The 72,089-nt window shown below is 37.0% G+C and overlaps 5 protein-coding genes across 5 annotated transcripts in view; 4 read left to right on the top strand and 1 right to left on the bottom strand.

Moving 5' to 3' along the window:
* Positions 1-13,878: 13,878 nt before the first annotated feature.
* On the bottom strand, positions 13,879-18,284 carry LOC138889351 (MAR-binding filament-like protein 1-1). Its single transcript, XM_070172647.1, has 9 exons — positions 18,003-18,284; positions 16,512-16,745; positions 16,300-16,431; positions 15,801-15,881; positions 15,620-15,715; positions 14,938-15,141; positions 14,696-14,827; positions 14,186-14,278; positions 13,879-14,100 (listed from the first exon to the last, which is right to left on the bottom strand). The coding sequence occupies exons 1-9, from the start codon at positions 18,282-18,284 to the stop codon at positions 13,879-13,881; spliced, it is 1,476 nt and encodes a 491-aa protein (XP_070028748.1).
* A 7,190-nt stretch (positions 18,285-25,474) lies between these two features.
* Positions 25,475-26,152, top strand: LOC138889350 (secreted RxLR effector protein 161-like). The gene has a single exon (XM_070172646.1). The coding sequence runs from the start codon at positions 25,475-25,477 to the stop codon at positions 26,150-26,152; it is 678 nt and encodes a 225-aa protein (XP_070028747.1).
* A 6,433-nt stretch (positions 26,153-32,585) lies between these two features.
* On the top strand, positions 32,586-39,281 carry LOC104225973 (inactive leucine-rich repeat receptor-like serine/threonine-protein kinase At1g60630). Its single transcript, XM_009777852.2, has 2 exons — positions 32,586-35,034; positions 38,290-39,281. The coding sequence occupies exons 1-2, from the start codon at positions 33,657-33,659 to the stop codon at positions 38,946-38,948; spliced, it is 2,037 nt and encodes a 678-aa protein (XP_009776154.1). The 5' UTR covers positions 32,586-33,656; the 3' UTR covers positions 38,949-39,281.
* Positions 39,282-42,184: 2,903 nt separating this feature from the next.
* LOC104225972 (ADP-ribosylation factor GTPase-activating protein AGD4-like) lies at positions 42,185-59,994 on the top strand. The gene is made up of 19 exons (XM_009777849.2): positions 42,185-42,438; positions 42,526-42,602; positions 43,243-43,343; positions 44,683-44,753; positions 46,841-46,903; positions 48,201-48,245; positions 48,398-48,463; positions 49,389-49,436; positions 49,537-49,632; positions 49,713-49,754; positions 52,908-53,123; positions 53,307-53,435; positions 54,463-54,675; positions 55,225-55,308; positions 55,384-55,656; positions 55,969-56,090; positions 56,537-56,624; positions 57,637-58,082; positions 59,586-59,994. The coding sequence occupies exons 1-19, from the start codon at positions 42,385-42,387 to the stop codon at positions 59,698-59,700; spliced, it is 2,349 nt and encodes a 782-aa protein (XP_009776151.1). The 5' UTR covers positions 42,185-42,384; the 3' UTR covers positions 59,701-59,994.
* Positions 59,995-69,301: 9,307 nt separating this feature from the next.
* The window catches only part of LOC138889349 (uncharacterized), a 6,219-nt gene continuing 3,431 nt past the window's right edge, over positions 69,302-72,089 (top strand). The window contains exons 1-3 of the mRNA XM_070172645.1: positions 69,302-69,436; positions 69,491-69,881; positions 69,939-70,346. Coding sequence (XP_070028746.1) covers positions 69,302-69,436; positions 69,491-69,881; positions 69,939-70,346 — 934 coding nt within the window. The remainder of the gene's footprint in view (positions 69,437-69,490; positions 69,882-69,938; positions 70,347-72,089) is intronic.

Genomic DNA, 72,089 nt, shown 5'->3' with positions numbered 1-72,089 from the left:
GGCTGAGTAGAAAAATAGTGGAAATTAACATGACTGAGTTCAAGTAAGTAAAAACAGTAAGAAAATAGTAATAAAATCCCCGAAGGGTTCAAATAGTTGGCACGAAGCCCAAATATGGCATTCAGCCCAAATCATGATGATAGCAATAATTTCAGTCAAATACGCGGTAAAATCATCAACCGGGACGGACCAAGTCACAATCTCCAATAGTGTACGATCCCACGCTTGTCATCCAGTGTGTGCCTCACCTCAATATAGCACTACGATGTGCAATCCGGGGTTTCGAACCTTTAGAACATCATTTACAATCATTACTCACCTCGAACCGGCTAAACTCTAGCTCGCGATGCCTTTGACCTCGAATCGGCCTCCACGCACGTCGAATCTATCCAAAATTAGAATGAGGTCATCAAAATATGCTAAGAGAACAAAGCCTAAGCGAAAACAATCAATAAAGGGCACAAATCCCGAAATTACCAAACCCCGACCCTCGGGCCCACGTCTTGAAATTCAAAAAAATTCACACCAATAGATTCCTTATCTCCCCACGAGTTCATACATACCAAGATCATCAAAATCCATTCACAAATGACCCTTCAAATCCCAAATGTTTGGCCTCCAATTTTAAGCACTAGTTCTTCAATTTTAGGCTTAGATTTCATGATTTTCTAGGTGAAATTCACATAATAATCGAGTTTTACGTCCGAGAATCTTACCTTCCAACGATTCCCCTTGAATACCTCTTCAATCCTCCAAAACTCTCCCAAAATGACCAACTATGGAGGAAATAAGCCCCAAAATCGCGGACAAGACGAGTTTAAAAACCTTCTGCCCAGGCCCAATTTCCTTCTTCGCGAACGCGGTCGAAGCCTCGCGGTCGCGAAGCACAAAAATTCCTCTGGCCAAAACTTTCCTTCGTGAACGCGACCCTACCATCATGAACACGATGCTTCAGCCTCTCAAACCTACGGGAACGCGATCCATATTAACCCAGCTGACCCAAATTCCTCTACGCGAACGCGAAGCCCTTCTCGCGAACGTGATGCTTCACTTCCCAGCCCTCCGCGAATGCGAAGCCCTTCTTGTGAATGTGAAGGCCAAGATTCCACTGACTTCCACTGGCTCTTCGCGAACATGAGGGTCCACTCGCGAACGCAAAGAGTAAAAACCTGCAACTTCTGCAATTTTCTTAACTCCAAAATGATCTGATTGACCACCCGAAACTCCCCGGAGGCCCCCGGGACATCAACCAAAGGCACCAACATATCCTAAAACCTTATACAAACTTGTTCCAATCATCAAAACACCTCAAACAACATAAAATCACCCAAAACACATCGGATTCAAGCCAAACTTTCTAAAATCTTCCGAATTCCGCTTTTGATAAAAAAACCCAACCAAACCACGTCCGAATGACCTGAAAATTTGCACACACATCCCAAATGATACAACAAAACTACTGCAACTCTTGGAATTCCATTCCGATCCCTATATCAAAATCTCGCCTACCAACCATAAATTGCTAAAATATCAACTTCGCCAATTCAAGCCTAAATCTACTACGAACCTCCAAAATTCATTCTGATCATGCTCCTAAGTCACAAATCATCTGCTAAAGCTAACTGAACCATTGGAACTCACATCCAAGCCCACTAACACATAAGTCAACATCCAGTTGACTTTTCCAACTTAAGCTCCCTCAAAAGAGACTAAGTGTCTCAAACCTTACCAAATTTCTTCCGGATTCGATCCGACCAACCCGATATCACATAACACAGATAACCAAAGCATAAAGAAGCAGAAATGGGGAAAACAAAGTGGTAACTCATGAGACAACTGACTGGGTCATCACATCCTCCCCAACTCAAACAAACGTTCGTCCGCGAACGAATCAAGAAACATACTTGAAGCCTCAAACAGGTGAGGATATCTGCTTCGCATCTCCCGCTCGGTCTCCTAGGTAACATCCTCTATGGGCCAACCTCTCCACTGCACTTTCACTGAAGTTATATCCTTTGACCTCAACTTTCGAACCTGACGACCCAAAATAGCTACTGGCTCCACATCATAGGTCAAATCATCATCCAACTGAACCGTGTTGAAATCCAGAACATGACACGGATTCCCACTATATTTCTGGAGCATAGAAACATGAAATACAGGATGCACACTTGACAAGCTGGGTGGCAACGCAAGTTCATAAGCCACCTCTCCAATCCTCCGAAGCACATCAAAAGGTCCAAAGAATCGCTGACTCAATTTCCCTTTCTTCCCGAATCTCATAACACCCTTCATGGGCGAAACTTTCAATAGACCCTTCTCACCAACCATGTAGGACACATCTTGAACCTTCCTGTCAATATAACTTTTTTGTCTCGACTGCGCTGTACGAAGCTGTGACGACCCAGCTAGTCGTCTCATGAGTTACCACTCTGTTTACCCCATTTTAGCTTCTTTATGCTTCGTTATCTGTGTTTTATGTCATCGGGTTAATTAGTTGAGTTCGGAGAGGATTTGGTAAGAAATGAGACACTTAGTCTTTTTTAAGAAGGTTTAAGTTGAAAAAGTCAACCGGATGTTGACTTATATGTTAGAGGGCTCGGATGTAAGTTCTGATGGTTCGGTTAGATTTGGGAGGTAATTTGTGACTTAGGAGCATGATCGGAATGGGTTTTGGAGTTGTAGAGAAGATTTAGGCTTGAATTGGCAAAGTTGATATTTTGGCGATTTCTGGTTGATAGGCGAGATTTTGATATAGGGGCCGGAATGGAATTCCGAGAGTTGCTATAGCTTCATTGTGTCATTTGTGATGTGTGTGCAAAATTTCAGGTCATTCAGACGAGATTTGATAGACTTTTTGATCGAAAGCATAATTTAACAGTTCTTGGAGTTCTTAGGCTTGAATCCTATGTTAAATTGGTGATATGATGTTGTTGTGAGCATTCCAAAGTTTTGAACAAGTTTGAACGATGTCATGGGATGTGTTGGTACAATTGGTTTGAAGTTCCGGGTAGGTTCTGGGATGTTTTAGGCCGAAAATCATAACTGTAGTAGGTCTAGAAGGGTTGTAGGCTCAGAACCCACCAGCGCGGTCCGCACAAAATGAAGTGCATCCGCGGTAGGTGTTGTGCGGACAGCACAAAATGCAGTGCGGCCACGGTAGGGAATATTTCACTGGTCCTATTTCGGAAGCTTATATCTTTTGATCTACAAAAAAGTTTGAGATGGTTCAAAAATGAAAGTTGTAGATCTTCGTGTCTAGTTTCCAGAAAGGTAAAGATATCATAATTTGGATATTTGTAGCGAAAGTTATGGTCAGAATACTAAAGCCTATCACTGCAGATAAAAACCTATGCGGCCGCAGTCGTTTTTGTGCGGAACGCACTGGTTTTGTACGGACCGCGGTCGTTTTTGTGCGTACCGCAGAGGTGGAAATCCGTGGGGTACTCTATAAATACGAGGTTTTGGGTTTTATTTAATATTTTGACCTAGAGAGCTCGGATTTTGGCGATTTTTCGAAGGTTTTTTAAGAAATTCATCGGGGTAAGTGATTCTAACTCACATTTGGCTAGAGTACATGAATCTATCATTGAATTCATCATTTAATTCGTGATTAGGGATGAAAATTGGGAAGAAAATTTGTGGAATCTTCCAAAAATATAAAATGATGATTTGAAGGACCAAATAGTACCGGAATTGGATAATTTTGGTATGGTTAGACACGTGAGGGTATGAGGATTTTGAAAATATAAATTTTACCCGATTCCGAGACGTGGTCTCGGGGCTCGGGTTTTGGTAATTTTGGGAATTGTGTCATATTTTGATTGTTTTCGCTTGGGATTTGTTCCCTTAGCATATTTTGACGTCCACATTCTGATTTTGGATAGATTCGACGCGGGTGGAGGCCGATTTGAGGGGCAAAGGCGTCGCGAGCTAGAAATTTAGCCAGTTCGAGGTGAGTAATGATTGTAAATGATGTCCGGAGGGTTTGAAACCCCACATCGCACATCGTAGTGCTATATTGAGGTGAGACACATGCTTGATGACGAGCGTGGGGTCGTGCACTATTGGGGATTGTGACTTGGTCCGTCCCGATTGATGGTTTTACCGTGCATTTGATTTAAAACTATTTGCTATTATTATTTATTGCGCTAAATGCCATATTTGGCCTTCGTGCCAACTATTTGAACCCTTCGAGGCTTTTTTTGATATTTTCTCACTATTTTGGTTTGTTACTTGAACTTAGTCATGTTATTTTCCACTGTTTTACTACTCAGCCATTTTTACTCTGATTTTGAGACTTAAAATGATATTTTAAATTATGTTTTGGGCTGAGAAATACTATTTTACTAATGCTTGAGGGGCTTGTGATGATTTTTCGGACTGAGTAAGGTCGAATGCCTAGTTGTGAGGATACACTGATACTGATTTGAAGCCGAGGGCCTGAGATACATATACGCCATGAGGTGGCTTGATTGATATGAGGCCGAGGGCCTAGATGTGATGCCACGAGATGGCTTGTTATTGCGCTTGGGTCGTAAGGGGCCCCTCCAGGAGTCTGTACACCCCCAGTGAGCGCGGTACCCATTATGATGTGAGATTGAGCCCAAGGGGCTGGTATTGTTCTGAGATTGAGCCCGAGGGGCTGGTACTGTTATGAGATGTAGCGCGAGGGGCGGATTTGTTGATACTGTACCCGAGGGGCAAATTTCTATTCGTTTACTTACCTGTCAATTACTTGTTTTACTTATTGAGAAAGGGATTTTCACTTGACTTTTCATTGTTTTATTGTTTTAAGTGATTTTACTGCTTCAGTATGGAATGCCTTGTGTTTTACGTGATTTCTTACTTTTAGTCATTATTTATATTTGTTACTCACTGGGTCAGAGTACTCACATTACTCCATGCACCCTGTGTGCAGATTCAGGCGTAGCTGGTTCCACTCCGGAGTGTTGATTTCCTCCAGTTCCAGGCGGGTCTTTCGGAGATTACGAGGTAGTTGTTGACGTATGTAGCCCCGTGTCTCTACTCCTCTATCATTTCTGTTCTTCTTCAAACATTTGTAGTAGTTTATGACTTTATCAGACTGTATTATGGTTCATAAATGCTCGTGACTTGTGACACCCCGGCTAGGGCTGTGTCGGGTTGGATTTTCCGCATTGTTATTGTTATTTCCGCTATTTAGTGTTATTAATCATGTTTAGACTATTTTTGTGTTGATTAACTATTTCAAAAGTTGAATTGGGTTAAACTGGCTGGTCTTGTCTTCATAAGAGGTATCATCACAACCAGGTTCGGGGTTAGGGTCGTGACAGAAGCCTCTCCTGAATCACCTTCACCTTTTCTAAGGCATCCTGCACTAAGTCTATCCCCAATAGCCTAGTCTCACCGGGCTCGAACCAACCCACTGGAGATCTACACCGCCTCCCATACAAAGCCTCATATGGAGCCATCTGAATACTCGACTGGTAGCTGTTGCTATAAGCAAACTCTGCAAGCGGTAGAAACTGATCCCATGACCCTCCGAAATCAATGACACAAGTACGCAACATGTCCTCCAATATCTGAATCGTACGCTCGGACTGCCCGTCCGTCTGAGGATGAAAAGTTATGCTCAACTCAACCTGAGTACCCAACTTTAGCTGCACAGACCTCCAAATCTGCGATGTAAACTGAGTGCCCCTATCTGAGATGATGGAAACTGGGACACCATGCAAACAAACAATCTCCCGGATATAGATCTCTGCCAATCGCTCTGAAGAATAGGTAGTACACACCGGAATAAAGTGCACGGACTTGGTCAGCCGATCCACAATCACCCAGATAGCATCGAACTTCCTCAAGGTCCGTGGAAGTCCAAAAACAAAGTCTATAGTGATCCTCTCCCACTTCCACTCAGGAATATCTATCCGCTGAAGCAAACCACCCGGTCTCTGATGCTCATATTTCACCTGCTGACAATTAAGACACCGAGCTACAAATCCCACAATATCTTTCTTCATTCTTCTCCACCAATAGTGCTGCCTCAAATCCTGATACATCTTCGCGGCACCCGGATGAATGGAATACTACGAGCTATGGGCCTCCTCTAGAATCAACTCCCAAAGCCCATCTACATTAGGCACACAAATCCGGCCCTACATCCTCAACAACCCGTCATCACCAATGGTCACATCTCTAGCATCATGCTGAACTCTGTCCTTAAGGACAAGCAAATGCGGATCATCATATTGGCGCTCTCTGATGCGGTCGTATAAGGAAGACCGAGAAACCACACAAGCCAATACCCGACTGGGCTCCGAAACATCTAATCTCACGAACTGATTGGCCAATGCCTAAACAACAACTGCAAGAGGTTTCTCCCCAATTGGAACATATGACAAACTCCCCATACTCACTGCCTTTCGGCTCAAAGTATCGGCCACCACATTGGCCTTTCCCGGATGGTACAACATAGTGATATCATAATCTTTAAGCAACTCCAACCATCTCTGCTGCCTCAAATTAAGATCCTTCTGTTTGAACAAGTGCTGGAGGCTATGATGATCAGAAAACACTTCACAAGACACACCATACAAGTAATACCTCTATATCTTTAACGTGTGGACTATGGCAGCCAACTCCAAATTATGAACGGGGTAGTTCTTCTCTTGGGGCTTCAACTGACGAGAAGCATAATCAATAACTCTACCCTCCTGCATCAATACACAACCAATGCTAACTCTCGAAGCATCACAATACACGGTATATGAACCTGAAGCTGATGGCAAAACTGACACTGGAGCTGTGGTCAAAGCTATCTCGAGCTTCTGAAAGCTCTCCTCACACTCGTCTGACCATACAAATGAAGCACCCTTCTGAGTCAACTTGGTTAAGGGCGATGCGATAGATGAGAATCCTTGAACAAAACGGCGATAATAACCTGCCAAACCAAGAAAGCTGCGAATCTTTGTGGCTGAGGACGGTCAGGGCCAACTCTGAACCGCCTCTATCTTCTTCGGGTCCACCTGAATACCGTCGCTGGACACTGATCGCTGCCAACTCGACGCTACACTAAGGTAGGAAGAGTGGGTCGCAATAGTTTTTACCCGATATAAGGGTCGGGATCGATTTCCTCAGGGAGCTAGTAGTGGAATTGGATTGTCTGTCTAGCCTAGAGATGTGTTTGTACTCCTAATGTCACTTCAAATATTTTTGGGTTTTCGAATTATAACTATTTTTATAAAACTATTGATTAACACTAAATTATACTATGAGAATATTTCTAAGTTATATCTAATGGGAAGAAGGCACTAGGGTCGTGACACTACCTAGGTGGCTAATTAACGGGTAGATGTTACTAAGGTTCGATTGACATAATTGGGGCTTATGCTATAACCGTTGCACAATTTTACCTACTCTCACACCTCTCGGTAGAGAGAGTAATTTTGCCCAATTGACTCTCTCAAGACCAAATGGGTAGGCAAATTAGACCAAGCAACTAGGATTCAAGTAGGGTAATTACTCTCTCGAGGTTTAACCCGTTAATTGGGACTATCGTTTCTCATGAGTCTATCTCAATTCCTTGTTGGGTAAATTTTGGGGTCATAGACTCTCTTTCTCAAGAAGAGTTAAACACACAAAGCTTGAATCAGTATTTGCAACCACCAATTCTAGATTAAAACATAAAATCAACCCAAATAGCAAACACCCATAGTCAATCTAATACTAGATGGCAACACCCATCAATTACCCACACTAAGGTTGAGCCACAACCCTAGCTAATGGGTTTAGCTACTCATGCTAGATAAAGAAATTAAAGAAATAGATGAAGAACTAAACATATTAATTAATTGCTAAAATTAAACTACAAGAATCTATCGTAAATGTAAAGCAAAAGTGCCAAAATGGCTACAAATATCGTTCTCAGGAGTGCAGCTCACGTCTGAATACAAAAGATGACCAAAAATGGTAAAATGTTCTATTTATTCTAGGCTAGAAAAACTAGACAAAAATACTCCTGCGGGGTTAGTGCGGGCCGCACTAAATGGACTGTGGCCGCACTGGGCTCTTTGACTTTGACTTTTGCTTCTCTGAACTTGGACTCCGCGGACCGCGTAGAATGGACCGCGGTTACGGAGGGAGCTGGCGCAGTCCGCGCAATCACGACCGCGGACCGCATGGCATTGGCTTTGCAAACTTTCATCTCTCTGAATCTCATGACCGCGGACCGCACAAAAGAGTAGTGTGGCCGCGGAGCCTTCACCGCGGACCGCGAGATGTGTACCGCGGCCGCGTTGCCTCTAGCCTGGTTTCCCAACTCTCTGAACCACCTAGAGCGGCCGCATTTAACTTTGCGCAGTCTGCACTAGGCCTTCTTTCCTTAGATTTCTTGGTCTTTGATACTTGAGGCAGGTTTCACTCCTTTTTGAGTCGATCTTTGACATTTCGTCACTTTGTCCATCAAACCTGCAATCAAGCACAACTTGTGAGCCTTTTAGGGCTATTTTGTAACAATATATGATCAATGCATAGGCAAGTAGGGGCATAAAATATGTTAAAATCCTAACTTATCAGACACCACGTGCCCCAAGAAAGCCACTGAACTGAGCCAAAACTCACACTTGGAGAATTTTGCATAAAGATTCTCCTCCCCCAATCTCTGCAACACAACTCTCAAATGCTCTGCGTGCTCCTCCTGACTATGCGAGTACACCAAAATATCATCAATGAAGACTATGAAAAATGAATCGAGATAAGACCGGAACACGTTGTTCATCAAATGCATGAACGCTACTGGGGCATTAGTCAGCCCAAAAGACATCACCAAGAACTCATAATGACCATATCGGGTCCTGAAAGCTGTCTTAAGAATATCCGAGTCCCTGGTCTTCAACTGGTGATAACCCGAACGGAGATCAACCTTGGAGAACACTCTCGCTCCCTGAAGCTGGTCGAATAAATCATCAATGCGAGGTAAAGGATACTTGTTCTTAATTGTTACCTTGTTTAATTGCTTATAATCAATGCACATTCTCATGGTGCCACCCTTCTTCTTCACAAATAGGACCGGCGCACCCCAAGGTGACACACTAGGCCGAATGAACCCTTTATCAAGGAGTTCCTGAAGTTGTTTCTTTAAATCCTTCAACTCTGCTGGTGCCATACGACACAGCAGAATAGAAATGGGTTGAGTGCCCGGCACCAGGTCAATACCAAAATCAATATCCATGTCTGGTGGCATGCCGGACAGGTCTGCAGGAAACACATCGGGAAAATTCCTCACAACTGGAACAGAATCAATACTGAGAGTCTCAACACCGACATCCCTCACAAAGGCTAGATACAAAAGACAACCCTTCCCAACCATATGCTGGGCTTTCAAGAATGAGATCACTCTACTAGGAACATAATCGGTCACGCCTTGCCACTCAATCCGTGGCACACCCGGTATAGCCAATGTGATTGTCTTAGCATGACAGTCCAGAATAGCACGACACGGAGATAGCCAATTCATGCTCAAAATGACATCGAAATCCACCATACACAATAATAAAAAAATCCACACTGGTCTCTAGACCCCCAATAGTCACCACACACGACCGACACACACGGTCTACAATAATAGTATCACCTACCGGGGTAGATACATAAACAGGTAAAGCAAGAAACTCACGGGGCGTACCCAAATAACGAGCAAAGTATGATGACACATAAGAAAAGGTGGAACCGGGATCAAATAATAAAGAGGCATCTCTGTGGCACACTGACACAATACCTGTAATGACAGCATCTGAAGCAATAGCATCGGGTCTTCCCGAAAGTGCATAGAAACGGGCCTGACCGCCACCTGATCGACCTCCCACTCTGGGGCGACCCCTAGCTGACTGACCTCCACCCCTAGCTGACTGAGTGGGTGGTGGTGAAGTAACTGAAACTGAAGCTGATGACTGATTCACCCACACGCCTCAAACTGGAACCAACATAGCACATACCCGTGCAATAGACTAATTAATAGTGGATTCCCCACTTGTCTCGAAGCCATAGACCAAAACATACACAATAACTCATAACACATATACTTTATTGCGGCCATAATACCATAGTGAGATTAAACCCAATCCTTCAAAAGCTCGTGGAACACAGATCATCTGGTACTTTATATCTTCTTCAAATCTCGCATTCATCCTCGTAACAGACAGGCCACTCTCTTAAGTAACTCAAACTCAATTGTGATACATATCTTTCACATGTAACAGAGATCTCTCAATAAACGACATAAGGATCACACAACTTCAGAACAACCCGCAGGAGATAACCCCACGTTCTTTGCCTCAAACTAACATTTCTGTATACCTTCCACCGTTATAAACATTACGCAGTCACTTAAACTTCTTGAGTCTGAACTCAGACTGCAACATGAAATTTACTCCACTCCCAACTAGGAAACATGGAAAGATTCTTCACACACCCATAACTTGGGGCTATACCTCAAATCAAGATGAAAATCGAGCACCTAATAGTCCTTCTATCGTCTAGCAGACTCTTCTCGTCACTTCCAAATCACATGAATACATCTCCCAGTCACATCACACTCATCACGTAACTATCCAGTCATCACCTCCCTTAATAGGGACACAATAGAACATATGGATCTAGAAACATGCGCTTGCGAAATCAGCAGCTCAAGGCTCAAGCTATAGGCCAAAATTCTGGCCTCAAGTCTTCTCGACTGGCCCAACATCAACACACAAAGATCATATCTCGCCCCTTGATCGAGAAATCACAAGCCATCGATGCACATCGGATACTGAGCGCCCATGCGCACATACGAACGCGTGGAAGGAATTCAAAGAGTTACTTTTAAAGCTGAATCAAGGACACACGATAAGAATTCAAGAATGTGAAGTTTTTCCTAAAGGTTTTGCAGTCTCTCGAGGATAAATATAGACATCTCTGTACCGATCCGCGAGACTCTACTAAACCTACTCATGACTCGTGAGACCTATGTAACCTAGGCTTTGATATCACCTTGTCACGACCCTAAACCCGGACCCGATTGTGATGGCGCCTCTCGTGAAGACAAGGCCAGCCAACTATTCCCAATTCGATGTTAAACAACAAGAAAGTAGTCTAAAACATGATTAATAATACTAAGTAGCAGATAATATCATAAAAATGCGGAAGTATAACCCAACACAGCCCAATACCGGGGTGTCACTAGTCATGAGCATCTATAAAACCTAATACAAGTCTGAAGAGTCTACAACTGTTACAAATGTCTGATAAGAGATAGAAATGATAAAGAGGGAGAAACATGGGACTACGAACGTCAAGCAACTACCTCGTGAACACCGAATGTCCGCCGGGAGCTCTCAACTCGCACTGGCAGGATCAGCAACGCCTGAATCTGCACACAGGGTGCAGGGAGTAAAGTGAGTACTCTAACTCAGTGAGTAACAAATGTAAATAAGGACTGAAAGTAAGAAATCACGTAAGGCACAAGGCATTCTATAATGAAGCAGTAAAACTCTTTAAAGCAGTAAACCAGTGAAAAGATAAGTAAAATCCTTTTTCAACAAGTAAGCAGGTAATTGACAGGCAATTAAGGAAAAATAAACACATGGAAGTTCGCCCATCGGGCACAATATCAACAAATCCGTCCCTTGGGCAATACCTCAGAACAATACCAGCCCTTCGGGATCAATCTCACATCACAATGGGTAACCGTGCTCACTGGGGGTGTGCAGACTCCTGGAGGGGCCCCTTATGGCCCAAGCACAATATCAAGCCATCTCGTGGCATCAAACTAGGCCCTCGACCTCATATCAATCAAGACACCTCATGGAGTACATATCTCAGGCCCTCGGCCTCAAATCAGTATTAGTGTTTCCTCACAACATAGGACCTCGTCCTTACTGAGTCACAAATCATCACTAGCCTCTCGGGCAATAGTAAAACGCTATTTCTCAGACCAAATATCATTTAAGTCTTAAAACTGAGTAAACATGGCTGAGTAGAAAAATAATGGAAATTAACATGATTGAGTTCAAGTAATAAGTTAAAACAGTGAGGAAATAGTAATAAAATCCTCGAAGGGTTTATATAGTTGGCACGAAGCCCAAATATGGCATTCAGCCCAAATCATGATGATAGCAATAATTTCAGTTAAATATGCGATAAAATCATCAACCGGGACAGACCAAGTCACAATCCCCAATAGTGCACGACCCCACACTCGTCATCCAGTATGTGCCTCACCTCAATATAGCACTATGATGTGCAATCTGGGGTTTCAAACCCTCAGAACATCATTTACAATCATTACTCACCTCGAACCGGCTAAATCTCTAGCTCGCGACGCTTTTACCCCTCGAATCGGCCTCCACGTGCGTCGAATATATCCAACATCAGAATGAGGATGTCAAAATATACTAAGGGAACAAAGCCCAAACAAAAACAATCAATAAAGGGCACAAATCCCGAAATTACCAAAACTCGACCCCCGGGCCCACGTTTTGAAATTTAGAAATTTCCACACCAATAGATTCCTTATCTCCCCACGAGTTCATACATACCAAGAATATCAAAATCCATCCACAAATAACCCTTCAAATCCCAAATGTTTGGTCTCCAATTTCAAGCCCTAGTTCTTCAATTTTAGGCTTAGATTTCATGATTTTCTAGGTGGAATTCACATAATAATCGAGTTTTAAGTCCGAGAATCTTACCTCCCAACGATTCCCCTTGAATCTCTCTTCAATCTCCTTCAAAAATCTCCCAAAATGACCAATTATGGAGGAAATAAGCCCCAAAATCGCAGACAAGACGAGTTTAAAAACCTTCTACCCAGCCCAATTTCCTTCTTCGCGAACGCGGTCAAAGCCTCGCGTTCGCGAAACACAAAAATTCCGCTGACCACAACTCTCCTTCGCAAATACGACCCTATCATCGTGAACGCGATGCTTGAGCCTCTCAAACCTACGTGAACGCGACAATGCCTCTCGCGAACGCGATGCATACTAACCCGGCTGACCCAAATTCCTCTACGCGAACGCGAAGCCCTTCTCGCGAACGCGATGCTTCACTTCCCAACCCTCCGCAAACGTGAAACCTTTCTCGTGAACGTGAAGTCCAACATTCCGCTGACTTCCACTGACTCATCGCGAACGTGAGGATCCTCTCATGAACGCGAAGAGTAAAAACCTACAACAGCTGAACCTGCAACTTCTACAATTTTCTTAACTCCAAAATGATTCGATTGACCACCCGAAACTCTCCCGAGGCCTCCAGGACCTCAACCAAAGGCACCAACATATCCTAAAACCTTATTCAAACTTGTTACAAACATCAAAACACCTCAAACAACATCAAATCACCCAAAACACATCGGATTCAAGCCAAACTTTCTAAAATCTTCCGAATTCCGCTTTTAATCAAAAACTCAACCAAACCACGTTCGAATGACCTAAAAATTTGCACACACATCCCAAATGATACAACGAAACTACTGCAACTCTCGGAATTTCATTCTGACCCCTATATCAAAATCTCGCCTACCAACCGGAAATTACTAAAATATCAACTTCTCCAATTCAAGCCTAAATCTACTACGAACCTCCAAAATTCATTCCGATCACGCTCCTAAGTCACAAATCACCTACCAAATCTAATTGAACCATCGGAACTCACATCCGAGCCTTCTAACACATAAGTCAACATCCAATTGGCTTTTCTAACTTAAGCTCCCTCAAAAGAGACTAAGTGTCTCAAACCTTACCAAATTCCTTCCGGATTTGATCCGACCAACCCGATATCACATAACACGTATAAACAAAGCATAAAGAAGTAGAAATAGGGAAAACATAGCGGTAACTCATGAGACGGCTGGCCGAGTCGTCACATGTATAGGCTCGCCGAACTTAACCAACTGGAGAAGTTATCAGGCAGCTCGAAATCATCAAGTGTAACCTCCTTCTTCTCACCTCCGGAGTCTTCTGAATCACCTATATTCACATACTCTGCCTCTTCACCTACATTGTCATCTTCCTCATTCTGTTGTTCTCTTTGAGCTGCTACTGTCACTTCGTGAATTGGAGATTGTGCATGCATATCTTCCCTCTATGTAACACCATGTATATCTAGCTTAATAGAATTGTAAAAATATTAAAACATAAAGAAAATATCTCTGAATACAATTTCATACCTGCATTCTCTTCATCAACTGCCCCTTCAAAATGTCTATATAAATCAACTCTTGCTGGATGATTTTCTTTACCAAGTGCACCTTCAACATGTTCTGTTTTTTCCATTAAAAATGTTAAATCATACTGGATAGTAGTGGCTTGACAATTTAAGAAGATATGCAGGTGTGTTATAAGATCTACATAAATCTGTAGAGTTGTGTATGCTGTATTTATTTGTATATATAATGTAGACAAATTATATTATGTTGAAGATAATTTGTAGATATTTTGTAGATATTCTGTAGATAATTGTAGATAAAGTGAAGTTATTTTGTAGATACATGTTTTGCTGGTGCTGGCCTGCACTGGTTCTCCACTAGTGAACTGAAATTGCTGATTATTCTTGTCTTTCGGTTGGTCAGTATTTTTGGTTGAACTCCCAGCAAACTGAAAGTTTTATATTAGTTAGGATATATATTTTAGAGGCGACATAAATAGTTTTGTTAATATGAATAAAATTCAAATGTTACCTTTGCATCAACTTGATCATTTGGACTGTTTATCGCCTGCAAAACAGTCTTGACAGAATCATTTATTAGCACTCGAAGGCTACCTAGTTCTTCAAAGACATCTTTCCTAAAATCTTCAAGCTTTTCATCGACCTACATATTAAAAAAATACATAGTTAACTTCAGAATATGTCTTAACATACATTAAAGAACAGATGCACTATTATGTATACATCACAATGTTGTTTAGGAATACATGTTACCTTCTCAAGACCTCTTTTTAACTTTCTTATTTTACGAAGAATAGACTCCTTGTCCTCTTTTCCAATTGATTCTTTGGGTTCCAATAGAGGAGCATCAACTTTGGGATCCTCAGAAACATGTTCAACCTTTTCAATTATGTACTCAACTTTATTAGGCAAAGACATCACTGAAAGCTCTTCAGGTGATTCATTTATGTTGGTGAGCTGAATGAGGGGAAAAAATAAATTAACTTAATTAAGGCAGAATATGTATACAAATTGTAAATATTTTGTAGGTAAATTGTATAATCATAAATAAAAACCATTTACCTTCATCCATTCATGCTTGATCATTCTGTCTTCAATTGCAGCTAACCAAATCTGACCCTTACTAGCTGACCAGTTAAGTATGCGAGGGATTGAATTAGAAATCCTTGTAGCTATGTCAGTGTTGAAGGGGGATCAACACTCATACAACCATACTTGCATGGCTAGTGGGAATCCTCGAATGAGATAAGAATGAACGAAAGGATTTAGCATGTGCCTAACTGATTCAATCAACTGTATGTAAGACTGAATACCCTATGGAAATATTTCGTACTGACCAGATTCCACCAAATATAACCTCAAATAATCTACCAACCCAATATGGTCTCTCTCTCTCTAGGACAAATAAAGAATTCTATGAGATCATATACTATACCTCTTCACCTACATTTTCATCTTCCTCATTCTGTTGTTCTCTTTGAGCTGCTACTGTCACTTCGTGAATTGGAGATTGTGCATGCATATCTTCCCTCTATGTAACACCATGTATATCTAGCTTAATAGAATTGTAAAAATATTAAAACATAAAGAAAATATCTCTGAATACAATTTCATACCTGCATTCTCTTCATCAACTGCCCCTTCAAAATGTCTATATAAATCAACACGTGCTGGATGATTTTCTTTACCAAGTGCACCTTCAACATGTTATGTTTTTTCCATTAAAAATGTTAAATCATACTGGATAGTAGTGGCTTGACAGTTTAAGAAGATATGCAGGTGTGTTATAAAATCTGCATAAATATGTAGAGCTGTGTATGCTGTATTTATTTGTATATATTTTATATATATAATGTAGACAAATTATAATTATGTTGAAGATAATTTGTAGATATTTTGTAGATATTCTGTAGATAATTGTAGATACATGTTTTGTTGGTGCTGGCCTGCACTGGTTCTCCACTAGTGAACTGAAATTGCTAATTATTCTTGTCTTTTGGTTGGTCAGTATTTTGGTTGAACTCCCAGCAAACTGAAAATTTTATATTAGTTAGGATATATATTTTAGAGGCGACATAAATAGTTTTGTTAATATGAATAAAATTCAAATGTTACCTTTGCATCAACTTGATCATTTGGACTGTTTATCACCTGCAAAACAGTCTTGACAGAATCATTTATTAGCACTCGAAGGCTACCTTGTTCTTCAAAGACATCTTTCCTAAAATCTTCAAGCTTTTCATCGACCTACATATTAAAAAAATACATAGTTAACTTCAGAATATGTCTTAACATACATTAAAGAACAGATGCACTATTATGTATACATCACAATGCTGTTTAGGAATACATGTTATCTTCTCAAGACCTCTTTTTAACTTTCTTATTTTACGAAGAATAGACTCCTTGTCCTCTTTTCCAATTGATTCTTTAGGTTCCAATGGAGGAGCATCAACTTTGAGATCCTCAGAAACATATTCAACCTTTTCAATTATGTACTCAACTTTATCAGGCAAAGACATCACTAAAAGGTCTTCAGGTGATTCATTTATGTTGGTGAACTGAATGAGGAAAAAAAATAAATTAACTTAATTAAGGCAGAATATGTATACAAATTGTAGATATTTTGTAGGTAAATTGTATAATCATAAATAAAAACCATTTACCTTCATCCATTCAGGCTTGATCATTCTGTCTTCAATTGCAGCTAACCAAATCTAACCCTTACTAGCTGACCAGTTAAGTATGCGAGGGATTGAATTAGAAATCCTTGTAGCTATGTCAGTGTTGACGGAGGATCAACACTCATACAACCATACTTGCATGGCTAGTGGGAATCCTCGAATGAGATAAGAATGAACGAAAGGATTTAGCATGTGCCTAACTGATTCAATCAACTGTCTGTAAGACTGAATACCCCATGGAAATGTCTCGTACTGACCGGATTCCACCAAATAAAACCTCAAATGATCTACCAATCCAATATGGTCTCTCTCTCTTTCTCTAGGACAAATAAAGAATTCTATGAGATATAGAATACATAACTTTACTGCATCCTCATCATTTACCCAGCTTTTGTTGGTTACAGTCTGTTTTAGGTATGTCTTCCACTTTTACCTTGTTTGGAAAGTAACTGCTCATTATCTTACTGACATAATTCGGAGTGTGACCAAAGTCTGTCACCTCGGTATGACATCTAAGACCAGTTATTAATGCAAACTCTCTCAATCCAAAATTTAACCTCTCACCTTTTAACTCAGCTGAAAAATAGGAAGCATCAGACGAATTCAATTCATATTTCATAAGAAGATGAATAGCTTGATTTTACATGCATAAATTGGGAAATGACAGTAAATAACCAAAGCATATCTTCTTGAATAGCTTCAAACCATTTGGAGACAAAAGCTCTTTAATTTGGCTAGGAATGCTAGGGTCACATAATGTCTAGAATCTAAGCACCCCATAATCAACATTATGGGATGCAAAAAAATATCCATTCTGCACAATCAATAAATATAATATCACATTAATACAGTGCTTAAAAAACATAGATACATTTGCAATTTATCTACAAAATAACTTCAAAAAATATACAAAATATCAACAATTTTAAACAGATCAATAAAGCTACAATTAATCTTCAAAATGAAGACAAATTATCTCACATTAATTCAGTGCTTAAAAAACATAGATACATTTTCAATTTATATACAAAATTTCTACAAAAAATCTACAATGCAGAAACAACACAGATTATGTAGAATTTTTAACAACTAAAACAAACGAAATAATTAGTAAAGAAATTACTAAATTCTTACCTTCACCAATGACTGTTTTCGAATATTTTTAGGAGATTTAACACTAGGAGATTTTTTTGAATTTTTCTTCTTTCTGAGAGTTTTTGAACTGGGAGACACCTTCGCTTTCTTTCCAGGTTTACTGATAGGAACATCTTCTACAAAATCATCATCGAACACTATCACTTTTCGTTTCCTTTCCGCTTGTTTGATTGGCCTCGAAGATTCTCCAGCGTCGAAATTATGTTTTTGTTTAGTTCTAGCTTCAGCCCTGATTTGATGCGGAGAAAGACTATGCTTCATATCTACAATTGCATGTGCAGATTTCCTTGCTTTTTGGGTGAATATGGTGATAATACACCCAAATCGAAAGAAGGTATATCAGCTTCTCTAGCTTTTTAGGGCTGTTCTTTGAAGGTTTGTTCTTCTTCGTTGAAAAAATTTGAAGCTGAAGGTAAATGTGTGTATGAACTTTGAAGATTTGACTTCAATTTTGAATGGTTGTAGAAGAAAAAACTTGAAATTGGACGTTAATGGTGGGGGGTTACATATGTTTCTCTAGTTTTAACAGAGGAAATAATGGGTTTGAAACATGGGAGTGGGGTGATACATGGGTGAGGGTGTGGGTTTGGGAGAGAGAAACGTGGGGTGGGGGGGGATTTGGAGGAATATACGGTACCATTAATTTAGGAGGGATATAAGGTACAATTAATGTACCATTAAAATACATTATGGTATAAAAATGATAATTAGGTATATTAAATGTAATTATATCAAACCTTAAACATTGAGGGTAATATAGTTTATTATATGGCATAGGAATATAAAAATTACTTTTGAATTTCTCCCATAAATTAGTCCATTAGGGCCCACGCAGTTCTGAAAGCTTAACAGATTGTGCTGGGCCATAGAAATGAAGATAGTACTTATTCATGGGCTCACGAATGTAGGCCCACTAAGGCACCAAATGCACAGAAAGCTCCAAATGCTCCTTTTTTAAATATTTTTTTTATTGCAATTTCAACCAAATATTGTCCAAAAGTACGAAAGAGTTGTGTTTGGTTTTAGAAAAACATTGAAAACTGTTTCAAAATTTACTTTAGTCTTTCTGTGTCACGTCAGACCCTACTTATAACATTACACTGAATATATCGTTGTTGAGTCTTTCGAAGTAAGTTTTCCGGCCAAGCAATGTTTCAATTTTTAGAAAAACTACAACACTACTCTTGGTGTTTGATTTGAAAAGAAGAAGAAAATTCGACGTTTTTTTTGTTTTTGAGAAAATTGGACAAATTTCTTTTACACTTTACAATCCAAATGTCAAATGTTAAAATATAAAGTCCTTAATACAGTCCACATTTATTTCATGCTTATGTTTATTCTTAAAGAGATTTGTCAAGATACCATCGATATATTTGATGAGATGAATGAAATCCTTCCACTCTTAGCTAGAGATATCAAATTTGAGTTTTGACGATAAACATTTTTTTGATAGAGAGAGCTTTCCCCTTTAATGAACAAGCAGTGCGTAATCCAGACCACCCTTTATAACGAAAGAGGGAGAAATGGCTAATCACTAGTCGATCTGTGACAAAAAAAATACCTGAAGAATGTACTACAGATTAACAAGCACAAAAGTATAGACTTTGTTATTAATCTACACTCATTGACTAGACAACGACAAATAGTTATTTTTAATATATATATATATATAGGCAGCCCTCAATTAAAAAATTAGAAGGATCTAGTTTAGAAGGGAAAGAATTACAAGAAACTAGGAGTTGCAAATGGGCGGGTCGGATATGGTTCAGATAAAAAACGGGTAATGAGAAATGGATAAATTATTCGACCCGAACCATATTTAATACGGATAAAAAATAGGCTAACCGGCGGATAATATGGGTAACTATATTATCCATGACTTCTTGCATATGATCACTTTTGGGAGAATTCTTAGTCTCCCTAGCTTGAGGAACTCCCAATTTGAGGCTTTACAAATATGAAAGTTAGACCCATTGGTTATCCATTGATTACCCATTTTCTAAATAGATAATATGGTTCTTATCCATATTTGACCAGTTTTTAAAAAGTTCATTATCCAACCCATTTTTTAGTGGATAATATGTGTGGTTAACTATTTTTTTTAACCATTTTACCACCACCAGAGGTGGATCCAGAATTTGAAGTTTATGAATTCCTATCGCAATCTCAAATTAATATACCATAATAACTGAGTTCACCGGTAGGTATTTATAGATATTTAATAAAAATATAAGGTTTATGCAATGTTACTGGGTTCCCGAAAACTCATACACTATACTCTAGATACGACCCTGGCCACCGCTACAAGAAACTGTAAAGGTGCCTTGCACAATCAAGGCAAATCTCAAGGAAGGTTAATTAGTGAAATTATACCTATCAACTAATTTCCTTTTCTTACTTTTGTTTTTCTTGTCTTCCAATCAAACCTAAAATGTCAGATTATTAGTCCATATTACGTCCTTAATACTCTTTACCTTAGTCATTATTCATTACTCATTAATTACTACTACTAATCAATACTAACTTTTACGTAAAGTTTTCAATTCAATTAATGCCACGACAGTTTCACCATTGATACCTTTACAGCTTTTCTCCTTTCAGAAAAAGGATTTTTGTTGCAACATTATAATAAATATAGAATGAATGAAAAGAGACTGCAAAACTTTGGACCACGTAAATTATCATTTACTCTACCTTGTAAAATTTAAAGAGTATAAATATTTATTAAATGAGATAGCTGGTTTTGCATGGTCATTATTATGTTGGGGCATTTGTTTTGTCTTATAAAGTAAATGGGATTGCATTATTATTATACGGTTTATACCATGCTCCTTGACGTTATACATTAAATGAAATTTGTTATTATGACTTTTATAATTCGTTCCTTTTTATTTTTCACACCAAAGAAAACAAAGTCTTCAATGTTAGGTCACTCAACAGACCATCAAAGAATATGGTGCAGCGGATGAGAGTGTTTTTTTCTTAACTAGAGGTCTCGGGTTTGAAGTCTGCATATAAAAAAAAAAATTGGTAGGGAGCACTTTCCCCCGAGTGAAGCTCTACGCGCCGCAAATCCGAATATAGTCGGACTCCAACGGCAGGTACCAAACACCAGATGGAAAATCAAAAAAAAAAGTTAAATGCATAAATAAACAATTCTAAAAAAGTTAAAAAATAATTTAAAAAAGTCTATTTTTATGAATTTTGTAGGAGTATTTGTTGGACTTTAAGTCATTGGGCTTTAAAAACTAGAAGTGTGAATTGAGAAATGGTGGGAAATGAAAAATTTGAAAAATTTGAATCAAGTGAGCTTCGTCAAATGAACTTTGTCCCTCATTGGTGAGGGACAGCTACACTTGTGTGTATAAAAATAGGATCACTTCTTAGAGCTCTTAAAAGGAGTGGAAGAGAATGAAGCCTCGCGCCGCCGTCGTCGCTCGGCTTCGGCTTCGGATTTGGAAAATAATCGATCGATGAGATTAATTTTTTTGACGAAGTTTAATTAATTGATTATTTAAGAATTAATTAAGTGCCAGTCAGTTCATTAACAGAATTAACTGGAATCCAAAACGTTGAACGTTGGTTTTCCTTTTTATGAACAGACACCTCTTCCTTTCAAATATCTGTTCACATTATGAACAGATATCACACCTCTTCCGACAATTGCCTATAAATTCCGAGGCATGGCTTCCTTTTCAGACACTGAAAAAATATAGGACTTCCTTCTAAAAATCCTACATTCTACTTCGCAGTTTCTCTTTCAAATTCGTAAGTGTGATTTTGCTCCGTTCTTTGAGTTCGTTGGTATCCTGCAGTTTGTATTGTCACTGTTGTAGGAAGATTTATTCTGTTTCATCCTGGGAGGATTTAATCCATTACCTTGGCAACTTGTGAAGGAGTTAAAATTCCTTAAGAACGCACAAGGAAATTGTGGACTCGGAAAATTTCTTATCGTTTACAATTTTTCAGTTTCTTTTAACAGTTTCTAATTTCTGTTTTAATACAGTAGTGACAACAAGCTTAAGGAATTTTAAATTAATGTTTTTGTGTTGAAATCTATATTGAACTGTTACCTATATTTTGTATACTGGTTTGGAGACTAAAGCTTTGGTACTTTCTACTCCGATATGTTTTTTACTCCGGTTTAAAGAACAAAAAAACTATACCGGGGTATTAAATTTGAATATGGTTTGAAGAATATAATAAACTTCACCATTTATGTTTGAATGTTTGGTTTGGTATTCAGTTTGAAGATATAAAACCTTCACTGATTTTGAAAAGTTCTGTTTGTTGCCAACTTTATAGAAAAATGGCAAATGAGGACCAAACTAATGCTAATGGAACAGGTGCTACTGTTACGAGTATTGCTGCCTCGTCGAGCCGTTCAACTCCTGCTCATGCTATGACACCAGCAAAAAAACGCGGAAAGTTTTCCGGTATTGACTTCAAACGCTGGCAAATGAAGATGCTCTTCTATCTTACTACGTTAAGTTTGCAACGATTCATCAAGGAGGATCCTCCGGTCGTGGCTGAAGGCACTCCGGATGACGAACGATTTGTTGTAACTGAAGCATGGAAACATTCTGATTTCTTGTGCAAAAACTACATTTTGAGTTGTTTGGAAGATAGCTTGTACAATGTCTATAGTGTCATGGAAACTTCAAAAGCGTTATGGAATGCGCTTGATAAGAAGTACAAGACTGAGGATGTCGGACTTAAGAAGTTCGTGGCTGCAAGGTTTTTGGATTTCAAGATGGTTGACACTAGGTCGGTCATAACTCAAGTCCAAGAATTACAAGTCATTGTGCATGACTTCCTTGCTGAAGGTATGGTCATAAATGAGGCCTTTCAAGTCGCCGCTTTCATTCAGAAGTTACCTCCGTTGTGGAAGGACTTTAAGAACTATCTAAAACACAAGCGTAAGGATATGACACTTGAAGATTGATTGTTCTTTTGAGGATAGAAGAAGACAACAAAAATGCTGAAAAGAAGTCACGTGGGAACTCGACAATAATAAGGGTTAACATTGTTGAGGAGGCGCCGCAAAATAAGAAGAGAAAGAAGGCTTCTGGACCAAAGAATTACCCAAGCAAGAAAAAGTTCAAGGGTAATTACCACAATTGTGGAAAGTCAGGGCATAAGACCGTGGACTGTCGTGCACCAAAGAATGATGTACAAAAGAAGAAGAAGAAGAATCAAGCTAATATGGTTGAAAATGTTGAAGAAATGGAGGACTTGTGTTTCATGTTGTCTGAATGCAACTTGGTAGGAAATCCTAAAGAATGGTGGATTGATTCTGGAGCCACCCGCCATGTTTGTGCTAAAAAGGAGTTATTTTCTTTCTATGCCCCCGCAGGACCCGACGAGAAAATTTTCATGGGAAATTCGTCTACAGCCAAAATTGAAGGAGTTGGAAATATTGCGTTGAAGATGATGTCGGGAAAATTGTGACTCTAAACCAAGTTCTCCATGTTCCAGAAATTCGCAAGAATCTTGTGTCTACCTCACTTCTTGTCAAGAATGGATTCAAATGTATTTTTTGTTTATAATAGTGTTATACTAAGTAAGAATGATGTATATGTAGGAAAAGGTTACCCAAATGAGGACCTTTTTAAGCTAAATGTAATAGCAATTCCTATCAATAAAGTTAATGTTTTTTCTTACTTACTTGAGTCAAACACTTTATGGCATGCACGCCTAGGTCACATCAACTTCAAAACATTGCGAAAAATGATAAGTTTGGAAGTATTGCCAAAATGTGATTGTATTAAATCCAAATATCAAATATGTGTGGAATCAAAGTATGCTAAGCATCCTTATAAGTCCGTTGAAAGGAATTCAAGTCCTTTAGACTTAATTCACACAGATATTTGCGATATGAAGTCAACACCATCTCGCGGTACGAAAAAGTATTTTATTACTTTTATTGACGATAGTACGAAATATTGCTATGTTTATTTACTTAATAGTAAAGATGAAGCAATTGATGCTTTCAAACAATACAAGGGTGAAGTTGAAACACAACTAAACAAAAAGATCAAAATGATAAGAAGTGATAGGGGTGGCGAATATGAATCTCCTTTTGAAGAAATATGTTTGGAAAATGGCATTATTCACCAAACAACTGCCCCTTACTCTCCACAATCTAATGGAATTGCGGAGAGAAAGAATCGAACGTTGAAAGAAATGATGAATGCGTTGTTGATAAGTTCTGGTTTACCACAGAACTTATGGGGGGAAGCTATACTTACAGCTAACCGAATAATCAACCGTGTACCTCATAGTAAAACATAGTCCATTCCTTATGAAAAATGGAAAGAAAGGAATCCCAACTTGAAATACTTCAAAGTGTGGGGGTGTTTAGCTAAGGTACAAGTTCCTAAACCTAAAAGGGTTAAGATAGGTCCAAAAACGGTTGATTATGTATTTATTGGATATGTAACCAATAGCAAGGCATATCGCTTTCTGGTTCATAAATCAGAAAATCCTGAGATCCACGTTAATACGATTATAGAATCAGATAATGTTGAATTCTTTGAAACTATAGGAAAGTGAATTGTCCTACCAAAAGTCAAAACGACCTCGGGAGGAAACAACAGATGGTATGCCTAATGAGGAAAATCCGAGAAGAAGTAAACGTCAAAGAACATCTACTTCATTCGGTCCAGATTTTCTGACTTTCCTGTTAGCCTCGAACCTTCAAGGAAGCAATGTCTTCCTCAGAAGCACAATATTGGAAAGAGGCTGTCAATAGTGAAATAGAATCCATATTGAGCAACCACACCCGTGAATTGGTTGATCTTCCTCCAGGTAACAAAACTTTGGGTTCTAAATGGATTTTCAAGAAGAAAATGAAAGACGATGGTACTATTGACAAATGAAAGGCAAGACTTGTTGTCAAAGGATTTAGACAGCGAGAAAGTCTTGACTATTTTGACACATACTCACCGGTAACAAGAATCACATCCATTCGAATGCTAATAGCGTTAGCCGCCTTGTATGGTCTTCAAATCCATCAAATGGATGTAAAAACAGCCTTCTTAAATGGTGATCTAGAGGAAGAAATTTACATGAACCACCCTGAAGGGTTTGTGGTTCCGGAAAAAGAAAAGAAGGTATGTCGACTTGTTAAGTCCCTTTATGGACTAAAACAAGCACCCAAGCAATGGCATGCGAAATTTGACCAAACAATATTGTCAAATGGCTTTAAGATTATTGAATGTGATAAATGTGTTTACATTAAGAACGTTCCAAATCATATAGTCATTGTTTGCTTATATGTTGATGATATGCTAATAATGAGCAAAGACACTGCCGACATTCAAGCTACTAAGCGTATGCTTGCTAGTAAGTTTGATATGAAAGACTTAGGAGTTGCAGATATAATTCTAGGAATTAAAATCCAGAGGACTCCTCAGGTTCTAGCTTCGTCTCAATCACATTACGTGAAAATGGTACTTGAAAAATTCAAACACTTGGAATTTAAAAGTGTAAGAACTCCAATCGACTTAAACCATCATCTTGAAAAGAATAAAGGTGATGGCACGTCTCAATTGGATTATGCTCGTGTGTTGGGAAGCTTAATGTATATCATGAACTGTACACGTCCTGATATAGCTTGTGCAATAAGTAAACTTAGTCGATTCACAAGTAATCCCAACAAACATCACTGGGTGGCAATGAAACGAGTTCTGGGATATTTGGAATATACTCAAGACTACGCTTTGTACTACAATAAATATCTTGCGGTTATCGAAGGATATAGTGATACAAATTGGATAACCGGCGTAACAGAAACAAAGTCCACAAGTGGATATGTTTTTACTGTTGGTGGAGGAGCAGTATCTTGGAAGTCTTCTAAACATACGTGCATCGCTCGCTCTACAATGGAATCAGAGTTTATAGCTTTGGATAAGGCTGGCGAAGAAGCTGAATGGCTTCGAAATTTCTTAGAAGACATTCCGTTCTGGCCAAACCTTTGGCTCCTATATGCATACATTGCGATAGTGAGGCTGCAACAGGACGGGCATGGAGCATTATGTATAACGGAAAGTCTCGTCATATGCGATGAAGACATAAAACCGTTAGACAACTACTCTCTAATGGAATTATCATTATTGATTATGTAAGATCAAAGGATAATGTGGGGTATCCGCTTATAAAAGGCCAAACTAGAGAGAGAGAGAGAGTTGAGAAATCATCTAAGGGAATGGGACTATGGCTGAGGACAAGTCATAATGGCGGTAACTCTACCTAGAATTTTGGATATTCCGAGATCTAGGTTCAAGGAGCTCAAACAAAGTTGTGATTGACCGGTTCAACATTGTCCAAGTAAAATCTTTGGTCCCTTCTCGTGATGAAGACAATATTCAGTAACAAGGATAGAACTTTACACGTTCTTTAATGATTACCTAAGTTTGATGTGGTATTTATCAAATAGTGTCAATCTAAAGGATTACACGTTTAGGAATCACCTATGTAAGTTTGAAGTGGAAGACGCTTCAATGAGAATTCTGTAAGGCCAATTCTCTACGCACTTATGAAACCAGGCGGTGTTCATGGCTGAAACGAACACAACAATGAGAACCAAAAGACGGTTAAGGGTTGGTTGTGTGACATATGGTTGTTTAGGTATACATTAAAGTTCGACGGTTCAAAGATATCAAATCTACCGATTGACCGAGTATATCCGACATATGCTCACTACGGAAAGTTCAAAGGAAAACCTACTTATCCAGATGCAATTAATCCTTACTTGCAATCACACAACTTTCATCTATGTTCATTCTTGTTACAGTCATTCCCATTCATATGGGGGATTATTGGACTTTAAGTCACTGGGCTTTAAAGACTAGAAGTGTGAATTGGGAAATGGTGGGAAATAAAACTACACGTGGCCTGATTCCTGTAAAACCAAGGATATGTAGGCAGCTCAGATACCAGGGCTCGGTCACATTCCCTCCCTTTCCTTAAGTGTAGTCCGTCCAAGTAATGGTCGGGTCAAAAACACGTCTAGTCGTTCTTTGTCGGAAAACTCTTCGTGTTTCCAGTCAAAGAGGGGCAGCTGTAAGCACGTGATTTTTGACCCTCCCCGAGAATTTTCACATTTTTAGCATGAATATGTGAAATTGGGTCTAGTATAGCTATTTTAACTATTTTTACTTTATTTCGTTGCAAAAAGAAAATTTCAAAAAATATATATATAAATTTTAGTTTATGTATTTCCCATAAACTTGAAAAATACAAAAATTGCACTTTATTTTTGTACCTTATATAATTTCGAAAAAATACAAAAATAATAATTCTATTAAAGTTTTATAGGCATTTTTAACTTTGAAAAAATACAAAAATATTACCTCATATTTTATCTTAATATTTTAAAACGAAAATTACAAAAAAAATAGTTTTATTAATATTTTGTAGCTATTTTAAACCTTGAAAAATATTTAAAAAGATATAGTTTTGTTTAAATACTAGTCTTATTTTTGGTAGTTATTTTGCTTACATAGGACTAGTTAAGCAACGTGTTCCTATTTCTCGGGTCCGGGCAAAAGAATAATATTCGGGTTTAAACTACCCGGTTTTAGGCCTAATTTTCGGACTTAGCCCATAATAAACCGTGTCCAGGACACGTGGGGAACCCCACCACGCGTGGGGGACATATGCCTCGAACCCCGCCACGCGTGGGGCTCATTTTCATGGGCATTGCATTACAAAAACACGGACAGAATTTGAAAAGAGGGGGGGACCAACGAAAAAGGGACTGGGGGAAATTTTAAAAAGAAGGAAAAAGCCAACAAAAAGGAGGACTTTTTGAAAAAAGTTGAAAAAAAAAAAGCTGGAGACTTTGGAACATACTACTGTTCATCTTTCTTCTTAAAAGAAGAAAGGGAGAAAACGAAAAAAAAAAAATTTGAAAAGAAAGAAAAAAAACAGAAGAAAAAACCTACTGGGAAAGGAACGAAAGGGGGATTTAAAAAAATTTTGGAGGAGGATTACTGTTCACCTTCCTCCTCCTTTGAAAAACTGAAAAAAACCCTACTGTCCAAAAACGGAGAGAAGGCTGACACCGTCCAAACACCCCCGGCTCCTCCCAATTCCGTTCGTCACTGCCCAAACTGCCTCGTCGACAACCTCCCAGCTGCCCAAACGACCACTGTTCCTCCGTCTTCTTCAAAAAACCAGTCCAAAAACCCTACCCCGTCTCAACCCAAACCAACAGCAATCACCCGCCAGTCCACGCCCGCCATCGCAACCCGTTGCGAGCTTCCCCCGTCGACCAAGCATCACCACCGTTCGACCCCGTCGCAATCCAAACCCAACACCCCTACTGCCCAGAACCATCAACAAACCTCCATTGTTGTCCACCCCGTCACCTCCACCATAACCAACTTCCATTAAACCCACTTCTCGATCCTCCATTAAACCCCGTCGAGCAGCAGCTGCTGATGCTGCTGCTGCGTTTCGTTCTTCTCCTCCAAGCCAGTTAAACCCAAGAAACCAGTCGCAAACCACCCCCCAACGCAGCAGCCCCGTCGTCGCTGCCCTTCGACTGCCGTTGCCCAAAAAAAAAAAAACAGTAGCTTCATTGTCTCCTTTCGAGCAGCAGTTGCGGCTGCGTTTGCTGCGTCGCAAAAATCCAGCAATAGTAACAGTTTTGGTCCAAGCTTTCTATTTCCGTTGAGGTCGTCGTTGTTCGTCGAGTCCGTCCGTTGAAGTCGATGTAGAGGTTTGGTCCCTGGTTCTATCCGTCTCTGTTTGTTCAAAGGTTAGTAAACCTCGATGTATTGGATTAAAGAAATTTTACGTTCAATGTTTGAAGTTGCAATATATCAATTGATATGATAATTTTCTGCTTATGTTTTACCGTATGCATTTTAGTTCATTTTTGTGTTATGTTATTATTGATTATTTGATGTCATTTGATTTAGTTGTATTAGTAGTCCCAAGATTAGTATTGTTATTATTTACGTTCAATGTGTTATGTTGTTATTGTCTTAGTTTATTTGGACAAAATTAGTATTAGTACCTGTTGTTACTACGCCCGAAACACTCATTCGCTTAACTTCTTTTATCAAATCTTGACAAGTTATGAGATCGTAGGTGTAAAGAAGCCGTATGGTTTAGTATTGTTAAAGGCGTAAAAATGGCATCCTTTAAAAAATAAAAAAATAATAAAAAAAAATAATAATAATAATAATAAAAAATAATAATAATAAAAAATAAATAAATAAAAAAGTAAATAAAAACAATTGAATAAATAAACAAATAAAAAAGAGACGAGCTTCGCTAAATAAAAATGTACAAATTGTGGAGCCCTCGCAAAATATATGTATTAAATACTTAGATTCCGGGACGTGCCGTTTTAGTAAATTTCACGGCCCTACCCCAAAATAATAATGCGCTAGTTGCTTTAGACGCGCCTTTAATAATGTTATCTCCCTAAACTCGGGTGCACATTTATGTGACCCAAATCCAAATCTCAACGGAGTCGAAATATGTCTCTAGTCACGGGCGCATTGATTGTGGCGTGGCCCGGGATGTATTTCCATGACGTTGCAAATTCTTTAAAGAAATAAGAATGAGATGAGCCTCGCCGAATAAAAAATACAAATTGCGGGGCCCTCAGTAAATACTTGTTTAAAATTACTTAGAATTCAGGAGGGTCGATTAGCGAATTTCACGGCCTCCGCAAAATAATAACGCGATAGTCGCTTTAGGCGCGTCTTTAATAATTTAATTTTCTTAAAGCTCGGGTGCGCATTTCATGCGACCCAAATCCAAATCCTAAAACATCAAATAAAATATGTTTCGGATTGTGGGTGCATTTCATGTGACACAGTCCAAAGATATATTTTAAGCGATGTTCACATTCTTATAAAACAATAATAATAAAGCGGTTAAAAGATAAATTTGCACATAAGTTCATATTGTATTAAAAATCAGATAAATAAGCCAAATATAACAGTTGAGCGACCGTGCTAGAACCACGGAACTCGGGAATGCCTAACACCTTCTCCCGGGTTAACAGAATTCCTTATCTAGATTTCTGGTACGCAGACTGTAATATGGAGTCATTCTTTCCTCGATTCGGGATTAAAATTGGTGACTTGGGACACCCTAAATCTCCCAAGTGGCGACTCTGAAATAAATAAATAAATCCCGTTTCGATTGTCCTTTAATTGGAAAAAACTCCCATGCGCCCCCGCGGGCGCGGAAGAAGGAGGTGTGACAAGATTAATTTTTTTGACGAAGTTTAATTAATTGATTATTTAAGAATTAATTAAGTGTCAGTCAGTTCATTAACGGAATTAACTGGAATCCAAAACGCTGAACGTTGGTTTTCCCTTTTATGAATAGACACCTCTTCCTTTCAAATATCTGTTCATATTATGTACAGACATCACACCTCTTCCGATAATTGCCTATAAATTCCGAGGCATGGCTTCCTTTTCAGACACTGAAAAAATATAGAACTTACTTCTGAAAATCCTGCATTCTACTTCACAGTTTCTCTTTCAAATTCGTAAGTGTGATTTTGCTCCGTATTTGAGTTTGTTGGTATCCTGCAGTTTGTATTGTCACTGTTGCAGGAAGGTTTATTCCGTTTCATCCTGGGAGGATTTAATCCATTACCTTCGCAACTTGTGAGAGGGTTAAAATTCTTTAAGGAAGCACAAAGAAATTGTGGACTCGGAATATTACTTATCGTTTACAGTTTTTCAGTTTCTTCTAACAATTTTATAATTTTTGTTTTAACACAGTAGTGACAACAGTATTTTTACTGGGCAAAATTTACGTGCTCACACTCTTAGCTGAATATTCGACAGGTAGTGCTTTCCTCAATAGTTGATCTAACCAGCGGGATCGAAGATTAGTAGAACTAGTTGATTTTGAATATCGAATGGTTATACTGAGCAAAAGATTAATTGTAGTGCAAATATTGTTATAACTTTGAAATGATGTAAATATCGAATATCATTTTAATATTAAGATGTTTGACTCATAATACACCTCTAATTATTAGGATGTTGTCTCTGTAAATATTAAATCAACGTTTGAGCATAGATTTTCAAATTTATTTTGATAAATTTGATTTGGTTGAAATTTGGTTTAAAGATGAAAATATGTTTGGACATCAGTTTTCAAAACATATTTCCCAAATTTATTTTGGAAAAATATATATATTATTAGTGTTTGTAAATATTTTGGCCCAAAACCAGCTATTAAGTTAGTTTTGGGATTTGGGATTTTGCCAAAATGTAGGTAAAATCTATGACCAAACATGTGTTTGCCAAATAAACTCAAATTTATTTTGGCAAAATCTATGACCAAATGAGTCCTAAATAATTAAGATTGTTTCTTGTTCCGAAGGTCAGAATGTATGCAAGTTATTTATATGTAAATCATATAAATATTATAGAAAATATTAATTATATGATATTTTAAAAATTATTTGCTTGACGAAACGCCATCTAAAATTAGCAGTTGAACACTAGTGGTAATTGACGATTTTGGTCATATAGGGAGAACTTTTATTATCGTGGTGACATGCAACAGAAGTGGAGTATACTATCCCTATATGATTTTTTTGATATTCATGTCATTTCATTTAAATTCGTCTTAATCAAACATTTAAAAGTTTAATTTTTTTGTTACTAAAAATTCTCTATATTTTCTATTATCATATAAATCTTTAACAAGTCTATTTTTTTTTCTTACTGAATATTAAACTTAAAGTAAAAACGTCAACATTACTAACAACTTGTTTGGATTGTTGTTACATCTCGTTTCATAATATATCATATTGTATTGTTTGATAAATACAATATTTGGATAGATTGTATCGTTTGCCGTTATTTCATGTTGTCATGGACCAATAATATGAAAAATAAACTTGTAATATTATTAAGAAAAAATAGGATACGGAATACAACAACGATCTGGTGTATTCCAAGTGGGATTTGGTGGATAAAGAGTAGAATTATAATATAAAAAAGTAGGGTAAAAAGATAAAATATTATTATTTAATAATAAGGAAGGGCAAGATGAGAGGAAAAAAAAAGATAACGATGCCACTACACTAAATTCGTCGTTCCATAAAGTGACACTTTTCGTCGTTATATAACGATACAATACAGTCAAATTTAAGTAACAATCAAAACAAACATTGTATTTAAAATAATAATACTATGCAATAACTAATAACTATCCGAACAAGCTGTAAAGTTAATTCCAAGAAACCAAATTATTTCCTCAAAAAAGAAACGAAAATATTTTGACAGCATCACTGTCTAGTAAACGTTACTAGTAAGGTCAATGTCTGAAACGGAGTAAAGTTTGTGACAAATAAACTGCCCGTGTCACCAAACATGAATGCATTAATTACAATCTACTATCGCCTTCAATTTCTTCACCTATTTCCTGAGACCCCATTTTCATCTCAGCCAAAAAAAACCACCTGTCCTCTTCTCTCTCTTTTTTTTCTGTCTCTTTCTTTCTACAGTTTTCTCGTCCCTCTATCCTATAAAGACTGATATCAATGTAACATAACATGGTTACAGACCAAATTGCTAGAAAAAATACTATAGAAATAATATAACTTGAATTGGATCCAATGCCTTTCAACCTTCAAAAACACCCCTCAAATAAATGTTTTTAGTTGTCCAATGTGTTTTTCCTTTTAAAATTCAGTAAAGAAATGTATTTTATTACACACCCAAATCATTGTTCCAGTAAAATGAGAAGTATTTTTGGGTGTCTCTGCAAACTCTGAACTCCGTCACGTGAAGTTTAAGCCAAAAAAATTCAAGAAACCAAACCCCCCAAATCTTGAAATTCTTTATACTATTACTTCCATTTCTCTTTGTTTATGGTACTGAATTTTTTTTAGGTTCCATTAAAAGTGAAAGTACTAGCACAGTGAACAAAGTGTAAATATGTTGTGTTTTGGAGGTGTTGTCAAGTTTGATTTATACGTTGTGAGTCAAAGTTGTTGTCATTGATGATAATGACACTAATTGGCGCCTTCTGTTACATTTTCTCACTACATTCTTTTAAAGTGGTAGATCTGAAGATTCTGGTGTTGAAAGTGATCTTGTTAAAACTCTTTAGACAGAAAGCTAATTGTCTTTTGCATCTTTTAGTTTTCAAGATTCTATCTGATCTTTTTGTCCTCCTCAACACCAAATAAAAAAGAAACTGCATTTTATTCCTCCTCCTCTATATATCAATACCCAAATCAAGAATCCATTTTTACTCTGCAGTTGAAGTTTTCAGTGCTCATTCATCAATGGAAAATCCAAATCAAGACTCCATTTTTGCTCTGCAGTAAACCATTTGGTGTTCATTTATCAGTGCAACCAAATAAAGACTCCATTTTTACTCTGCAGTTGAGCTTTTTTGTTTTCATTCATCAGTGGAAATCCAAATCAAGACTCCATCTTTACTCTTCAGTTGAGATTTTTAGTGCCCATTTCATGAAAATCCAAATCAAGAATCCATTTTTACTGCTGCAGTTGAGCATTTCAGAGCTCTTTCATCAATAAAAATGCCAACTTTAGTGAAAATCAAGAACCCCTTTTGGCTGTAGAGTTGAACAAGAACAATTCAGTGTTCATTGATTCAACAACAATGGAAATGTTGTCAATTTCGATGGGAATCAAGAACCCAATTTTGTACTTAAGGTACAATTCATGTCACAAAATGTTCTTTTTCATATTCACAATATTTTCCATATTTTTCCCACTTGTAAAATCAGGAGATGCTGAAGCTTTACTAGCATTGAAAGCCACAATAGACCCAAAAAACATTCTTGATTGGAAAAAAGAGACTGATTTATGCCAATGGCAAGGTGTAAAAGAATGCATGAATGGAAAAAGAGTTACAAAGCTTGTAGTTGAAAATCTAAATTTGAGTGGCAGATTGGACGAAAATGCCCTCAATCAATTGGATCAATTACGAGTTTTGTCCTTCAAACAGAACTCCATTTCCGGCCAAATTCCTAACCTCGCCGGACTTTTCAACCTCAAATCCCTTTTCCTGAATAATAACAATTTCTCCGGCGAGTTTCCGGCGTCCATCGCCGTCCTCCACCGCATTAAAGTTGTGGTACTTGCCGGCAACAATATGTCAGGCGAAATTCCGCCGTCGTTAACGAAATTATCCCGGCTTTACGTGCTGTATTTACAGGACAATCACTTCACCGGCGAAATCCCGCCGTTGAATCAACCGAGTTTGAGATTCTTCAATGTGTCAAACAATCAACTCTCCGGCCGAATCCCTAATACTCCGGCGCTTTCTCGGTTCAACGAATCGTCTTTCGCCGGTAATGTCAACTTGTGCGGAGCTCAATTAAACCCTAACTGTATAATCTCTGGTCCTTCAATTAGCCCGTCGTATCCTATTAGTCCTTACAATGAATCTCACCATAAAAGAAACAAAAAGCTTGTCATTATCATCGTTTCAGCGCTCGCCGGAGTTTTGCTGCTCTGCATTTTGACGGCGATTTTCATAGCATGTGTGAGAAAAAGAAGAAGAAAAAATAATGAAGGAAAAAGCAAAGGAATTGAAGCCGCTGCCGCCGGCAGGGAAGAAGAGGGGACAAGTGGCGGCGGTGGCAGTGGTGGTAATTTTGGAGGAAAAGAAGGGGCATTTTCATGGGATCAACAAGGAAGTGAAGGACTAGGGGCATTGGTGTTCTGCGGACCAGGGGATCAACAAATGAATTACAGCCTAGAGGATTTGTTGAAGGCTTCAGCTGAGACATTAGGGAGGGGTATAATGGGAAGTACATATAAAGCAGTGATGGAATCCGGCTACATTGTGACGGTGAAGCGGCTGAGGGATTCAAGGTTTCCGAGGTTAGAGGAATTCCGGCGACACGTGGAGATTATTGGCAGGCTAAGACATCCTAACTTGGTCCCACTCCGAGCTTATTTTCAAGCTAAGGAAGAACGTTTGCTCGTTTATGATTATTTCCCTAATGGCAGCCTCTTCTCCCTCATTCATGGTATGTTTTCCCTAAGTCATTTATTTGTAATACATTGTTATTTGTTCTTGCAGAATGAGCTCGTGGATAGTGAAAGGAAGTGAAAACGGGGATAGTTGAGCTCGTGAATAGTAAAAGGAAGTGAAAACAAGGATAATTGAGCTCGTGAATAGTGAACGAGGATAATTGAGCTCGTGAATAGTGAACGGGGATAATTAAGCTCGTGAATAGTGAAAGGAAGTGAACACGGGGATAATGAGCTCGTGAATAGTGAAAAAGTAAGAACGAGGATAATTGAGCTTGTGAATAGTGAAAGGAAGTAAAATGGGGATAGTTGAGCTCGTGAATAGGGAAAGGAAGTGAAAACGCGGATAGATTGAGCTCGTGAATATTGAAAAAGTAAGAACGAGGATAATGAACTCATGAATAGTGAAAGGAAATAAAAAATGGGATATTTGAGCTTGTGAATAGTGAAAGGAAGAAAAATGGCGGGATAAACTTGAACTTAAGTGGTAAGGTAGAATTAAGATAAGGGGAAATAACTTATTTACAGCATTGTATATTCATATATCAATAGATGCATTATGTTTTTTACCAAATTAGTTATTGCTTAAGCTTAAGGCTTAAAGATAGTTAATCAATGTCCAGTGCTCCTCTTAAGGGTAAACTAGTATAATTTGGTGCAAATACCACGCAGAGACAAAAATTTTCCATGAGATCATTATAGCTCAATCTCGAACAGTTGATTCCTTTTATGACATGACCTTTTTGTTTTAGAATTCAAATTGTGACCTCTTTACGGCTTGCCTGTTTTGTGGAACATTAGAGGATTTGGTGGCCTTTTTTGTGTTTATCTTTGTGTACTTTGCATATTTTCCTTGAATTGGTTTGCTTTTTTATATATGTTCATTTGATCTTCTTCGATTTTCTGTCTCTTTTCTTTTTTGTTTTTTTGCTAATTTTGAATTTTCGCCATATAATTTGGTTGGTAGTGCATCACTTTCTGGTTTTCTCCTGTGGAACTTGTTTGGTGATAGTGGGGAAGAGAGGGCCAACAAGGGAAGAGTGTAGGAACCAACAAAGGTAATGAGACAAAAAAAGAGGCAAAGCATGGAGATAAATTTCTTTTGGAATTGGGTTAACTGCCCAAGGAGGATAATATGTAAATCAGAGATGAAATCCCAAACTTACTTTGGTATACTGATAAGAGGATTATAGAAATATATTATTTTGTTTAAATTATTTAATAAATTAAAAATAGAAAAAAACCAAATAACTAACCTTTTCTAACCTTTGAGCTAGGAATGACATTTTATTTATAAAGACAGGACAAAGAACAAAAGTGGAGTATAGATATCTGCCTTTTGAAACTTACATTTTAAGGAGGGAACAGAAAAAAGAAGATTTTCATTCAAATGGATTGTGAAGATGTCCCTTGAGAAGAGAAAACTCAAATTGGGGGTCAAAACAATGATGTCACTTGCCATTTAAATAGTGCATAGAGCCAAAATAGTTGTCCACCACATATGGAGATAACACATGCTACATTGAAACTAAAAAGACAAAATCATAGTTTTCTGCAATAACTTGACTATAAAGTGGATCAGCAGCTCTGCTTGGTTTTTTGAGTTCTGAACGATACAACGGTAATGACCCTGCATATTGCTCGAATTTGCTTGTGTAAGAGTTTGTTTGCCTTCTGCTGATTTGCAATTTGTGTGCTATGCTGCTAATCACTAAATTGACCATTGAACTTTCAAGGAGACCTGGAAAAGGAAAAAATTTCTCCAGATTCATCGAAAAATAGAAATAATAAAGTTCAAATTGTTTACACACAAAACGGATACACATATATACATCACATGGACACGTACTTATATACACATATACATCTCTTTTGCTCTTTATACATGTGTGTATTTATGTACGTGTATGGTCAGTACCGAAGCCAGGTACTTGAGCAAGGGGATTTAAATAAATGTAAAAATGTCACACCTAAGATATCAATCTATGTCAAGGGGATTCAATAGTTTATATACATGCAATTTTTTGTTTCTATGTGGCACATACAAGTTTTCCAACAATGGGGATTCAATTGAACCCCTTTCACTGAGGGTAGCTCCAACACTATGTGTGGTGTACATACACACACATACATACTTCCTTTGTCATTTATATGATACTCTTTCCTTTTCGTTCGTTCCAAAAGAATGACACATTTCTATATTTGGTAACGCTTTTACTTTAAACTCCCATTTTGCCCTTAATGACTTCGTCTTATAGCCATACAAAAGTCATTGCATGTTTAGTACTACAAGTTCCAGGGGTACTTCTTGTATGTGCCAAGGTCTTTCTTTCTTAAACTCCATCGCATTCAAGTATCGCCATATAGCATAAAACAGAGGGAGTCTGTATATATATGTGTGTGTGTGATTATAGTTTGAATTGTCCTCTAAGTTTTTCTTAAAAACTAACAACAACAATAACAACAACATACCCAGTATAATCCCACGGGTGGGGATTTTAGTTTTCTTAAAAACTAAATATCCTATAAGTTGATCTGTTCCAAATAAACTGAAGTTGCAATTCCGTTGTATTCTAGAGTGTGTCCGATGTGATTAATAATAGGAAAACTGAAATACACTACACCAGCGAGTAAGAACAAAAAGGTTATTCATCTTATTAACTATTGCCAATTGACATACTGAATACTCGATTCACTAGCTGTAGTACTCTAGAATAGGAATAGCAAGTTGGGGAATAATCAATAATCATGTAGTTTAGATGCTAGTCTCTTCAAGTAGAGTTCCGAGGATGCAGTGAAGGAATTGAATGTGAGTTACTCTTTCAGGCCATTAGACCATTTCAGGCACTGTGGAGGAACAGAGCTAAAGGCATACCTAAGTTTGTTGGAACAAAAAGAATGTGGAGGTGCTTCTTGCCTCAAGCAATTATATATGGAAGTACCGCCTCAAATAGTGTGTTTTTTCTCGTGTAGTCTAATCTTCTTACCAGTCGTGTAAGACCACATTTGAAGTTCTACAGTACATCGTGTTTCTATAGTCATGCTTGGAATTCTAGAGTTTTAGAATTTTAATCACTAGGGATGGGGGAGGCAATTTTTATTTTAGAAAAGAACGTATCTAAAATTAGCCGAGGCCTTTTTATTCATTTTCTTGTTTTCTTGTATTTTTCGACAACCAATTTGCTTTGTTAATCAAATAATGCTCCAGATGATAACTATATTATATTGTTACTATGTGATTACTTTTGCAGGGTCAAGGGCTAATAGTGGTTCAAAGCCACTTCACTGGACCTCCTGTCTCAAAATTGCAGAGGATGTGGCTACTGGATTGCTTCATATCCATCAGAATCCTGGCCTGACTCATGGAAACTTGAAATCATCAAATGTACTATTGGGGGCTGACTTTGAATCGTGCCTCACCGATTATGGCCTCATGCCATTTAGGAATCCAGATTCTCCAGAGGAATCCGGTGCTTCTTCCCTCTTCTACAGAGCTCCTGAGTGTCGTGACATTCGAAGGCCAGTAACCCATCAGGCTGATGTCTATAGCTTTGGCGTCCTCCTGTTGGAGCTCCTAACCGGAAAGACCCCTTTCCAAGATCTTGTTCAAGAACATGGATCAGACATACCGAAATGGGTGAGATCTGTTCGAGAAGAAGAAACTGAATCAGGTGATGAACCTGCCTCTAGTAATGAAGCCTCAGAAGAGAAACTTGGTGCACTCTTAAACATAGCCATGGCTTGTGTTTCACTTGTACCTGAGAATCGACCCACGATGAAGGATGTTTTAAGGATGATTCGAGATGCTAGAGCAGAAGCTCAAGGGTCTTCTAATAGCAGTGACCATTCACCAGGAAGATGGTCAGATACTGTCCAGAGCTTGCCTAGAGACGAACATTTGAGCATATGAGTTGTATACTTTTTGAAGGGTTTGAATAATGTGTCTTGATTCTTTTGAAAGGCAGAAGTCTCTTTGAAGCATTAATGAATATGAGTTATAATGGATTTGTTGATTCAGTTCTTGTAAAGATCAAGGGCTTTTTATTTTTCTTGTTTCTAGGTTTAGTTGTTTGTATCTAGGAGATTTGCTTTATACCACTTCATTGACATTCACTAGTTTAAGATCCATTCCTGAGTCAAAAGTTTGTTGCCAGCTTGTTTTGTGAGGATGTAATTGTAATTGAGGTTCCAACTCTTTTTTAGGAAATTTCTTGTTTGTATCCAACTTCATGTTTTCATTCAATATTGTCCTTCCTAAAGAAATGGCTGATAAAATAGTCTTCATGCTGCAGAAAGAAAGAGATAATCTGCCCCTATAGTTTTTGGTTTTGTGGCAAGAGCGTAGCACGTGATGTCTAGGTTAGGCACACGCAAAGATGGATTCATAATTTTAAGAGGATGAGTGCGCTATTGTAAAGAGATAGGATCTAGAATTCACATTTGACGAGTTTAATTTTAGGCTCTTATCCTGAACCCACTACACTTTTGAAATTATAGGTTTAAAATTATATTTTTTGAAATTTTACTGATTTTTACATATATATATATATATATATATATATATATATATATCTATACTCCATGTCGAAAACAAAATTGTCCGTAGTGGATTTTGAACCGCTAATTTCACTTGTAGAGGTGCACCCAATAATTATTGCACTGGAGTAACATGGGTGCACACACATATATTTAGTGGCCGTTTGGACATAAGAATTGTAAAATTCCAAAAAAAAGTGGAAAAAAAATTCAAGTGAAAATGGTATTTGAGAATTAGAATTGTGTTCGGACATGAATATAATTTTGTGTTGTTTTTGAAGTTTTGTGAGTAATCTGAGTGAAAAATTTCAAAAACAACTTGTTGGAGTTTTTCAAATTTTCAAAAAATTCCCAAATGCATCTTCAAGTGAAAATTGAAAATTTTATGACCAAACGCTGATTTCGAAAAAAAAGTGAAGGAAAAAATTTCTTATGTCCAAATGTGCTCTTACGTAATTTTGAAGAAATATAACATTATTATACATGGCTTAGAGAAATAAGCATGGGTTCACGTGAACCCATATACTTAAACCTAGATACGCCCCTGGGCACACGTCATTAGTTCAGATCGTATTCCAGACAAAAGTCTAATATTTAAGTAGAGAAGGATAGAAAGACGAACGAAGTACTCAATTGCGTTTTGAACCGTGTCACTAGTTTTTGAGATTTCTCGGTTATATATATAAAAAGGAAATAGTCTTGGTCTTGGGTGATTTCTAGTAACACAAAAAATAAGATAGCAAATAATGCAATTGAATGATGATATTCTATGTTCTTCTTATTGCCAAGTAGTTTTCTAGTTGTTGTGAATGTGTTGGTGGTTTCTACTTACTAGTCAAGAACACCACAAAGGAGGTGGAGAAAATTAAGCAAGAAAACATGTGGTAGCTTTCAACTTTCAAGTGTTTGTGAGAGAGATCACCAAATCACACCTACATTAAATCTAATAAATTGTAGCACTTCACTTCCCCTATTTCCACTTTTCTTACACCTTCCATATTAAATGCAACAGTTAACATTTATTTTCAAAAGCTGTTTGATAATTTTTAAAAGAGAATTAAGTTTTATCTAACATTGGTATAAAAATACTTACACAATTATATCAATATAAAACTAATTACTATTAGTAAGTGTTTACTACGTATGAATTACTTACTTGAAAGAGATAGTGCGTAACATGCAGGGTTAGTAAGTATTTACTACGTATGGACTACTTACTTGAAAGAGATAGTGCGTAACATGCAGGGGCGGAATTCTAATTATCTTTAGCTAAACTAATTAATCGATATTTAAGAGGTTAATTCTAGTTAAATATAATAACTTTAGATCTAAGGTAAGTGATGTGGAAGATATAGAAAGAGATGATGCAGATTTAATGTATTGTATATTGAATGCGTCGGATGCAATAATGTGCTAGAAGTGTCAAATATTAAATGGCAGTAAATGGAGCTCAATATAAATAAAGAAGAAGATTCACCCAATATTGAATGAGGTGGATGATTCGTTCTTCTGATAATGACGAGTGACAACTATAAGAATATTGAAGACTTTATCGGATATGGTGCAAATGACAAGGAATAACCCAAAAAGACGAATCACTTTAGAAAGGTGTTCTTTGTATTTATCTAGAGAGCTTGCTTTTCAAAAGAGTTCTTATCACCTAGAATATTATATGCCTTCCTTATTTCCCATTCTATTTATATGGGGTATTTCCCACAGAACCTTAAAAGTACAAACATAAAGAATATTCAATAGAATATTCCCTCCGAAGATCCCAATGCAAAACTAACCGTTACTATTATCTGCCCTACTCGATCTCGACAGTGTTGATCGCTTGGCGACTTGTTCCGTTGAGCTCTGGTCGACCTTGGCCAAATCGCCCATGATAAATTGCAAATTACTTACGATAATTACCTCTTCATGCTGAATTTCCTCGGTCGGTTTTTGACCCATACAGTATAAAAATACTTACACAATTATAATAATATAAAACTAATTACTATTAGTAAGTGTTTACTACGTATGGGCTACTTACTTGAAAGAGATAGTGCGTAACATGCAGGGTTAGCAAGTGTTTACTATGTATGGACTACTTACTTGAAAGATATAGTGCGTAACGTGTAGGGGCGGAGCTAGAAGCTCGGATATGGGTTCGGTCGAACCCAATAATTTTTGCTCTAACAATATATTTGAATTAAGAAATTTATTAAAAAATTAATTTTAGAATACAATTATTAGCACGTGATCGTCGTTTTGAGATTTAGAACCTGTAAAATTGAAATCTTGATCCCGCCTTTAGTAACATGTTGAAGTTGGTCATTTTTTCATGAAGAAAATTTTAGCATAATGAATTTAGATATCTTCATTGTCTTTAGTTGAATTCAAGATTTAGAAGGCATACATAACCTAACTTTAAATTGAGTGATATGAACTATAAATAAATGAGAATCCATATAGTCAATTTCAACTACTTTAGGATCCTTGTTTTTGTTGTAATAAAAAATAAAAGGTTAATGTATAAAGTTAACAGTAAAATTTTGGATTATATTTACTCGTTCTTTTCCTTTTTAACAATCATTAAAATAAAATAGGGTCCTTAACCAGCTCACATACACATAATTCCACTCTCAACAATGAATATTATAGCATTTGACAACCTACCAAAAAACAACCTTAAAATGACGTATGATTTTAAGATCCGATCCTAGAAAAGCTTCTTCATTTGGGAAAGTACAGTAAAATCAAAATCAAACAGATCCATTCCCGTTTCTGATTCTAAACAAAACTTGGAGTTTTTTCGAAAGAGAAATATGTCAATGGCTGCGTTTATTAAGCTGGAAGATTCTCCTATGTTCCAGAAACAAGTTAGATTTTGCTTCTAATCCCCTTCTCTCCCTTTTTTTTTGGTTGTAAAATTTATTTATTTTTTCTAAAATTTGTTGTTTTTTTAGGTGCGTTCTGTTGAACAGAATACGGATGAGCTCAGAGATCGATGTCAAAAGCTATACAAAGGCTGTAAGAAGTACATGTGAGTACCCAATTTTATCATTTCAGAATTCAGTTAGTCCAATAACTTTTATTTACTGTAATAACTTGTAATGATTAAAAAGCTGACATTTTTAGTCCAATGAAGTACATTTCAATCCACACTATTAGATTTAGAGGTGGCTATATAATCATGTACACAATCTATTATAATCTATTAGGTCAATTTTATTGAAGGAGTAGTAAATAATTTGTTTTGGCAAATTGGGGGTTCTCTTTTTTTTTTTTTTTTTTTTTTTAAATTAATGATGGTGGTAGCTGGGCCAAGCTTGCGTGCACCTCTACTATTTCACCGGGCACTTGCTACTTCTCACCATCACAAAAACATGTTACCTCCTGCTTCCCAATAGTACAGGTACCAAGTAACTCTAGCCATCAAGCCTTAGGCAGTGGTTCTCTAACAACTAGAGGTTTTTGAACAGTCATCTCTTTCTCTCTCACACGCGCGCACGCGCACACACACATACGATGTGCAGAGAACAGAAATGTATATGTAAATATGCTGTTGCCAAATTTGTTTGCTCTGCGAAATTTTCGTTCTCTTGTTCTGTCTGAAAGATTTGATTTATTCATTAGCATTTATTGGTTTAGGTAAAGGCTATTATTGATATTTGTTATTTCAGGGAAGTTCTTGGAGAAGCGCACAATGGGGATATCATCTTTGCCGAATCATTAGAGGCATTTGGTGGTGGTCTAGATGACCCTCTCAGTGTGTCCCTAGGAGGTTAGTTAATTTTCTGATTCAACCTATTAAAAAGTTACTCATTTTTGCTAATTTTATTTGCAACTATCAATTACTGCATTGTGCACGCGGTTTATTTTCTTGAAGAAGGTGTTTTTTTCTCTTCAATGTTGCTGGATTTCGGAATTCTCATATAAATGATCGCCCTGAGGTTCGCAGTAAATTTGGTTGAGACGTCACGTGAATGCAAAAATATATCCCTGCCAAGGCTCTTTGAATTCTGTGGCCCCAAACAGCTGACTTCTTATGTGTATATTAACACTGCACGGAAGCCTGATCTCAATTAGCTTATGGAGAAATACCGGTTATATAAGCTGGTCTTGCATGTCCTGAAACTATGTGAAAACCAAATTTTCTTCTTCCTGAAGGGGGCATGTTAGCTAAAGGGATTCACTGCTTTCTTAATTGCTTTCTGGGCCATCTCTCATTCTCTTAGGGAGCTCCTGAGTCACTATTGATGTCAGAGTACTTAAAGCCTGAAAGTGGTCACCTAGTGCTATAATATTACATGGATGTTGTTGAGAAGGCAACATTGTAATAGGTGGTCCAGAACAACACATATTTCTCTCTCTCCCTCTCTGTTCTTTTTTTGTTTTTTTGTTTTCCCTCTTTAGTTTCTTTCTCTGGGTGCTGTGTGGGATGGAAGACTTGCCAACTCAAATAGATGATTGGATGGGTTTCGGATGGCTTGTATTTTGTAGGCTGCTAGTTGGTATGTGATGGGCATTTAGGGGTGTCTCTTTTTGTCATTAAAAATTACAGCTATTAACAAAATGAAGAAAAAAAGTATGTTGGATCTAACAGGCACTAAAGATTGTGCGGCGTGTTATTGCTGGAATATAACATAATTTGAAGCGAAACCACCATTTAGTGATGGTTCATTATATTGTTGGAAGTTATAATCAATTTACCATTATCCACCAAGTTTTGAATCATGCGCCATTGGCTGTCAGAGATTTCTCTGTTATTAGAAAAAAAGAAAAAGAAAATCAATTCCCTGTTGCTTGTTGGTCTTCCTAAGTTCTAACTCCAATTGTTAATATATCAGAGTTCCGTGAAGTCTTGATTAAAGAAAAAGTGTTTGTAGTTCTATTTTTCATACTATGCATGCTCAAATGTGAAATTTCATGCTGTAGTTCTGGGCGTCACTTGATGGAGTTGACACGGAAACATCGTCTGTTGTTACTCCATTTATATTTCCAAAGTACGGTTACCTAATGTGATTTGATAATGTTTTCTCCATGATCACATTGTGAAGCTTAGTATTGACTCGAATCAAACGTTAAGATTATTTTCACTCCTAAATGCATCCATATGTCAGGTCCAATCATAACGAAGTTCATCACTGCGTTGCGTGAGCTTGCTACATACAAGGAACTTATCCGATCTCAAGTAAGTGGATGCATTGTATAGTAGAGTAGTTCTCTATTTGGTAACAAATTGGAATGGACCACTGCTGTTTCCTTTGTAAATTTTGCTGTAGTTTACTCTTGAGCCTTTAGTTAGAAACTTTGTACTCTTCTATCAAAGCCTGTTGCTTTGTGTGTGCCCTGTTCCGTTTTACTCGAATACACCTATAATAGTTAAACAAACAATTTTGGTGAATTAAACCTGTGTCAACAGCTCACGGATTGGGATCATGGAGGTAATAAGTTCTCAGTGGGATGGGTTCCATATCAAAATACAATTCAGGGTGGGTGATTGTATAAAGATAAGATTCTAATATGATGCATGGCTGAGACAGACACCCTTGAGGGATACCAGATTTATACAACTTTGCCTCATATCCTGAAGCAACCGTAGCTGGATGCAGATCTACTAATGGTTGGGACTTCAGATTCGTGAGGAATCCTTAGGGTTGGGAGAATGACTGGCTATTATCATAGGGAAACTTGAAAAAAAGAGAAGGTTCTTTGATGAACTGTGACAAAAGGGGAATCTTCACAGTGAAGGCCTGCTATAACACATTGTTGAATCTTGGGAACAGCTCAACTCAGTGGTCTTGCCAAATGCTCTAGAAGATCCGAGCAGCCCTTAAAGTTGTTTGTTTTGGTTGGATCACAAGCTTGTCTCCCTCAGAATAATCTGGAAAAGGGCATGTTATTTTGTGTAAAACATGTCCCAACTGTTGAAGAGAGTCAGAATATCCTAATAATCTCTTTTTATATGCATTCCATTGAGTGGCGGAACACATCTCTAAGTTATTTGGTGTTCATTAGGTAATGCCTAAGACACTAATAGACACTCTATTCTGTTGGAGAGGAAGGAATGCTCATAAACACATCAGAAGATATGGAGTCCAGCATGAATTTGGTAGGGAATGTAGAGAAAGATAAATCATAAGTGCTCTGAAGGAAGATTGAGACTCTACACTTGCTGAAGTTCAAGTGAGATTATGGTATTTAAGGCTCTACACTGGCTGAAGTCCAATTCCATGCTCTATTAGCTTTGGTGTAATTCAAAACCTGAATGGTACATATGTTTTGATGGATTTCACTGGCTTCATACATAGGAAAAAGGGAAGTGATACATTTTCTTGTTTGTATACATTTAACACCTACTTGCTTCTGTTCTTAAGTAATATGCCATCAGTTATCAAAAAGAGAAAAAAGAAAAATGTCAGTTAAGTTCTGAAGTTGTTCTCTTCAAGTCTACGTGCATAGAAACATCACCTTGAGTGGAACAAGAACCATTCTCATCAAACACCAAATCTTTCTGTAGTTGCCATGGGAGTGGAGTTTTCTACACCAACCTAATACACAATTGAGTTTTCTATAAGTACAAGTATAACTTCTTAAACTAACACAAATTTGATATTTCTGAGATTGCCATTAATTTTGTTTCGTTTAAATGCCGTGGAAGTGGAGAACCATTAGTAGATAGCTTGGACTTGCAATTTTAGAACAAGCTATTATGAGCTTTCTCTGGCACTGCTGAATGAAGTTCTTGGGACCTCCTGTAATTGGATGAGCTAAGCTTGTCTTTTTATGTCACTCCATTTATGTGAAAGATTTGTCAATATTTGTCAGTAAAGCTCTGAATTGTTCTCTTCAGATCCACGCGCATAGAAACATCATCCTGAGTGGAAGAACAACCATTCTCATCAAACACCAAATCTTTCTGTAGTTGCCGTGGAAGTGGAGTTTTCTACACCAACCTAATACACAATTGAGTTTTCTATAATTACAAGTATAACCATTTAAACTAATCCAAATTTGATATTTCTGAGATCGCCAATAATTTTGTTTCGTTTAACTGCCATGAAAGTGGAGAATCATAAGTAGATAGTTTGGACTTGCAATTTTAGAACAAGCTATTACGAGCTCTCTCTGACGCTGCAGAATGAAGTTCTTGGGACCTCCTGTCATTGGATGAGCTAAACTTGTCTGATTATGTCGCTCCATTTTATGTGAAAGATTTGTCAGCATTTGTTCAGATATACTTGATTGAAAAAGTAAGACAAGCTATAACTTTTGCAGGTAGAACATGTGCTCGTGGATCGTGTGAGCCAATTTTTGTCTGTTGATTTGCAGGATGTAAAGGTAACCACATTTGGCACTGTTTCAGTATTGTTTTGGAAATTTAGACGAAGCTTTCTATATGTTTGCTTTATAGAATTAAAGAGCTTTTATAATATTCCTACTTTTAGATGTTACATTTTGCCTACTATTTGAGATATTAGCGAGGAAATTGCCTCAATTACATAGGATAAGTATGTATCTGATGAATTGTTTCTGTTATTTTCTGTTATATGTGACATCAATCCCATATGTGGCCCTAAAATCCTACAGGTGTTTGTAAGTGTGGAAAATAAGAGAAGGGAAGAGATGTATTGATTACTTGATAATCTAAAAGATACGAGATACCCCTATTTATGAGCAACACTCAACAAGAACACCTCAGGCAGATTTAGCATTAGACAAAAAGTTGGGAGGCAAGGAAATTTCTTCCTCCAGACTTTACTGTAGCGAGTAATTTGTCATCAAAGCTCTGATACAACAGCTACGACTATAACCACAACTGCAACAACAATCCTTATAGTGCCAGGATAAGTCATGTTCTTTAGCAGATTCAAATTCCAGCAAGTTATTATTACTGCTGCTATTACATTGAACAGGCACAATATCTTTGCAGTTCTAGACATAACTGATATGTATAATAGGGAGGCTTTACGTTGTTTATAACTTGATGTAAACCTCTTCGTTTCTGCTTTATTCCTGCCCAAGGTTACCCTCTAATTCTGTTTCCAATATTCAATACTCCCTCCTTTTCAAGTTATGTGAACCTATTTCCTTTTTAGTCCGTGCCAAAAAGAATGAACTCTTTTCATATTTGGAAACAATTTACCTTTATGCAATGATTTATAGTCACACAAAATATATGTGCCTCATTTTACACCACACGTTCAAAAGTTTTCTTTTTTTTCTTGAACTCCTCAAATAGATTCACATAAATTGAAACGGAGGGAGTACTAGTTAATCCTTTGTTTGTTTAACCCAACAGTGATGGTTTCTTTTCCCTTTTTATTGGAGGGTGGGTGGGGGTGGGTGGGTTTTGCGGGGGTGGGGGATGGGGAGGGGGAAAAAGGTTTTGAGATCAACTCCTCTTTGGAATGACTATGTAAATTAGGAATTATTCTATGTTGCCAAATCCTGCAATTGGGACAATTGTTTTGGCATCCATGAACTTCCGCTAGTCATTTAACCAAATGTTTGTTGAACATGGCCAGCGCAACTTTAGGTGTCAGTCTGTCACATGGATGCCTGAGAGTGGGTTTTGACATAAAAGTTTTTGTACTTAGACATTAATGATGCTGATTACTCGTCTCTAATTTTGCAGGAATCTCGTCGCCGGTTTGATAAAGCTGCATCCACTTATGACCAGGTAATGGGGATGTCTGAATTAAAACAGGTGGAAAACTGCCTTTTAAATGCTTAGAAGATTTCATATACAAAATCCTATGGTGGCTCGATTGGAAGATAACACTTCCACTTCACTTTGTTATTAATTTCATTCTTGAGTTGCTAAACTGCCAGACACGTGAAAGGTTTGCTTCTCTGAAGAAGAATGCACGGGATGAAGTTGTTGCTGAAATAGAAGAAGTAAGCCCTTTCTCTGAAAAAGGGTATCTTTGTGGATTGTTCATCCTCATGTCTCTCTCTTTCCCTCTAACTTGATAAATGTATAACCCAATGAAAATTAATACATGTTGCTAAAGTTACCAACCAAAAGTGCTTGGCAGCCTGATCACTATATGTCCAAATAAAATTATGTCCGAGAGAATCTCCAAACTTCGGTGGCAATAGGTCTTTCTCTATAGAACACCTCTGAGGAATCATTTGCATGCTTTTTTACCTTGAAGAAAAAAAATAGAGATGGAAAGGTGATGCTTTGGGAAGAAACTATAAGAACATTCATCCTCATTTTCTGAATTTCGATCATGGACGATCCAAATTGCTACCATTTATTTATAGATATTGTCATGGTATAACAAGGGAACTGGATGAGAAACTCATTCGGTCATGCTTTGGGTAAACACATCATCCTTATTGCTACTAATAATGCTTATGTGGGATATTAAATTGAGGAATGGGATAAGAAACTAAACCTCATGCTTTGGGTAAACACATTGTAGCCCATTCTTTGTTCCCCTTTTTATTGGTTGTTAAATGACCTACATGAAAGGAAAAGTTTTACATGTTCAGCTAAAGCTCGTAGAGGCAACTTATTGGTAGCCTTTTTCATGAAGCATTTCTCAGAGCTTTTACATATATTTACTTTGCTCCCAACTCCAGGAAACAAATTGTGATAAATTAATATTGAAGCATTTAACGTGTATCCCATTGCTGTTTTTGTGCTAATGATATCCTATTCAGGATTTTATGGAACATATATTCCTTCTGTTTTTTCTATTAGCACTTATCTGACAAGAAAAATGATCTACGTAGTTAGGAGTCAAAACTGGGAATGGACATTTTGCCATGCTTAATTAAATACACTGAGGATCGTTAACTTGTTCTGTGACAGGACCTACATAACTCGAAGTCCACTTTTGAGAGAAGCCGTTTCAATCTAGTATGTATAATGCATACAAGAATCTTTTCTACACTTATCTAGCAAAAGTTTCTTGCCTCTACGTTCTAGTTTATAGCCTTGTAGTCCTCAAGGATTTCAGGTAAATGCTCTCACGAATGTTGAAGCGAAAAAGAAGTACGAGTTCTTAGAATCCTTTAGTGCTATTATGGATGCACATCTGAGATACTTCAAGCTGGTATGTCTTTTTGATGTTCTCTTTAATGCAGTTAAGTTTCTGTCATCAAACTAACAAATTTCAGTACTTGTTTCATGTAGGGTTATGACTTATTAAGCCAAATGGAGCCGTTCATCCATCAGGTACCCCATTATATAAGTTACTTTTTCCTTATATTATGATAGAGGACATTGACTGGGAAGATCACATCAGGATGCTGTCATTTTTTATTATTTTGGGTGTGGCAGATCCTCTTATGCTGCAATTTGATTCTTGTTCCTTACTTCTTTCTTCAGAACTCTTTCATTGTTTTCTGTTTTTTGATTGCAATATGCACAAATTATATTTAAGGAGATTAATCTTTGCATAGAATAGCTGATTCATGGCTTTTAAGAGCATCTTAGGTTTTGTGCTAATGTGCTTGCTTATTTTAAGGTACTTCTAAGTTATACTTCATTTAAAAGCCCCCATTGAGAAGACTAGAGAGATGGCTATTTTTTAGGGCAAAGGACCAAATTTGCGCTTGAACTATGCAAAATGCCAATGCCCTTATTTGCTAATGACGGAAGCTTTGAGATCAATTTATCTCTAATTATCATGATTAGCACCGGAAGATGCCATGTGTCCTATCATTTAAGCCCTTGATTTTTTACCAACCCCCCCCCCCCCCCCTTCTAAATATCGTGGTGTCGGGACCAGTTTGCGTACACCTCGACTAATTCCACGGGATACCTGCTGCCTCCCACCAACAACAGGTACCAGGTAACTCTGTTGAGCAAGGCTTGAACAAACGGGAAGAAATCACCTACTGTATTTTGTTTTTTGTCTCCACTGGTATCCCCCCCCTCCCCCTTTTTACCCACACTCGAATTTACCGTCTTCACCCAAAAGGCAACAACCTTCACCATCTACCATATTCTCCTTCTCTATTATTTCTTCTCATCTTCCCACCACTTTCAATATCCGAAAAAGGAACCCCTTCGAAAATCAAAAGGAGAAAGCTTTTTGGACTCCATTTTTCTACATAAATGATCATCGAAAGGCGAAAGCTTTTCCTGCGGGTTAGAGGTGGTGAAAGGCGGTCTCAGTGGTGTTGCAGCAGTAGACTGCTTGGAGGAGTTGGCTGGAAAATGAGTTTTACAGTGGGTTTATGGCGGTGGTATTTTCAAATCTAGTCTCGTGGTGGTGGAGAGGAAGGTTGAAGGTGGAAAGTTTTCTTTTCTTTTGATTGGTTTTTGGGGAAGCTTTTTCGATGAGTACGAAGGTCATCGGCTATGATGTTCTTATAAGGTGGTGATGATGCTTTTTTGGGGGTTGATGTCAAAGGTTGAAGGGTTTTTCAATGTGTAGAGATAATGAAGGAGAAAGGTTTCATTTGTGGTGTAACGTTGGTGGGCAGAAGATGAATTTCTCGTGGGCTTTCCAGGTGGGTTTCTTTTTCTCTTTCTTTTTCTGGGTGAACATTTTGGAGTGGGCTTTTGCTGGTTGAAGATAGGATTTTTGGGAAGAAGCAGCTGTTGGGTGATGGTTAAGAATCTGTGTTTTCGGAAGAAGAGATTATGGAATTTTCTGAAAGGGAGAGTGATGGTGGTAACCCAGTGGAGAGGTGGTGGTTGTTGGTGTCAAGGATGGGTAAAATAGAGGAGGGGCTGGGGTTGGTTACAAATAGTGCCTTTAAAGATAGCTATGTAGCAGCCCAAGTGCTAATCATTGTATTTAAAATCAAGTTTTAGCTAAATAATGCTCCGTTAGCAACAAAAAAAGGGGTCATAGATGAACCCTTTTGCTAACGGCAAGGGCTCATTTGGCCCCAAATATTAACGAAGAGCAAAGTTAGACCACTTCGCACAGTCCATAGGTGTGAAACCATGGTAAATGAAGGTATTAAAAGAGAACGAGGTAGATCAAAAATCACATGAAAGGAAGTTGTCTCGAAGGACCTACAATTATTGAGAATCTATTCAGACTTAGCAAAAGATATGGCATAATGAAAAAAAGATATATGTAGGCGATACATATTAGTTGAGTATATGTTTTAGATATTAGCACTTTTATCGTAGGTGATATGCTTTCTAGGAGGGGGTTAGCCTTCCGGAGATTTATAAGTTTCGAAAATATACAGAACTTCTAATATTTTTATTTGTATTTGCATAATATTGGCATGAGATGAGTTTAAACGGTGTAACGTAGTCAGAGAGGATTTATATAGCAGACCCTAACTTGTTTGGGACTGAGGTACAGTTGTTTATTTTTTGATAAGGAGAGAGATGGCTATTTCATTTTAGAAATACCTTTTTTTACACACACACGCAGCGAGAGAGAGAGGGAGGGAGGGAGGGAGGGAGGGAGGGAGGAAGGGAGAGGGAGGGAGAGGGTCGGTCACATGCTGATTACTAACGATGTCAATCATGACACCCTTCTTGGGAGATCCACCCTACCAGCCAAAGTTGACAAAGCCAAGCATAATGTAAGCATTGGGCTTGTTTATTATTATTATTTTTTTTTTGATAAGATAATGGTTTTCATATAAGGCATTAAGAAGGTGCAAGGTTACTCCAGCTACATAAACTTGCTAAACATCTAGCCTTAAGTATGTAATTTGGAGTAGAAATGCCCTCAAAACATCTTGTGTTTCTCTCAGTCCATATACACCAGAAGAAACAAGCTGGGATCATCTTCCAAACTTCCCTGATGGATTTTCTGACCTTCCATGAACTCCAGCTAATCAATCCATCTTTTACACTTTCAGGCATAACCCATTTGAGAAACTGGTGTTTATTTACTTTGCTTCTCTTTTGCTTTTATGTTTTGAAAATCTCTTCAATCACTGCAAAGTTTCTTGAAGGAGAAAATGTATAGTCTCTGGTGTAGATGATACTTCACTAGTACCTCAGTGAAGGGCATAAACTGAGCATATATAAAAAGTATAAGTATATATTAGTGAAAACTTATTTAGGATGAATTTCAAATACTACAGGTTACCCGGCCAATTTTGGCCTAAACCGCAGTGGACCAGCATTGGATGAGTTGCTCATAACCCGTTGTCTACCTAACCACCTTCTTCCACCACACAATGTAACCCAGCCTACTCATTTGCCACCTCCACTGATAACATTCAGATCTATATGTCTCGCACTACCTCTTTTGCTGCATTTATAAACATAAAATGGATGATTTGCAGCTTGCTTGATTATTGACATTGACAACAGTCAAAATGATTAAAAATTTGCAGTTTGTGTTTGATATCTTTCTTCTTTTTGCACATTTTTGGTGCTAATATTAACTCCTCAAATCAGGTTTTGACATATGCTCAGCAGTCGAAGGAACAGGCCAGCATAGAACAAGACAAACTTGCCAAAAGAATCCAAGAGTTCAGGACACAAGCTGAGCTTAATCATATGCGGGGATCCAGTAACCTTGGTACTTCAACTAGTTCTATAGCCTCAAATGGTGTTGGTATGAATTCAGACAAAAATATAGAAGCAATTATGCAGTCCAGTGCAGAAGGAGCGGTAAGTAATATAACAATGTCATTTCTGTCTGTTATTTGTCCGTGTAGGGGTTGAGAGCTCTACAATAAATATAGCACTAGATTTAAGTATAGGAACCCCTGAAATGTCTCCTGATTTTGTAGATAAATTTTATTGTAAATACCAGACGTTAAAATCTGGATACTTTTTCTTACATTCTTCCAGGTCCAAACTATTAAGCAGGGATATCTTTTGAAAAGATCTTCCAGTTTGAGGGCAGATTGGAAGAGACGGTTCTTCGTACTTGACAGTCTTGGCAATTTATATTATTACAGGCTCAAGGGTGCACAGATGGTATTCTTAATTATTTTCACCTTCCTAATATAAGTTATTTTCATGCCTTTATTCTGCTTTATCTTTCTTTTTCAAAGTTTTTGTTAGACGCCTTGTGTGAATCAGTCCTACTTGTTTAGTGTTACTTTTCTGATTTTCAGTTGACATGAAAATCAAGGTCGTATAATTGAATCTTAAGTGCAATGATTAGTATAATAAGGTAAACTGGTAAAGTACAATCATTTGGTGGAAATTTTGGAATTATGTGGGAGAAAAACCTTAAGGCCAAATGTACGATGTTGCTGGTTCTTTATGACTTTCTCTAACATCTTCACGAGTAGGCTTACTTATGTGTGAACTCCTTGGATTGCTAAGAATATTATTTGTTTCAAAAACTGATGTTTGTGTAGAATTGGCAAGTCAACATGAATCTACTTTGACGAGAGAGAACGACTGAAATATGTCTATATTTGCTGATATAGATGTGGCCTACTAATGACTGTCTATAGTAGGTATACATTGTGCTCATTTTTTATATCTGAAAGGTAACCCTTTGCCACCTCAGTCAAAAGAGCATCTTTTAACTTGAAGTCTTTGATGTGATTCCATCATAGCAGGGTAAAGTTGTCTTTGAAACAATGATAATAATAAAGATCTGGTGTGCTGTAAGATTTTCTAGTTTTTGCTATTCTTCTTGTATGTGCGTATTTATGCCCTTTCTTAATAAAATCTTATTACTTGATCAAAAAGGAAAAAATATCTGGCACCTAATTTTTGGTTTAAAATTACCTTCTTTGTTCAAATCTGGAAAGTACTTTAAAGCTCTAAACTTTAGCTTTTTGAAAAGAAAATTTGGAACAAAACTTATACAAACTAATGGTACTTTATGGTATCCGAAGCACTTTGGAAAGCACTTATGGTTAATGTAAATATTACACTTTCCTCAACTGTGGTGGATTTTTTAAAACAAAGTGCTAGAGTATTTTAGCAGTAAAGTTATTTCCAGGACACTCTTTTGCTTACTCCTTCAAATTTATCTTATTGGCAGGGCTCCCCGTCATCTCATCCCTCCGGTGTTGACAACAATAGTAGTGTATTTGGCAGATTCCGGACAAGGTATAGGTCGTCATCCCTTGGAGAGGAGAATTTAGGCTGTCGTACTGTTGATCTTCATACTTCTACAATAAAACCTGATGCGGAGGACACAGACCTGAGGCTTTGCTTCAGAATTATTTCGCCATTAAAAACTTATACATTGCAGGTAAAGAATAGAATAGTCGATCTTTGTTCTCAATGCTAAATTGATAGTAATATGTCAATGCTAGAAGGGAAGAACATTTCAAAGAAGAAAGAGTTAGAGTAACTCAATATTTTAAACTGTTTTATTAGGAAGTTTGAGTTTTAAGTCTACTATTGCTTTGATGCATTAGATCTGTATCTGATTACTGAATGGAGGAATGCTACAATTTTTTGACGATATCGTGTAATTGTTTCATTTGGCTATCTATCTTTTAGTCAAATTGATTCAGGTTAACATTTTTTAAGCTTATGCATAGTATATTTTGTTTTAATCTTCATCAAGTAAATAAAAGATCTGTCAACTGTGCGTTTGTCAAGTCTTATGCTTTGACACTTTATAGTAATGGGCTGAACAATAGTCACAATTGGCTTCTTTATTTGCTTCAGCAGAAAGAACCACAAACGGTGCAATCTCTTCTGTAGTTGCACTAATGTGTTACCAGATTCTACAACACTTTAACAAGGGCTGATCCATCATGTATAACAATTACCCTTTATTTTCCACTGGCAGGCTGAAAGTGAAGCTGAAAGAGTTGACTGGATGAATAAAATCACCGGAGTGATTGCGTCCCTTTTGAATTCTCATCTACATAAGGTTGAATCTTGAAATCTAGTTTTCTGTACAAAATAATTTTCTGAAGTCATCTTGAGCGTCGTCATGTTTTTGCAGTTTGATCCTAGTAAAAATGACGTTGATAGTAGCAACGGTACCTATGCTGCTTCTTTAAATGTTCAAGGGGCTGTTAGTGGCGAAAATGCACTAGCTACCATGAGAGTCAATCAGGCCGATTCTGTTTCTAGGATTCTCAGAGAAGTTCCTGGAAATGACACGTGTGCTGACTGTGGTGCTTCAGAACCTGATTGGGCATCTCTAAATCTTGGTATCTTAATTTGCATAGAATGCTCGGGAATTCATCGGAACCTTGGTGTTCATATCTCAAAGGTACATATTTGTCAATATTGAAATTTCTTTTGTTCCTTTTGTCTACAAATATGTCTTATTTTTGCAACAAAAAATAGACCATTTTAGTTCATGGTGTTTGTTCAATTTTCTACTGGTCCACATGCATGTATATCTGCGAATATGATTTTTTGCATTACTTTTATGATGATCCATTATTAGTTCCGGAGGTTAGTAGCTATTGAATCTTTTCTGGAAATGTATTTTTAGTTAATAACTTTTTTGCAGTTGCTGCAAAGAAAATTGAAAGATCTATGGGCCTGTATTTATTCTTGAGATACTTATTATTTGCAGGTCAGGTCCATCACGTTAGATGTCAGGGTTTGGGAGCCTACCATCTTGGATCTATTTCGCACATTGGGTAATTCTTACTGTAACTCGGTGTGGGAGGAGCTGCTTCTACTTCCAAGTGGCAGGTATGTTCCTTTAGTTGATAACATACAAGAAAGGCATTCTTGCATGGTATAAATTTCTGTAGATCTTCTATTTCGATCTTCGAGTTCAGATTTAATGTGAAAGGTCCTCCAGTCAGTCAAGAAAAGAAATGTTAAGAGATATGACAGATCATAAAATTCCCGCTTTACAGATAACAGAACTATCTATGTCTATACTTCTGGTCATTCTTCAATTGAGCTAGTTAATGCACATTCTATATTTCCATTACAATTTGACATTCTATCTGCGTCAGAATGCCTATCTCCTATTTCAGTACATTGTCGGAGAATTCATCTTTTGATAACAAATGTAAGAAACAAGTAGATAATGTTCCCGCGTGCCAGGATTATATACATGCATTTAGCTCTAATGATTTGTAAACTATGTTTTACTGGTATAACTCGTGTTGAATTATCAATTTGTTCAGATCAACAAATGTTGATTCTATTCAATCTGTTTCCAAGCCAAGCCCGAAAGATGGCTTTCATGAAAAGGAGAAGTACATTTTGGCAAAGGTATACTTTCTTGCATGTTTTAAGGACTTTCCTTCTCCATGTCATACATTTTCTCCCTTGTGCTAAGCCTGAAAACTCGGTTTACAGTTACTGAGATTTGATATAATCTCGAAGGAAATCATGTGAAAATACCTTAGTATGTGTTTAGGTGCTTGAGTTGTGCCCAAAACCCCTTTTGGGCGATTCATTTGCCCCTCCAATCACTATTGCTATACTTTTCCACATCAATACCTTCACTGTAGCTGCAAATCTTTAGCCTGGATCTGCTATATGCTATGCCACCGTTGTTCCATATCCCTGAATGTAGGTTCCTGGACATACATCATCTATCTGAACAAGGCTGCCCTCCGACATTAGGCCCACTATCCAGCACAGGCCAAATATTAGTTTAATTGTTTTTGCTCTATTACATTTGTTTAGTTCACCATTAAAACTTGAAATGAATTTAGTAGTTCATATCCATCTGTGTTGTTTTTTGCATAACACATCAAATGATTGAAATAGAGTTGAATTTTCATGTCAATGTGCCTGATACTGTTACTGGAAATATTTGTAACAGTAATTCGTTAAGTTACTAGAAGTATTTGTAACAGAAATTCTTTAAGTTAGTATCATTAACCAAACTAAGATGATCAATCATAAGAATTCCGTCACGGACAGTTCATATATTAAGTATATTAGTCTTTATAGTACAAATACTTGTACTAAAGTAAAAATTAATGGAGATAAATCTGACTCTTAAGTTACAATTAACCATATAGAAAATGTATACCATCAAAAATCAAAGCTATTAACGATTTGGATTTTGTCAGCTCATTTTCTTTAGCTTAACACTTTTTTGTATCAAAGCTGACTCTTTACCCCCACTGTTGTACTTCTTGCATCTTCTTGATGCCTATTTTATTAACTACTTCATCAAAAAAAAAAAAAAAAAAAAGCCGCTGCTAGAAATGAGAATGTATGCAAAGTTTCTATGAATATTTGCGATATTAACTTGCTTCATGTTGTCCAGTATGTTGAAAAGCAGGTTGTGAATAAAGAAGCTCTTGCACCGTACAACAACAATCGTGCCACCAGCATCTGGGAAGCAGTTAGGAGTAATAATGTGAAGGAAGTCTATCGAATTATTGTAATGTCAGATGTGAATATAATCAACACTACCTATGATGAGGTCAAAGGTGCTAAAATATACCATGAAATTCATGAAAATGATTCAAAATTAGGCTTTGATGATTCCAAAAAGAAACATCAAAACCCAGCAGGCTGTCAGGACATCAAGCTTTGCCGTCAAGGATGTTCTTTGTTACATCTCGCATGCAACGATGACAGTCCAGTGATGCTTGAACTTCTTCTGCAATTTGGTGCAGATATAAATAGGCGTGATTTTCATGGAAGGACTCCTCTACAACATTGTATCTGCACGGGGAGACACCACTTGGCAAAATTTTTGCTTAGAAGGTGATATATTTAATTCAGTCATTTTTACGTAGCATGGTTTCTAGGCAATTTAATAATCTGACCTCTCAGCAACATATCTTTCTATTAGTTCTCCCAATATTTAATTTGGTTACATTATCTCAGCATTTAGATCTGTAGTTCTTTCTTACAGTTGGCTAAAATTATTTGAATTCATGACAAGATGACTTCCATGGTTCCGCATTAAACTGAATTCAAGATTATACTCTTTCTTGCTTTTAGTTACTATAAGCTTACCTCCATCATTTGTTCCTTCTCTTAGTTTTTGAAAAGGAACCATAATACTTCTGCTGTATTCATCTATGCGTGAACATATCATTTTAAATTCAGATCTAATGCTAATAACTTGTGTACCATTTTGGACATAATGTGGTAAAGTTGTCTTGAACCTAAACAAAGTATTGGCTGAATGCACGCAAGATTGACGGTGCTTTCTGGTTCTACTACTTTCAGCCAACCGACTTTGTATCACTAGTTTTCTAACATCCTAGTCTTCTTTGGGCAATAGACTTCCTAATCATCTATGTTAGTTGGACTGGGCTATGGTTGTTAGACAGGCATCAGAGTTGCCACAGCCTTTATATCAAGGATAGGCACGTGTGAGTAAAACACTAGATGCAGGTGATAGGATATGGCTGATAAGCATGAAAATTTAGGTTATATGCATATAATGTTTCACTATCTAGCCTCTTGACATAAAGAATGAACCTTCCTTTGGTACAAGAGGGACACAGTAATCTTAAGGTTAGGATTAGGGAAAAGTTCTGATTGTTAGTAAGTTCATATTGAGCAATTTATGTGCACTTTAACAAAAATCTACTACTTCGACTGTTCTGAGCTTAGAAAAATTCAAGTATCCAACTAATAAATTATCCTGTACTAGTGCCTATGTTATGTCATAACAGCATGATAAACAATAAAAAATAAAAGGTAATATAGCTTATCAATGATATTACTTTTGAAATTGTGTTTTGTACATATTTGTAAATTCTTCCTAAATCAAATCAATTCACTTTACATGTTAAGGTGACATATTGTTGTCTAACTAACAAATCTAAGTTGACCTCATTGAAGCTCAGAAGTGGCATGCGTATTTCCAGCTCAGCCTATACCAAGTAGCTTTTCACATAGTGGTTTATTTCAAGAAATTGTGTTCTACTTTAGCGACTTCTATAAGTTCATACTCTAGGGGAAAGTTCACATCCAGAGGACATGAAGCATGTAACTTTAAAATTTTGGCTAAGTAGTTAAGCAGCTATCCTTTTCTCATTTTCAATTTAGCTTTCACTTCACCTTAGCTCTCATAAAGTTTTTGATATTTTACATTCTCTACTAGCTCTCTTTTGTTACTGCTAGTACTCGTGGCTCCCAATTTCAAAGGGGTTGATGACTTGATGTTGAGCTTATGCTTTGTAAACCAAATATCGAACTCTTAAATTTTTCTGAATCTCATATTTATGCTTTGCCTGGCACGTATGTTTTCAGAGGTGCCCGTGCATCGATCAAGGATTACGGTGGACTCAGTGTGCTGGAAAGGGCCATGGAGATGGGTGGAATCAAAGATGAGGAGTTATTTGTCCTGCTTACCAAGAGTGAGTGAAATGGGCAATTTTTTTCAATTGGCAACTCCTCAGCTTCCAACTTCTTTAAATTGTAAAGCATGTTGTTCATTAAATGCTTACTATTTTCTCCTCTAATATTTGAAATTCAATTTGTCTCTCCCTCTCTCCGGTTTACGTTGTTGATGTTTGGTGAAGTTCCTGAAAGAAACAAGAACCAGTGCAGTGTTCACAAATCCTTTTTTGACATTGTTAGTTTTTGAAACAACCATTCTAGATGTTAAGAGTAAAAAGTTGTAAACCTTCCTGAATGAAACTGGAAGTTTGCTTTTTCATCATTCTCTTTTATTTTCTTAATAATATTCAGAAGACATCTTCGTTGTTAACGTCCACTTAGGACATTCATATGCATGGTAAAGTACGTTCATCTACAACAATAACATACCCTCGACTCAGGAAAAAGTATGTCCATCTAAAGTTGTACAATTTCTTAGCAACTGGAAGTTCTGCTACTATCTTCATCTAATGTTTTCTATCAATTCTAAAACCCTCATGTTCTGATTTTTTACCTTTAAGTCCATATAATTACGTTGTTTAAATATTACCCAAGCACTTTGTTTTGTATATCTTATTTTAATTTAATAAGTTTTGTGGACAATAAAATGCTCATCAACTGTTGTAGCACTTCAATCAACAGGCAGGAGTTGCATCACGCAGCTCGATTGCAGTATGTGATATTTCATTTTTTACTCAAACGTTGTGCAAACGATTTAATATTTCTTTTGCAGAAAAATGACCAAGTTCTAAGTTCGAAACAAAACATTGAAATCGGGCGAAAAAGCAAGTAAGATAAAAAAAATTAAAATACACAAGCAGAGATGAAGCTTCATAGTACAAATGGGGTTCAATTGAATAATCTAGGAACTTTTGCTTGTGTTATATTACTAATTGGTAAAATTCGAGATTATGTAGGATTATATAAAAAAGATCCTACAACATCGATCTCGTATCAAATCAGAATCACTTTAGATATCTAAGTCGTATAAGTAAAGATAATTCTTGTACTAATCGGATAAAAGTGATTCTCTTTATATATATATATATATATATATATATATATATATATATATATATATATTTATATAAATCTCATTGACATAAAGTAAATTTCTATTTAGTGCAATGGCAAACGTGCTTGCCTTAGAGGTAGGGCTGTTCAAAATCGGACCGTAACCGTTAACTGAATCGAAAAACGGCGAGACCAGAAGTCATGGTCCGATTAGTGATGACAAGATCACCCAACTCAATGATATGGAACAGAAACTACCATAGTGTTAGATATGAAGACAAAAATAAATTTAAAATAACCTATGATTCCTATTCCTATTCGCAAAGAGGGAATCTAGATGAAATCATGCAAGACTTTGTGCCTTTTGCCGTCCGATATGATATATTTAGGGCCCTCAAATCAAAACAAAATAAAGCTGAGTTTAGACATTGGCTTTCTGTATTATAAGATTCTGATGTTTTTGTCTCCCATCTTTTTTAAAATATTAATTAATTATTGGAATTTTTTCGTTCCTATACATTATTGAAAATTTTATTATTCTAAATGTTCATGTTTAGTAAATTACCCTACCTACACAAGTTTTGTTTACAAAATATATACATTCCACCTGAAAAGACTCCCAATCCATTATTAGTGCCTTCAATTAAGGGATTTAGTTACACTATTTTTTTTTCTCCTCTTCTCTTTCCATATTTTTCAACAATTGTAAACTTAGTTTCATGATAAATCCTCACATTTCAGTAAACTTATTTGTTCATGAACTGATTCCACAGATGCTAGCGGCATGATAATATCGTAAATGTAAGATCATAAAAAAAATAAACTAAACAATAGCCTAAATAACTATTTCTTCAAGTGTTGATTAATTTCCTTTGTTTTTTCTTCTTGTCTGCGACGAAAGTTGTATTTTTTGGTTAGAATTCTGTAAATTTCAATTTCACCTTCTATCAGGATTCTTTCTAGCAACTTGGATCAAGCTTCTGTAAATTTCAATTTTAATACTTATCTACAACTTGGATGAAGCTTCTGTAAATTTCAATTTCAATACTTATCTACAACTTAGATCAAAATATATACAATCCACCTTAAAAATAAATTTCATACAACTAATTATATATTATACAATTTATTTACAACTTTCACACATTATTTTTACCTAGTTAAATACAATTATAATAACATACAACTTAAATACAAATTTTATACAATATGTCTTTTGTATCTGATTTATACATAGTAAAAACAAATTTCATACAACTAATTATATATTATACAACTTATTTACAATTTTCATACATTATTTCTACTCAATTATATACAACTATAATATCATACAACTTAAATATAATTTTTATACAATGTTGTTCAACTTTCATACAATAGTTAAATAAATAAAAGAAAAATATATAAACAACATAATACAATTTTTCTACAATTTCTGCAGTATACTGTATGTCATTTCTTCAATATGAAATTCAGCTAAAACCAAGTCTAATCTTCACCAAAACCCCTCAAAATTGAGATATAAACTCCAAATCATATTCCCAATTATTTGCAACAACATCCAATCCAAACAAAAAATGATTTTTAAAAACCCAAATTTGAATTCAAAGTTTCAAAGCTTTTTAATGGCTGTCAATGGTGGAATTGCTGCTCTCTTTTCCTTTGCTTTATATTATTGAAATTAGGGATTGAGAGATAGAGAGAGACATAGAGAGAATTCTCAATTCTTTGCAACAACATCCAATTCAAACAAACAATGTCTTTTGAAAACCCAAATTCGAATTCAAAGCTTCAAAGCTTTTTAATGGTTGTCAATGGTGGAATTGATATTCTCTTGTGCAGGATACGTGGGGGAGGGGGGTGGGATGTGGAGAGAGAAACGTGGGTGAATGGAAGATATGTTAGAGTAATTTTAAGACACTAATTATTATCATTAATTCTCTTAAAATGGTAATTGGGTATATAAAATGTAACTATAGTAAAACTTGAGTAGGGAGGGTAATATAGTTTCATATAGTGTATATGAATATAAGAATTCCTTAATGTTATTTGACTTCAAATATTTATTAGTATAACACAAAGCAGCCCATAAAGTTCTCTTTTAGCTCCACTCGTGGATGTAATTTTTAAATTTTGGAATGTATTCCCAAAAGAACATGACAAGATGTTACTCCAAAAAAGTAGGTACCTCCCCCACCTATCTATATATAGTAATATTATTTATATGGATTTACTATAGTTGTATATTTGGGTGTTATATAAAATTATATTCCATTGCAAATGGTATGTTTTGTTTCTTAATTTAGAGTTGATGTGATCAAGTTTTAAAGTAAGATTAGATATTAACCATACAAAATGTAAATACAAAGGGTCGATATAGTCACTTGATTCAATTATATATGTATTTAATGAACCACTATAGTCCTATGTGATCCAGATTTAGTGTGAAAATAGCACGGGTTAACCAGTTATCAAACTGGTAATTGAAAAATAATCAGCGTTTACAAAGTCATTGAAAAATAGCCATTATTTTGCTGAAACGCGGAAAGTTCCAGCATAATATGTTAGATTATGGAGCTCCTGCATATAAACTTCCAGCATATTATGTTGGAACTCCAACACAAGAAAAGTTCCAACATAATATGATGGATTATGGAGCTCATGCGTATAAACTTCCAGCATATTATGTTGGAACTCCAGCATAAGGAAAGTTCCAACATAATATGATGGATTATGGAGCTCATGTGTATAAACTTCCAGCATATTATGTTGGAACTCCAACACGTTATGCTGGAATCTCATACGTAAAAAATTCGAACTCGAACTCCAGCATATTATGCTGGAATTTTTCCGGATTTTTAAAGGTGTTTTTGTTCAAATTTTATCTTTACATGAAAAAATGGCTAAATTTCGATTAGTTTTAAAACTGTGACTATTTTTCAATTGCTAGTTATAAATTTGACTATTTCTGAATTTTTTCTGGACTTAGTCGATCCTAATGCGGGCATCGGGAATCGAATGGAAAATCAAAAAAATATATCGTCATATACAAATATTCTGATCTGCAAAGAGGGGCATTACATATATTAAATATTCACTTTGTACCTGTTCTTGCCGCCCTACAAGAAAGGTTAGGGATTATAGGGTATATCTTAGGCTTCAGAATCAATACTCGATAATGCTGCCTTTAGATAATGGCTTTCCTTATTCAGAGATTATGATGTTTTGTTTATTTTTTTCATTATAGTTAATACAGTAGTTGACCATAATTTTTAAATTAAATACAAAGTTATTACATAAAGTTCTTTTTCAGTTCCTCTCGTGAATGCAATTTTTAAATGGTCCAAGTTACGATGTATTCCCAGAGGAACTATGATAAAACGATTCTTCCAAAAAATAGCGTCCTCCTGGACACTTCTCTCTCTCTCTCTATACCACAGGAAGTAAGTTTTTCAGAAACGATTTTCTGTGACGATTACTATAATCGCCACTAATAGTTTATATATGTCACTTTTCTGAGTAGCAACTTACCTAAAATTTATATATTTACAGTTTTCAATGACGGCTTTCTGTGGCGATCACTTTAGTAGCCATTATAAGTTGTATATATGTTGCTTCTCGGAGTAGCGCTCTACCAAAAATCTGTATATCCACCACAGGAAATAACATTTTCAGTGACGACTCTCTTTGGTAACCATTATATTCGTCATTAAAAGTGTTGCTATATGCTGTTTTCCGAAGAAGAATTTTCAGTGACAACTTTTAGTGGCCGCTCCGGTGGTCGCCACTAAAAGTTGTGCCTTATGTTGCCTATATAATAGTAGCGACTTACCAATACACGTTTCAGTGACGACTTTTCGGCAACTACAGTCGCAACTAAAAGTGTTGCCATAAACTAACGGTCTACCTAAAATCTATATATTCACGTTTTAGTGACCACTGTTACGGCGATTATGTAGTCGTCACTAAAGGTTTTGTCATATTTCGCACCTACCCGAAACTACATATACACAATTCTAGTGCTGACTTTTAGTGGCGACTCCTTTTATCGCCATAAAAAGGATTCGCCACTAAAAGTGATACAATGTTGCCTCTCAAACTGGCTACGGCCTAAAATCGAAATGTTGACCTTTTAGTGACGACGTTCTGTGGCGATTTAAGGTGTCGCCACTAAATATCGTCACTAAAACCTTATCACCAAATGGCAATACCGTGTGCGTGAGTGTGTTGATGTGATTAATTGGTAAAGTAAAACTAAAATATAATTAATTAATAGGCAAAAGAACCTCATGAAAAGTCATACAAGCTTCAACGTTTCACATAAAAAATAGTTAGGAGTTTTTTATTATTCAGATTCTAAATGAAGAGTCTGATGTATTATAGTTATGATACAAGGTGATGCAAAGACATATCCATTGCAATAAAATAGAATAATCATTTTACCGTTAGCCCAAAATATTAGTTCAACTTTTATTTCTTGTTTCCCTCTTTTAGTTTTTGAGGCATCAGATGCTTTATTTCCTATAGTTATATGGATGACCTCCCCTTGGTTGCTTGTCTTTATTTATTTGTTGTCACCTTCAATTTTCATTTTAAAAAAACAATTTTCACATGTAACTTTGAGTAAAAATATGTTGTCAACACAATAAGATGTAAACTTGTAATTCCAATATATACAAATACTAGTTTAGCCATCACTATTTGCAAGAACTTCAATATATAAACTTTAAAAATATTGAAATATTAAAATACTCGGTTTAATGTGTATTTCAATTGTGAGTAGTGATTTTCGCTCGTAATTCTTCAACTTTCACAAACTTTTGCCTAGTGAAGTTCATTACTAGATTTGTATCGACTTTTTTCAGTTTGAAAATTCTGGATTTTATTTCAACTTCGATTAGCCAATGTGTTGATTGTTATCGCGTAATTAATCAATTCAGGAGGGGGAAGGGCTAACACTTTTATTTGATGCAGAAAATAAGGTACGAAATTCCCAGGTTCAACATGGTCCAGAACATCTCTGACTGATTGATTTGTGGAACGACCTCCCACTATGTGACAAGAATCATGTAAGAAGAGTACTGGGTAATTTACCATCCTTGATCGACATCCAGCCCAGTAGAGAACTAATTGAGGCAGTCACTATGTTTTGGGATGAAAAGAGGGTCGTCTTTCGGTTTGGAAATATGGAGATGACCCCTCTTTCTGAAGAAATTGGGGATTTCGCCAAATATCCATGGGAGAGTCCGGGTTTGTTTGTTCCAGAAAACCGTACACCTCATGGTTTTCTAAAATTGGTTGAGTTCAAGAAGAATGATAAGTTGGGTTACTTGAAGAAGTCCTACATTACCTTTGACTTTCTGTACAGACGGTATGGACATAGAAAGTCATACCGCTTGTATCATGAGGACTTTGCCATCACCTTCGTTGGATGGATTCATCGTCGAGTTTATGCCTTCATAGTCTGTTTCCTAGTTTGCCGATTTTCCCAATGCAAGGAGGAAAAATTCACACTCGTTTAGCCATGGTCGCCAGGACCATGATGGAAGAAATCTAGGGACAAAACTACACCATTGTTCCTATGATATTAGTTGAGATGTACCGAGCCTTGGACCGATGCAAGCATGGGGCTGGATATTTTGAGGGGTGCAATCTTCTATTACAGGTTTGATTATTAGAACATCTCCAAAGAGGAAACTACCGTCAAGAGTTCCTTTGTAGGCCATTAAATGATTATATTGTCAGTCATCATCCAAAGAAGATTGACATTCGCTCCTAAAAGATTTGCAAAGCATGCAAATGCTGAAGGATGGGTACGCCTTTTCAGCAATCTAACTAACGAACAGGTACACTGGATGTTCGAGTGGTTTCCCAGCAAAGAGTTCATAATTCGGTCCAAAAAGGCTACCTATTTGGTATTGATTGGATTGCGAGACAATTACCTTTATGCTCCAAAAAGAATAATGAGGCAAGCTAGAAGGAAACATGTTATACCCCAGGTAGCCAACATGACTCATACAAGGCCGACTTTAAAGAGGATGTCATTCCGTTCAAGTTCGAGGCTCATCATATGTGGAACCAAAAGATCATTGTAGATGGAGAGACTATAAAGCCCGATAGGTACCATGCTGGACATATGTACTACTACCTATCATGGCTAGAAGATGACATAACCAGGGATCAAGCTAAAAGGAAGGATCAAAGACGAAAAGGCCGAAGCTTAGGTAAAGTAAAAGAGGTTGCGTAAAGGTCTTCGAATTTGACTACCAAGCACTTGGAACAACATAAGACAAACATTGAAGCAATAAGGGAATAGAAATAGATAAAAAACAAGTCGACAAAGAGGTTGGAGCGCTTAATGTAACACTCCTCAAATATATAAAAGTTTCAAGACACGCTAAATATAGAATTTAATTATTTATTTTTTTATCTCAAATTATACTTCTATTACGAATTTAAACCCTTGTGATTGATTTTGAGTTACTTCTCTATTTATAAATAATTGGATATACAATTAGGGAAATATTAATAATTTTAATATTTGTAATTATTAAAAGTAGGTATAATTAAATACTAGTTAAGTAAAAAATAAATAAATAAAAGAAGCGTGCCAAGCTAAGTCCATAAAGGCCTGTTGGACCAAATAAAATAGGATTGCAACATGCGTGAATAGCCTTGCAAAAACAAAACAAAATTTATATTCTGTTTGCTCAGAAACAGAGGCAGCGAACTCTTCGGGCAGGCAACGAAAATTCTAGGGTTCTTTACAAATCAGTAATTCTTAAACTCAGGTATGAAAAATTCCCTATTGTCAATTATCCTACAGTAGTAATAGGTAAGAATTGAATAGTTAATTCCCTTCTTTCTCTATATCAACATCAAATTTTATGTTTAGGTGTGAAACTTTGAAATCAATTAAAACGCACTGGTTGTTGTAGAATCAATTGTTTGACGGGTATAAATTGGACTGGGGTCTACGTATTGGCTCAAGGAGTTTTGAGGTGAGTTGATATAACCATTTACTAAAATGGTTTAACTCACAAAAGTACGCATACAAAGTGTTTGATGAATTGCTTAAAAGAGTTTATATTTACTTAATTGGAGCGAGTGAGTACCTATTAACTTAGAATTGTTCTAGCAAAAGTTTAAATGATTTATTATGATATGTGTATAAATTTTTAGATTTTTGTGTTATTCTTATATGCTATTTTTATGTTGAAAATTTATGAAGAAGTAAGAATCTTTAGAAACACTTTTATATGTTTATTTCATTCTTATGCCATGCTTTATATTTAAGGATACCAACATGAGCATGTACATGATGTTCTATAAAGAAAAGATTTAGACTTAAAAAGTCACAAGAAGAAGTTTTAGAAAAAAAAGATTTTGGGAGTATCCTATATTCTGAGAAGGGGTCATCGTCCAGGCCGAGGGTCCTGACCAAGGCGTTGACTTCCTGAAACTACTTGTGCCAAAGTAGGGAGCACACGAGCCGAGGGTCTCGTTGCTAAGAATTTACTTAGTTATGCTAAGGTATGATACATAAGCACTGAGAACCATGAAACGAGTGGTACCTCGTGGATTGGGCCTTCGATCAGGTTGGGATCGAACCCGTGACGATCACACGGTGACTGAGACAGAATTAAGTCAGGATAGTTGTAACTCCCAAAGAATAAAGTGAAGTATTTTTTTATAAGAAAGAAAAAGAAAAGAACTTCTTTAGAATATTCACAAACTGCTATTATGCAATTATTTTAGAATTATTCTTATAAGCTTTATGTTTTGCATGCATTTAGAACATTTGCTCGTAATGTATATGTTATTAAAGTTTCGTCCCCTGTTGTTGAGACTCACTGAGTACAATGGATGGTACTGACGTTCTCTTTTGGGAACCTACGTTGGTCTGCGGTACAATGTAGGAACCGGTTTTGCAGGCGAGCAGGCTACGGTTTAGGACTTCCCTCCTTTCCAGTGCTATTGGTGAGCTCCGCTTTTGTTCGTGGAGTATTCCTTAGAGTCATTTTTATTTAGCTATTTCTTTGTTTACTTAGAGAACTGACCATGAAATCTCATGCCCTGAGCAGTGCGTCAGTTTATCAGTAGAGGCTTCATAGACATAGTCGTTGGGTTAATATTCAGATGTTTTTGATAATAACTTAGTAGTAATTCAGTAGTTACTACGAATAAAGTTTTGGAGTTGATTTATTTAAATATTTAAATTAATCAAAAGTATTTGGTTAGAGTATTGCCTTGTTGCATATAAAGTTTGGAATTATAATAGATTTAATAAGCAGAGATGGTTCACTCAATCATGTTTAGTTATCGAGTGTCGGTCCCGACTTGTTCAGAAAATGGGCCGTGACAAACTTGGTATCAGAGCCTCGGGTTTAAGAGGGGTCTATGAAGCCATGTTAGTAGAGTCTTGTTTATGGGTATGAAACGCGCTATACTTATAAACAGGAGGCTACAAGCATTTAGGAAAAATCTCATTTTTTCATACTTTAGATCGTGCAGTAGATCCTACCTCTAAGAAATTATCTAATGTATTCGTTTCTCCAAAACTCGCAGAAATGGCTAGTACTCGCAACTCTGACACCGACACTCAGAATGCTGCTCAAGAAACTATTGCTACTATTGTGGCTCAAGGAAGAACTAAGAAGGCTTTAACTCAGAAAAGGAAGGGTAGATCCACAAAAAGGGTCCAAGTACCCCGAGTTGAACGTGAATAACGGGTGGATAATGATGAGCAAGTACCTCAGGATCCAGTGCCTCCCCCAATAGCAGCTCCGACTCAGACAACTATATCCCCAAAGGTGGGTCAGATGTTTAATGTAGTCAATAGTGCTATGAAAATGTTTAAATCCTTCATGGCCAACCAGAACGAGAGAAGAGATGAGATTCCACCTCAATCAAATAGCCAGAACAATTCTGAGTCCTCAAGAGTAAATGAATTTTTAAAGTTGAATCCTCTAGTGTTCCATGGTTCTATAGTTTATGAAGATCCAATGTTGTGGCTGGAGGGTGTCAAGAAAGCCCTCCAAGTGATGAAAGCATTTGATGTTGAAGCTGTGGAGCTGGTTGCTTACCAGTTTAGAGATGTGGCTGGCGTTTGGTTTGAGATGTGGGAAAAGAAAAGAGATGAAGATGATGGTACGCCTACTTGGGAAGAATTTGAAGAGGCCTTCATGGCTAACTTTATCCCTGAAGAGGATAGGGAAGCTAAGGCTACAGAGTTCGAACAACTCAAGCAAGGGAATAAAAGTGTGCAAGAGTACTACATAGAATTCATAAGGTTGGCTAAGCATGCTCTTCATAGGGTTAAGACAGAAAAAACAAAGATTCGCAGGTTTGTTGGCGGTTTAGCTTACCACATTAAGTATACGACATCAGCTGCAGCAGTAGAGATGACAACCTTCTCCTCTGTTGTGGGATTTTCCAAGCACTTAGAAAAAGACAGACAACAAAGGAGAGAGGAAAAAGAGCATAATAAGAAATCCCGAACAACGGGCAGGTTTAATGGTACATTCAGTGGAGGTGGAAGGGATTCCTCTAATAAGGAGTCATTAACACCAGCTCTATCTAGTTATCAGTCAGGTGGTGGGTCTTCCCTCATATGTACTCAGAGTTATGAAAATCAGTCTCACCAGAATTAGAATTTTAGGACATCATCTTCACATAGCCAGAGTCAGGCTGAGCAACATTCACACCAATGAGGTCTTTGTGGAACATGTAAGTGGCAACATTCAAGTCAGTGCAAGCTTGGGTTTCATGGTTGCTATCATTGTGGAGACATTGGTCATATAAAGGTCAACTGCCTAAAGTTATGTCACGACCCCAGTTCGCCCTCCGTGAACCATCATGACGGTACCTAGTCTCTGCGACTAGGTAAGCCTATTTTTCGGAAGAAAACCAAAATTTGTGGAAGTAAAACAATTTAAAACAAAAATAAAGTAGTAACAGTGTTTAAATGTGCCGCTCGACTTACACCATGTTTAACTCTCAATACCAATACATAAATCCAAGAGCCGGAAACCCATGAATCACAAGCTAAGATCAATACTACATAGCTCTAACTCTAGAATGTCTAATAAGAACAGAAAAATACAAAAGGGCTAAATACTAAAAGCAAGAATAGAAAGGAACTTCTTGGTCTGCGGACGCGGCAGATGTACCTCGAAGTCTCTAGAGCAGTCGCCTCCTCAAGGATGATAGTTGATAATAGGTGAATTGGACTATAATTAGGCCCTAAAGAACCACCTTCTTGTATAGTTTTTATGGTAAAAAGTGATAACAAAATGCTCTGATTAGTGTTTTTCATGCTTTGCAAGCTATATACAATAAAAGCAGTCTATGGAGTACTTTTGGGATCAATTACGGAGAAAAAGAGGCCAATCTTACAATATCCGCTAAGTGCACCACGCGAAGGCAGCAAAACCAGAACTAGAGATGGACTGCCGCGGTCCCGGCGTAACCGCGATCGGACCGCGGCAGAAGGCTGTTGCGGATTCTGAGAGGCTAGTTGGCCGCGGTCCTGGCGTAACCGTGGTAGGACCGCGATAGGAAGCGGAAAATTGAGGGACTGAAGTACAAAACACGAGATTTTTAGCCCAAAACCCTATATTAAACAATAGAACTCGCCCAAGGGAGGCATGTAATGTTTTAGAGAGTACTTTAGCAAGAAAAACAAGTGTGAGAGATCATCCAAAACATCATATTTTCTTCTTCTCTTTATTTTTCTTGCAATTTTGATCATGAATATTTTCATAGTTTATTTACCCATTGTCATGAGTAGCTAAATCCTTTGTCTAGGGTTTTAATGGAACCTATTGAAGGATGAACTTCTTGATTATGTTAATATAGTTTGCCAGTTTAATCTCTATTTGTTCAACTATGTGTTTGTTGTAGTTAATTGACAGGATCCTCAATTAGCTGTGCCTATTTAGTATGCATAACTCGGAAGAGAGTGCATATTTAGGTAATTGTTGAACAACATCACTCCCAAAGTATAAGAGGGATCTATAACTGCGGGTTTAAAGGCGGGATTAGGGATAACGAAGTCTTGGGTGCAATCTAAAGTGAACTGTAATAAACAAAGCCAACTAGCGTATCTCGGGAGAGTGCGTCTAGTAAATTATCGTGATTACTCGGGAGAGATTCACGGTAAAAAGAGTGTTCATGGTTGATAGAGATGTGTTGGTAAATCTATATGAAACATAAACAGAAGGGATTCCATCAATAGGGGAAATCACTACCTTAGAACCTTCTCATTATTGTTCACAACTTAAGCATATTTAGTTTACAACTGTTTATTGACTTTCAATCTTAGTTATTAAATATACCATCAACTGTTATTCACAA

Source organism: Nicotiana sylvestris, chromosome 4 (assembly GCF_000393655.2).
Source record: "Nicotiana sylvestris chromosome 4, ASM39365v2, whole genome shotgun sequence".
NCBI classification, from domain to species: domain Eukaryota; kingdom Viridiplantae; phylum Streptophyta; class Magnoliopsida; order Solanales; family Solanaceae; genus Nicotiana; species Nicotiana sylvestris.
This window is presented reverse-complemented; position numbering and strand designations above follow the sequence as displayed.

Bases quoted from the DNA above. Each gene is read 5' to 3' on its own strand.
- LOC138889351 (XM_070172647.1), bottom strand. From the start codon at position 18,284: ATGAAGCATAGTCTTTCTCCGCATCAAATCAGGGCTGAAGCTAGAACT. The intron at 16,432-16,511 runs GTATACATAATA...TTTAATATGTAG, and splicing joins TTCCTAAACAGCATTGTGAT to GTCGATGAAAAGCTTGAAGA. The intron at 15,882-16,299 runs GTAACATTTGAA...AACATGTTGAAG, and splicing joins ATGATCAAGTTGATGCAAAG to GTGCACTTGGTAAAGAAAAT.
- LOC138889350 (XM_070172646.1), top strand. From the start codon at position 25,475: ATGGTACTTGAAAAATTCAAACACTTGGAATTTAAAAGTGTAAGAACT.
- LOC104225973 (XM_009777852.2), top strand. From the start codon at position 33,657: ATGGAAATGTTGTCAATTTCGATGGGAATCAAGAACCCAATTTTGTAC. The intron at 35,035-38,289 runs GTATGTTTTCCC...TTACTTTTGCAG, and splicing joins CCTCTTCTCCCTCATTCATG to GGTCAAGGGCTAATAGTGGT.
- LOC104225972 (XM_009777849.2), top strand. From the start codon at position 42,385: ATGTCAATGGCTGCGTTTATTAAGCTGGAAGATTCTCCTATGTTCCAG. The intron at 43,344-44,682 runs GTTAGTTAATTT...TCCATATGTCAG, and splicing joins TCTCAGTGTGTCCCTAGGAG to GTCCAATCATAACGAAGTTC. The intron at 48,464-49,388 runs GTAAGCCCTTTC...GTTCTGTGACAG, and splicing joins TTGTTGCTGAAATAGAAGAA to GACCTACATAACTCGAAGTC.